Raw genomic sequence first — 72,089 nt, 5'->3', positions numbered from 1 at the left:
TCTTTAAGGGCAAGGTAGTATATAGCATGATAATTGCTTCCTCAGAGGAAACTGAAAAAAATTGACATTTAGTATTAATATGATAATTGGAAGACACTTGAAATTTCCAAGGCTAATATTCAGGCCTAGTTCCATTTATGAAATTACTGGGAATTACATCGGTTGGAGCAACCAAATTACGTCAGCTGGAGCAAACCAAACACTGGTTGGAGCAAGTCATAGACATTGTCAAACTATGTAACATGTTATCCTGTCTTCAGATCATGCTAATAAGCAAGAAGGTTAGAGACTAATAGGACCATTTTGGTTTTGGCAAAATCATATTCCTCATCTAGGAATCCCATTGGCTTCTTCTCACAGGTTCGCCAGATAGAAATCTGAAGGTCACGAGGACCCTAAACAGAAATTCTTAATAGATACTGAAAGCCAGGCTCAGGCTGGCCCATGAACTCATAGGCTCTCTATTCACATGACGGAAGTCTCTGCCATCATACATATGTAGCCTAGGATCTTTGGTAGAAATCAGATAGGGCTTCTTTGTAAAGTACTCCTGCATTTTGGATTTGAAAACTACCTGAGGCAGATTCTTCTCACAGACCAATTAAGGAATAGTTGCTAGCTTCTCAATGATGTTTAATAAAATGAGCCTATCATTGAAGAGTATTAGGCTATTCTGAGGATATAAATACCTATGGTTTTCTATGGCATCTGGATGATGGCAGACAACAGTCAATTATGTGATGGGTAGCAGAAAAAGCTCACTCACCAATGGAAACTTATTTTTAAGAGCATGCTAAGAGAGGAAGTTCAAGGAAAGCCCCACACATGCTGACAATCAAGTACAGCCAGTTGTTGGATGGAAAACAGTGCCCTCCAAGGACATCCCTGACTCATTCCTGAGTGGTCTGGGGCAAAGGAGTATGACTGGACGACCAATGGTTGTTCTTGAATTGAGGATCTTGTAGCTGTTTGGAGCAGTTTCAAGCAGGCTCCTTAGATACTAAAACATTTATGAAAAAAAGGTAAATCTGCCCAGTGAGTAGAGCTGAAAGCTATTTAGAAGTAGACAAAGATTTAGGCTCCTGCCCTCAGGGAAGTGTTTAGATATTACAGACTCTCAGGCTGCAGCCAAGAGTTACCTTCATTGTCAGACAAAAAGTTGGTTGTGTGATGAGCCTAGATAAAGGAATGTCTTTGAGAATTTAGTAGAGGAATTAAACTTATGAGGATATAAAAATAGATTGCTAGTTAATATAGGGATTGGAACCCTGACATAGCTCCCTGGACATACCTGGGTTCGTGTCAAGAGGATGCATGGGGAAGCTCCGTTCAGGTTTCCATGGGCTGGAGAGGACACATTGCCCTTGAACACAATGAAATGAAATAATGTAATGAAGAAAATGCATCCAATATTAACAGGAAAAGGATTGGCCTAATTATGGCTGTGGGTGAAATCTCACCAGACCTCTATTGGGAGCCGTGAGGGTTCTGTAACTGAGTGAAAATACTGTGTATTATCTAGTCACTCATTCTTCTCTAGGACTTTCTTATCCTGTATCATCAAATAAAGTGTGGAACAATCAATTTCTTATCTATCTGGTCCCCTTGAATATATTTCTTCTCAAGTTATGAACTTTATTATGAGCTGCTATGAACTACTATTTAATTTGCAGAACTGGCTATATAACATTATTGTTTTGATATAGGCACCCCTAGGTTTATTGCTGAATTATTTACAATAGTCAAGATATGGAATCAACCAGTGTCCATCATAGATGAATGGATAAAGAAGATGTGGTACATATACACAATGGGGCATTATTCAGCTATAAAAGGAAAGAAATACTGCTATTTGTGACAACATGGATGGAGCTAGAGGGTATAATGCTAACTGAAATACTCCAGGTGGAGAAAGACAAATACCATATGATGTCACTTACATGTGGAGCCTAAAAACAAAACAGCAATAGACTCACAGACACTGAGAAATGACTGGTGGTTACCATGGGGAAAGGGTTTGGGTGGGTGGGTGAAACAGGTGAAGGGGATAAAGAGTCACAAATCTCAATCATAATGTAAATTAGTCACAGAGACGAAAGTACAACATAAAGAATATAATCAATAGTTCTGTAACCTTTCTTTTTTTAAAAAAAATTATTTTATTTTATTTTTTTTGCTATTGTTAATGTACAATTATATGAGCAACATTATGGTTACTAGACTCCCCCCATTATCAAGTCCCCACCACGTACCCCATTACAGTCACTGTCCATCAGCATAGTAAGATGCTGTAGAATCACTGTTTGTTTTCTCTGTGTTGTACTGTCTTCTCCATGTCGTCCCTCCACCCCGCTACATTATGTGTGCTAATCGTAATGCCCCTTTACTCCCCCTTGAATATATTTCTTCTCAAGTTATGAACTTTATTATGAGCTGCTATGAACTACTATTTAATTTGCAGAACTGGCTAAATAAACATTATTGTTTTGATATATGCACCCCTTGGTTTATTGCTGAATTATTTACAATAGTCAAGATATGGAATCAACCAGTGTCCATCCCTTCCCACCCATCCTCCCCAGTCCCTTTCCCTTTGGTAACTGTTAGTCCATTCTTGGGTTCTGTGATTCTGCTGCTGTTTTGTTCCTTCAGTTTTTCTTTGTTCTTGTACTCCACAGATGAGTGAAATCATTTGATATTTGTCTTTCTCTGCCTGGCTTTTTTCACTGAGCATAATACCCTCTAGCTCCATCCATGTTGTTGCAAATATTAGGATTTGTTTTCTTCTTATGGCTGAATAATATTCCATTGTGTATATGTACCACATCTTTTTTATTCACTCATCTACTGATGGACACTTAGGTTGCTTCCATTTGTAATGTCTTTCTTAAGTAGACAGATAGTAACTACCCTGGCTGGGGTGAGGATTTAATAGCATAGGAATTACAGTATAGAACTGTTGACTCACTGTTGTATACTTGAAACCAATGTAATATTGTGTATCAATTATACTTTAATAAAAAATCTAACATAAAATAAAAATATATAAAATATAAAAAGAATTATACATCAAAAAAAGAAAGAAATGAAAGCAGGACTTCAAAGAGATACATACACTCCCATGTTTATGTCAGCATTATTCACAGTAGCCAAGATATGAAAATGACCTATATGTCCTCTAGTGGAAAAATGGATAAAGATGACATGAGATATATATAAAATACACACACACACACACACACGTTATTCAGCCATAAGTAACATGGACTTCTGACATTTACAACAACATGGGTGGACCTTGAACACGTTATGCTAAATGAAAAAAGTCAGACAAAAACAAGTACACTATGATACTTACTTACATGTAGAATCTAAAAAATCCAAGCCTGAGCTGCTCTTTTTTTAAAGGATGACTGGGTTTTGAAGTCTTTAAAATAATTTTTGTGTGTCTTCTTCATTGTATTGAATTAATGAATTACATTGGTTGATATTCAAATGTTACTGCACCTTTCATTCCTTGGATAAACTTCACTTGCTGGATTCCCTTTAGTATTATATTTTGTTAAAGCTTTTTATGTTGTCTGCTTAGTGTATAACTATATGGGGCATGTTCAAAAAGGATATTGGTATGTGATTTTATTTAAATATAATGTTTGGTCTGGGATCAAGGTTATGCTAGTTTCATAACTGTGAATTTTTTCCTCCTCTTCTATTTCCTAAGAAAGATTGTGTTCATTCTTAAATATAGAACTAGTATAAATTCTTCCCTAAGTGTTTGGTAAAATTTACTAGGGAAGGCTACTGGCCCTGAAGGTTTTCTTTGTGCTGTTTCCTAATCACAAATGCAATTTGTTGATTAGATAAAGGGATGTTTGGATTCTCCAGCTCTCTTGAATAAGCTTTTGTAGTTACTCTGCCCCAGCCAGCACTCCAGCAAGTGTGACTTCCCACGGTGGTGGCTTTCTAGCAACTTCCAGAAGCTTCCTTCCCTTCCCTCTCTTTTCTGGCAGCTTCCTAGCAAGTTCCTTCAGCGTCAGTGGGCTGTTTACTGTTTGCCAGTCCCACCCTGTAGCAATTCAGCGTATCTCTGTGCTATCCTGTGGCCACAGCCACCCTTCCTCTAAGGAGATGTGAATCTCAGCCTTGGGAATATTCTGGGTTCTGATTTATGCCTTCTTAGGGCTCAGCACCAGCCCAGGCAGTAGTGGCTGTTTTCTCTATCTGCTATTTCTGAATTTCCATTTGATTCTTTTTATATATTCCCATTATCTTTACACATTCTAATTCTATATGTTCTTCACACCCTTAATAGTTAAACTTCTTCTGTTCTATTTACTATATGGTTTATGCCTTCCAAATGGACCCTGATTGGTGGAAGTATCTTAAAAATTTTCATCTAAGGAGCGAGAGGAATGAATTTGGCATAGATCTGTGATCAACAAAGGAGCTGGAGTGAATCAGGTTAGCCAGGGGAGGGGTGTTTAATTATTTTTGTAGTTGCATACTGTCTTTATTTTTTATATGTTCAGACATGATTACGGAGTGGTCTTTGCCTTGTCTTGTTCCATCACAGCCACAGAGTAATGACAGTTCAGTGCTTGTTATCAACCATCTTTGTCAGGGTTGATTTAAAAAAATTCCTGTTTCAGAAATGAAATCCTGATGCCTCTCTAACAGAGTGTTTTTGGCTGGCTCCATTCCTCCTTTCCAGTACAGCTCTTCATTTTTGTTCATATATTCTGACTCTAACCTCCTACAAGGCTATCATTGTGTGTAGGGCCAGGTAAGACAGAGCTTGTTGGCAACCATGAAGACTTTGGATTATGCAGAAAAATTATAAACTATTAGAGGGTTGAGAGCAGAGGAATTACAGTACAGGATTAAAATTTTAGCATAACAATTATAGCTAATTTCTTTAAAATGATAATAAGCGGGCAAATATGTATAGAAAGAAGAGCTATTGTTGCCAACATATGATGATGATCTGGTGCAGGATAACAATGAAGGTGACGAAAAGTTTTCTGTTTTTAGATGTATTCTGAACAGACCGCCAATAGGATTGCTGAAAAGTTGGATATGGTTTGTGAGAGAGTCAGGCGTAAAACTGAAGGTTTTTACTTGAGCAACTGGAAGGATGCTGGTATCATTAATGAAAGTGAACTCTTTTTACAGAATTATGTATATACATATAATATGTAATATGTAATTATATATATCATATATAATTATATATATATGGACAGAAGTTGAGGTGGGCAGAATTGTGGCCTCTAAGAAGGTGTCAGGCCCTAATCCCCAGGACTATGAATATGATGGGTCAGCACACTGATGAATCTATTGTGTTATATGACAAAAGAGACTTTGCAGTAATGAAGGTTACTACAGTTGACCCTAAAACATGGGGATTATTCTGGATTATGCAGGTGAGCCCAGTGTAATTACATGAACTCCTAATAGCACATGAGGAAAGCAGAAATATTTGAGGCACATGAAGTGTTCAACACGCCTTGGCTGATTTGACAGTGAAGGAGACCACTTGACTAGGGACTAAAGTCTTCAACAGCCTGAAGGAACTTGGAAGCAAGTTCTGCCTACCATCTCCAGAAAGAATCAGACATTTCTGCCTTGATTTTGGCCTTGTGAGGCCCTAAGCAAAGAATCCAGGTGAGCCATGTTGTGCCCTGACTTCTGATCCACAGAAATTGTGAAAAGAGTATTGTTTTACGTTGTTAATTGTGTGGTAGTTTGTATGGCAGCAGTGTTTCCTAATAAGTGAGGAAACTTGGAAACATGCATTCCAACCATATCCTCAGCAAAAGTCCTTCAGGCCTGCACAGTTTTCCCCAGGCATCTTTATTTCTTATTTCAGGCTCCATTTGCTTCCCAGCTATTGCTTACCTATCTAGGGAAATTGACCTATTCACAAGAAAGATTAATTCGTTCTGATCATGGGTAAGTGGATTTTTCAATAGCTATTACCAGACCTTTGGGGCTTTGGTCCATCTGTTGGCAGCCTGTCCCTCAGCCCCTACCCAGTGCTGACAACGTCCCTCTGCCTGCGTTGCGCTACTCAAGTCCTTTCTTCATGGGAGGTTACAATCCAGTTTCTGCTCTTAGAGCCTGATCCCCAATTTATACCATTTAAGCGTTATTTTAGGATACAGTTTATCCCTTTTGGAGCATTCTTCCTCTCAAGATTTACAATTCAGTCTTTCATCCTAATTCCTAATCCCTGCCCAGTGCCAGGAAGCAGATTTACACAGTCTCTACTTCCTTGGTCCTCTGAAGCGAAGCTGCCTGGCCCTGACATCTGTGACTCGGAGTGGAAAAAGAAGCAGCATGATATTTTGAAAGGAAGAAATAAAATTGGTATCATTTATAAAGAGTATGATGGTGTGTGTAGAAAAATCCAAAGAACTTACTGGGATCAATGATAAAATTGAGCAAGGTCACTGGGTATAAGGGCAATGTACAAAAGCAGTTTTATTTCATCCTTTTTTTAAAAACCAGAAATAAAGAAATGCAAATTAATTTAAAAATGAATCAAATACCTGGGAATATTAAAATTTTGCAAGGACTGCCCACTGAAAAGTCACAAAACATGATTGAAATAAATGAAAGAAAACCTCAATTCTGAGGGATGGATCGTGTTTATGGCTTAAGGACTCAATAATGTAAAGAAACCAATTATGTTTAAGTTGATTTATTTAAAGCCATCCCCCTAGACAATAGTACTGTATTGTATATTTGAAATTTGCTAAGAGAACAGATCTTAAATCTTCTTACTACACACACATATACACACACACAAAATGGCAAACATATACAGGTGATAGGTAAGTTTTTTAGCTTGCTTGTGGTGATATTTTCACAGTGTATACATATATCCAGATATTGAGTTGTACACTTGGATATATACAATTTTCATGTGACATTAAAAAAAGAAGAAGAAAAGATTCCAACTACTAGGAAAAGATACCCTTATAAAAGAAGAAAGAGAAATGGATCATTTTTCATTCTCCCCTTCATTCTCCACTCCCTTATAAGGCCTTATCGGATAAGACCTTGATGAAGGTTATTGGCTCATTTTCTGGCCTGCTACACTGCCTGTTTTCTCCAGGTGATGCGCAATGAGAAAATGATCATATTGAATTGGAAGCCATATATACTCTTCTAATGAGCAAAAATACAGGCTCCTTTTCTCACAGAACTTCTATGGTAAACAATGTCCTGGAGATCTTGTTTCCAAGTAAAGAACTCATCACATCATCTGTATGAACTGACTGCATTTTTCAGGGTAACCATTTATTTATTCTGACACCTAATGTGTTCCCTGTAATCACTGACTGCTTCACACCTGAGAGCTTGTTCTGCCTTCCAGAGAGCCAAAGGCCAAGGCCATCATTAAAGTGTGGGTACTAACCTTGTCAGATCAAGACTACTCTTAAGATTTCTTGCAAATGTCTAAATTCAATATCTTTTGGCGAAAGAGCAGCCAGCATTCTGATTTATCTTTCAGGTTGCGGTTTTATAGGAGAATGAATGAGTAGTAATTTTTAATTTTTTTTTGCATAATTTACCTACAATATCCAAACATTCCAGTATTTCAGTCATGACTTGATAGTGTCAAGGATTGCCTGACTATATGTAAAAAGCGTTAGCACAATAAATCCTTTTTAAGTGTCAGGACACAGTGAAAGTTCAGAAACTTACCAGTTCTAGATATACCTCAGAAGCAATCGCTACGTTCCTTAGAAAATGAAAAAAAAACTTAAAAAAAAAATAAGGAAGTGTTGTATTTATAAATCACTTCTTTAAAGTCTCAGTTAAATCCCAACCACTGAACCACTGATAAAGATAAGGAATATGTATAATACAAAACCAAGTCCAGAAATTAAAACAAGAAAATAAGCCCTTGGATGTTGAGGTCAATTTCTTATTTTGATAGAAGAATGTATCTTAAGACTGAAGTTTTACCATTGTAGAATTTGAAAAGTTGGGTTTTCTTTTCAGGATGTATTCTGGAATTTACTGTAGATTAGACCTGAATGAGAGTAGATAGCTCATTATATCTATTCTGACCTAGTGCAATAAGACCTCATTTCTCTATCACTCTTTTCTTTTACTCAGGGAAGTAGAGAGCTTGAACACTCAAAAATTACTGTAAGTTTACTTTGAATTCATACAAGCTAAACAAAGACACTCAAGTGACTCTAAAAAAACTTCCCAGAAAGGGACACTGAAACTCCATATCCATCTCTTTCATGTTTGAAAGATTATGTGAGTCTAGGTCCATGGTACTGGGATTCTCACCTGGCCTCTAAGTAGCTCCCCTAATACCTGGCCCCACATAGGCCTTTTTTAGGCAGTACTATGCTAAGTGAAGTAAGTCAGACAGAGAAAGACAAGTAATGTATTATTTCATTTATATATGGAATCTAAAAAAATAAAACAATTGAACAAACAAAATAGAAATAGACTCATAAATACAGAGAACAAACTAGTTGCCATGGGGAGGCAGGAGGAGTAAAACAGATGAAGGGATTAAGAGGTATAAACTTCCAATTATAAAATAAGTCATGAAGATGAAAAATACAACATGGGATTATAGTCAATAATATTGTAATCTTTTTGTATGTTGACAGATGGTAACTGCACTTATTGTGGTGAGCAATTCACAGCATATACAATTGTGAAATCACCATGGAACACACCTGAAGCTGATGTAATATTGCATATCAACTATACTTCAATATAAAATAAAATAAAAAATGATTAAAATAAGCACAAATGGAAATATGGAATCTATTAGTATTTATGAAGAACCTCTTTTATTTTATAAAAATGCCCTATTTATATTATAAAGCAGAGAAAATTAATTCAATGAGAGAATTTAAAAATTAAAAGTGAAAGTGTGAGTTAGTGACATTTAATAGTATTCCTTATATTTCAATTGTTTGGATGAGCATAAATACCATTTCTTCATTCTCTAAATTCAAAACACAACTACTTTGTTTAGAAAAGTCTGTAGTTACATCTTCAATTTATGTTGACATCCAATAGCCTTTAGCAGAGAATGCAAGCAGGAAAAGGAGTATGTAAATAAAAAAAGATTAATAAATGCACAACAAATTTAAAACAAAACCAAACCCAAACAAAATAAAACCCAAAAGCATAGCTGTAGACTGAGCAAGTGGATAAAATCTGTTATTAAAACCTGTTTCATCTACTTACATATGAGACTCTCATACATTCGACCTTCAGTGTACAATTCTAAAATGTACTTAAAATATGAATTAAAGATTGTAGCATTACATAATGACACTATAGTTCCATTGTTGCTTTTTAAAATTATTATTCATTACATTAATTAGAAAAGACAAATTTTGTCCAAAGTAATCCTTCATATATACTAGTATAAAAATATTTGTCATAAACTCACCGTGAAGTGTTTGGAGAGTGCTATTTAAATCACAGAATTTTCCTAGTAACTTTGTTACAATACTATAGGTGGGGATAAATCATAGCTTACCCATGGGTTGGATGGTATGATGATTTTACACTTTTTCCACCCTTTTTTTAAGTAGCATGAATACATGGTTTTACCTATGACTTACCCCTCTATTCCCTATTGATGCGTGAGACTGGGTAATCCTAATTGAGATTATTGGGTGAATTGATATTAGCTTGTTTTTGGTGGAATGGCTTCAGGGAAAGAAGGAACAGTCAAAAACATAAGCATACCCACAACTGCAGAGTCTCAACTTCTGCCACAAATTATGGTTCCCAGAAAAGATAAGGCTTATGATCAGGGATTGAAGTTTGGTTATATGTTCTAAAATGAATTGGCAAAAAACCTAATGAAAATCAGTCCTAAGAGTTATGAAGCATTTAGATTTTAAAAAGCAACTGAGTCTCTTGCTCTACATATCTCACCATGGAACAAGCATTGAACTCATGTCTCACTCCCAAGCTTTCTAAAGGTGAGATACCAAACAGGACATCTATGAGTAAGAATCCAGGTTTGGAGTTCCAACTCAAAACTGAAGTTGGAACTAGTGAGAGTTGATGTCCAAAAGAAACAAGATTGAGTCAACAACTAAAAATAAAATTGTCCCCAGAGACTTTGGCTTCAGGACCTTAGGAAATACATCTGGTTTTGAATAATGCATACAAAGGAATTTTCTAGCCATGATACGCCATTCCTATAATGGGAGATGGGCAACATCAACCAATTTAAATTTCTTTAGTACTCTATGCTGGTTGTGATTAACCTGTTATATTCTGTGAGTCTAAAAAAAGGGGCATACATATTTGTGCATGTTAAAAAGAGTGTCCTTATAGGTCTATGTGGGACCCCAGAAACATTAAAGCAGTCAGGTAATTGTTCCACTTCCAATATATTTCATTGTAAATTGCAATATCTAGAGCATTCAGTTCGATATAAAACCAACATCGAACTCCACTTCTTTTTCCAAATGAGACTTGTATCCTACACTAAAATACACTTTCTGTCCAACTCAGATTCAAATATTTTTATTTTTCTAACCAAAACCATCTCCACATAGATCTTTAATTTCCTCTGATCTCTCATTAATCACTTTTCTATTTCTTCTCTGATGTGTCCAAAATTTTATTCTCTATTAACTGTTTTCAAGAATTATGAATTCTCAAGAATGAAAGAATTAGAAAATTATGAAATACATCTTAGCACTCAAAAATTATTTTGACTTATATGTTTTCCTTTTCTTCACAATGTTTCCATTAAACCTTATCAACTTCATAAAAACTATGTAATTTTTTACTGAGATATAATTGATTTGATACATTTCTGTATTGCTATATGATTACCACCTAGGGAGAGAAGTTGACAATTTTGCAGTACCAACAGAGATCACAGTCAGTGCCATGGGAGGCTTTGAAGTTGTGACGATCTGTCAGTTATTCCGAGTTGGGATGAGGGGGTGGAGCCTTTAAATTTCCATCTTGATCAATTATTGGATAGAAGTCATCTCAGGAAAGGGGCATTATATTGGGCAAACAGTTATCTTCATCCAAAGCAATCAGTGAAGGCTGTAGAAAATTCTTCATTTCTGAAAGAGGATCGGAGTGGTATACCACAATGTCTACTGAAGTTTTCCCCAGGTGCCACTCTGATAAACATTTTTTGTAAAAGTTTTTATAGTAGTAATTCCAGTATTTTATGGGGATTTCTTCCTGGGGAGTAAAAACCAAGGTGTTTAGAGCAGTTATTTTCTCTGTACATCATGTCCAGTCAGTACGATATCACCAGTATAATGAACAGTATGATGCCACTGAGATGGAGAGAACATTAAGGCTTTCTGTATAATGGATTAAGATGTAAGCCAGAGAGTTAATGAATTCCTGAGGCAAGATGAGGAAGGTATATTGCTGGCCCTGCTTGTTAAAAGCAAATTGTTTCTGATGATGTTATTTACAAGAAAAGAGAAAGGGAAAAACGTTTTTCCAGATTAATAGCTGCACACTAGCTATTCATTTCTCCTCCAGAAATGAAAACATGTCTATCAGGTATAGCACCTGCAGTTGAGTTCATGCTAATTAAGTATATAATGATCTACTATTATTCTTTAATATTTATCTTCTGCAAAGGCAAAGAAACAAAGTGATGTGTTAAAACTTACCATGTTTTCTACATTCTTAGTGGAATTGATCTCTACAATCCTTTGAAGGATGGGGCACTTCTTGAATTTACTATTTTGATAGGTTCAATCAACAAAGACACAAATGATTATATTTTCTTCTATGCTGATGAATTTATTTTAATAAGTTGCTGAGGGTTTATATATTTATTTACTTATTTAATTAAGGTACATAAAATATCAAATGCTTCATGAATTTGCCTGTCATCATTGTGCAGATGCTGCTAATTTCTGTTTTGTTCCAATTTTAGTGTATGTGCTGCTAAAGCAGGCAGGCTGAAGGTTTAGATGAGGGAATTATAGGGAGAGGAGTAGACAAAGAAGCGAGCAGGATATTCTTTGGACACTCTTTGGCTGAGTCAATAAATGAATCATCACTTCTATTTTTACAGAAAATATAATATCTTTTTTTTTTGTAAACAGATCCCTGAATAAATTGTAATATGTTCTTAAAGAGGTACTTGAAAATGAGATGTGTAAAGTTAGGTCCTTCCAAGAAGGTAGATAACAATTTGAGGCAGTAAAGCTCTATGTTATGTTTATATACGATTGAACACACCCAGGTAGGGAGTCCAGCTGTGAAGTAGGATTTATTTAACTATAATATTTGAGCATGGCTATGAAAAAGTACTTAGATATTCATTCAGCCAATATTTATTGAGTACTTGTTATGTATGGGCCATAAAGACTAGGTTTGGAAATTCATTGGTAAAATGTAAACTCTGGTCATCAAATGAAAATTGAGGGGAAGAAGTGGGCTGATGGTATAGATCAGTGAGATCTCATTTCTTCTAAATGGTTAGAGAAGAACTCATCTGTACTCCTACAAGATTTGAAGACATTAAATTAAACAAAGAAAACATGAGCATCAAGTATAGTTTGAACAGTATCACAACACTTTTCTCTAGGGAAAAGGATTGGCGACCATGGTAAAAACTTGAGATTATAATGATGTTTCCCCACTGGACTGAAGTATCCTCCCCTTATTTAAGCTACAGACATTGTAGATAATTCTCTATAGTTAAGTTATATTAAAGTGTTAGTTTAAAAATGTAGTAAATGTAAAAACAATGAAACTGGAGAAATATGAAAAGCTGAATCATAAAAAACGCTTTTGGGGCTTATAAGGAGTTTTTGGATTTACTATGAGGAAAGTGGAGATCTATTGAATAGATAGGAATAGTATGTTTAAATATTTGGTTTGGTGTAGAGTTTAAAATACAGGGGGTACATACAAAACACCCTTCAGGGCTTTGCTGTGCTAACTTAAGAATTGGAGGAGAGATGTGGATTATCTGAGTAAAATTTAAAATATTATTTATGGAGTTTGTATCCTTTCCACTAAAGACTCTTGGCCATCCTAGATCTCAGTACTGAGACCCATAAACAGCTTCTTATTTCCTTGAGTAGAATCTGTATCAGCATCACTTCCCATCAAATACAGGGAATCCTTGGGCAGAAAGTAGAGAGCTGCCTTTTGCTCTGGTAGGCATACCTGATAGTCAGGTATGGTCTGTGCCAGAGCCTTCCCCTTACAGTTGAGTATAGGAACCTGTCAAGGAAACAAGACCCTCTCCTCGCATGTGGGCATGGATGGAATCGAAGAGTATGACACTTAGCGATTTCTTTCTATACAGTCAGGTAGAGGGCTTAAAAGTTTATATAGATCTATGTGCATGTTCATAGGGAGACATGTGCCTATGGTGAAAAGACAAGAGAAAAGAGTGTGGAGAAGGTAAATTTAATCACCTTGATGAAAACTAGTCAGATGGCACATACAGAAATTTGTGAAAAAAGCAGAAAATATTGGGGAACAAACACCTGATGGCAGGTAAGATGGTTTTGAAAGGCACTCACATTGCTAGCCTAAAGTCTATATAATAAGCAGAAACATAGCATAGGTGCACTTCTATCTCCTGTAACAAAAGTTTGTTGAAACTTAGTTATCTGAGTAGTGTTTGGTCTGAAGCCTGTGATATGCAAGAGCAAGAACATAAAGAAGAAGTGTTTTTTTTTTTCACTTTCTGCAAGTTCGTGGCCTTAGAGTCAGCTTCCTGACAACAAGCTTTTAAATTCTTGACATCTGTGCCCATTTCTTCATTTCTGAAGGCACAGATTTTACTAAACCAGCATATTTTTCATTACTCTGTATCTTTCATAATCACTGTCTCGCTCACACACACACATATCACCTCATTACAAGGTACCATATCTGGATATCTCTGAGCAAATTAACTTATCTATGCAAATACTAACCTCTTGATACAACATATTTATATTAATTTCCTGCTTTTGATCAGCTTTGATATTCTTGGAGGTATCTGTTTGTGAATGTAAGAAAGAATATCGATGAAGAACATTTACATTAGAGACAACAGTTAATATTGGCATTATGTCCCATTAAAAAATTTATGCCAAAGCTCTTCTTTTCCTCCCAAGAAAGTATCTGCAACTTAGAACTAATGATATTTCTATCCCCCACTTCCACCCATTAAAATAGCACTGAACTCATAGAAGCGCAGAATGGATTGGCGCGTGCCTGAGATTGAGGGGCAGGGGGCTGGGGGAAAAGTGTGAAGGTGGTCAAAGGTACAAACTCCTAGTTGTAAGTTCGGCAGAGGTAATGTAGAACATGGTGACTATAATGAACAATACTGTATTGTGTTTTTGAAAGTTGCCAAAAGAATAGACCTTCAAAGTTCTCATCATGAGAGAAAAATTTGTGACTATGTGAAGTGACGGATATTAACTAAACTTATTATGGTAATCATTTCACAACATATACATATATCAAATCATTATGTTATACATCTTAAACTTATATAATGGCATATGTCAATTATATCTCGATGAAACTAAACAGGAAAAAAATAGCACTGGATGCTTCTACTAAGGAAAATTCATATTGGATGGTCACTTCTGCAAACTACTCATAGGGATGGCTAGTAGAAGATGGGAGCCCTTGACCCCATGTAACTGTGAGGTCTACTAGACATGTCACATATTTCTAATTTCATTTTCCTTTTTTGGAAAAATGTGAAATGAATAAGTATCTCACAATGTTGTTCAGAGATTCTTATTATATAAATGTTAGGAAAACACTTTGAAATACATGAAATGTCTTCATATATTTGCTAGTTTAGCAGGATTTACCTTTTTCTTAGTAAGACTACCCTGATTTACCTTTGAGTATCTATCTGTTTCTTAAATAGCTCCTTTTAGGGAAGCTGAATCTACCCAGGATTGCGTGAATGGAGCATGTGGTTGAAACCTAAACAAACCAGTGAATCTCAAGTCATCAGTCACAGCTGATCGTTCAGGGATGGAGGGATGGATGCGTGGCAAGTAACTTAGGTTGAGCCAATCAGCCTGAAGCCTAAAGCTTTTAAATTTAAATAAGGAGAAGAGAGTCACTGTTCCGGTTACACGTACTTGAGGAAGAATTTAGTTTAGGATCGAATGGCAGCCATTTTTGGATTATGAAAGGCAAAACTTGTTGAAAATAGAAGCATTATCAAAGAAGCAGAGGCAAGCAATGGAAAAGATAAATTGATTTGATCCCATCATTTAAACTATAAGCCCAAGCTTCATCTGAAGATAGCTCTTCCTCTAAACTTCCCAGGCACAGGAGATAATACATTTCCATTATTATTTTAGACAGTTTGAGATTTTTTTCCCTGCATATACAATTGAAAGTACTACTACCAGTACAATGTTGTACAAACACAAGATATTTAAAAAATTAGAATAGTGACTGGAACAGTGATAGGGGCATTCATCTTAAAAATATTTTTGTATTATTAATGGGAGTTGTTATGTATAATAATAATGAAAATTAGCAATAAAAATAATGATTACTTATGCCTTCAGGTTCTAGATGAATGTGTCACAACCATGGGGGCCTGAGCATGGCTTCCAACAGAACCAAGTAGGACTTTCTCTTTCCCAGCTGCCACAATGCTCCTTCTTAATCACCAACACCTACAAACACGCGGTGTGTGTCCTAACTCAAGACCCGGCTCTTAAACTTGTCCCCTTTGACATTTAGACAAGTCATGCTTCTCTTATTCACCATTTAAAACCCTCTCTCATGTCTGAGCTCCTTCACAGGGAATCAGAAGGGGTACAGTCACATTTACACACGCGGTTTTGACTCATTTTCTTAGATTAAGACCTGGAAAATTGGTCCTCTGGGGTTAATCACTCCTTTCCACTTCCCATACTTCTCTATGCCTACAATTTCTCAATTTCCATGAATTCTTGAAGTTTTTCTGAACTCAAAGCATTTTGAAGTCTATGGAGAGTCTGTATTTTTGCAAGGGTCCCAGAGCAGAAGTTTATTGTAGTACTTTGTTCAGTCATCATCACAACATTGCTTTATGGTGATTACTGACAGCTATTTCCCCCATGGGTTCTGTCTTCACTTCATCCTGCTGAAATTTTGGCTTATTTCTCTCCCACATTCTTCAGAAGGGAAGAACAATTGCTCCCCACTCTCCGCTGGTAACGACATGGCTTAGACACGAAAGCATGACTCAATTCTCACTCAGTCTGCTCTTTCTTCAGCTGATTCATCCCCATTCCCACTTGACTGAGACAGCTCAGTCTATTTTTAAGGCACTTTTGGCAAGAGAGAAATTAGAAGAATAATCTCACCCATCGCTCTGTATCTGGGCAGTATCACTTCTTACCTGGCAGAGCAATTTTCTTTCTTCTTTTGCAGCACTAGGATCCTCAAGGAGAGGGAATGAGTCCCAGGCGTCCCTCGTTCTGTTCCTTCAGATGGCCACTAAAGCCCTCCTGCCAAGTTGCTTACCTTCTTCCCTTGGGTGTGCAATAAAGGGAAGCTTCCTGTGCCTGTCTTCTAACACTCTTAACATACATGTGGAGAGAAATTTTATTTAAAGGAAACAAATTCTGTGTGCTCTAAGAACTAACAGAGTTTAATGTATGGGAAAGGCTTTACATCTACCCTGAATCTGTTGCCACTGTTCAGTTCCTGAGATGGTGGAAGTGTTTCTTACAGTTCATTTGGGGGAGGATGATACAAGGTGGAATGAAACCAAATGGTGCAATACTTACGATGAAATCAAAGATCCTAATAGTTAAGACTAGTAGATTTGAGATCATCTAATTGGATATCCCCGTTCCTCATTCATTCTTTTATTTAATAAACAGAGTGACTCATTCATCAGGTACTGTGAGGCTTGAGAATGCCATATTGAACAAAACAGACAACAGTGCTTTCCCATATGAAGCTTAAGGAGAAAAAAAGCAATAAACCAGTAAATACAGAATGTTGAATAATGTAAGTTCCATAGAGAAAAATGATAGCGGGAGAGGGGATATGGATTGTGGGGACTGCTATAGTTGGAATTAGATGAAGACTGAAGCTGAGAGACAGAAAGAGACTTATTCAGGGTCTGGCAGCAGTTTAGGGCCATGATGAGGCAAGAACTAAGGTTTCTTACTCTCAGTCCTGCGCTCATTTCTCTGTGCCTTCTGCATGTGCCAAGATCAGATATCATCCTCATGAAAGTAATTGCATCCTGATTCACAATGATGAAAGTCAACAGGGAGAAATCCTGAACAATGCACCTTTCTTAGAATATGGATACATTAACCTCCATTTTGATAATAGTGTAACTATTGAATTTATAGGTAAAAATGTAGATTGGTAGTATATGAAAAGGGAGTAGCTGTGCCTTAATTTGCAACTTCTAAGAAGAAATAATATAGTATAATGCCTTCAAGAACAGACCCATAGATCAATGGAACAGAACAGAGAGCCCAGATATAATAAACACACACATATATGGTCAATTAATATACAATAAAGGAACCATGAATATACAACATGGAAAAGACAGTCTTTTCTATAACTGGTGTTGGGAAAAACTGGACAGCTACATGCAAGAGAATGAAACTGGATTACTGTCGAACTCCATACACAAAAGTAAACTTAAATGGATCAAAGACCTGAATGTAAGACATGAAATCATAAAACTCTTAGAAGAAAACATAGGCAGAAATCTCCTGAACATAAGTTTGAGCGATTTTTTTCTTGGATACATCTCCTCAGGCAAGAGAAACAAAATCAAAAGTGAACAAGTAGGACTCCATCAAACTAAAAAGCTTTGTACAGCAAAGGACACCATCAACAGAATGAAAAGGCAACCTACAGTATGGGAAAATATATTTGTAAATGATTTATCTGATCAGAGTTTAACACACAAAATACATAAAGAACTCATACACCAAAAAACTCCCAGATAACCCTATTAATAAATGGGTGGAGGACCTGAACAGACATTTTCCAAAGAAGAAATACAGATGGCCAACAGGCACATGAAAAGATGCTCCACATCACTAATCATCAGGGAAATGCAAATCAAAACCACCATGTGCTATCACCTTATACTTGTCAGAAGGGCCACTATCCAAAAGACAAGAAATAACAAGTGTTAGCAAAGATATGGAGAAACGGGAAACCTCCCACATGTGTGGGAATGCAAATTGGTGCAGCCACCTGTGGAAAGCAGTATGGATATTCTTCATAAAACTAAAAATAAAAATATCATTCGACCCAGTAATTCCACTTTTAGGAATTTACCAGAAGAAAATAAAATCCCTGATTTGAAAAGATACTATGTTTGAAAATATCCCTATGTTTATCACTGCATTATTTATAATAGCCAAGATATGGAAGCAACCTAAGTGTCCATCAATAGAGGAACGGATAATGAAGAGGTGGTACACATACACAATGGAATATTATTCAGCCTTTAAAAAAGAAATCCTTTCATTTGCCACAAGATGGATGGCCTAGAGGGTATTATGTTAAGTGAAATGAGCCGGGTGGAGAAAGACAAATACCATATGATTTCACTTATTTGTGGAGTATGAAAACAAAGCAAAACAGAATGAACAAAACAGCAGTAGACTCATAGGCACTGAGAAGTGACTAGTGTTTACCATGGGGGAAAGGCTGGGGTAGGAGGGTGGGGTGTGTGAGAGGCACAAAAATTCTCAATCACAACATAAGTTGGTCATGGGGATTGTAGTACAGCATGGAGAATATAGCCAATGATTCTGTAACATCTTCCTATGTTGACAGATAGTAAACACACTAGTAATGGTGAAGATTTAATAACACTTGTAACTACTGAACTACTGTGTTATATATTTGAAACCAATACAAGATTGTGTATCAATACTTCAATAAAAAAAGAAATAATATAATGCCTTATGATATATATGATTTACAGTTTACAAAGCACTCTTTTATTATCTGATCTTCATGACAATAACCTGAGAGAAAAGCAGCCTTTACATTAGTATTTCCATTTTGAAAAGATGAGGAAATTGAGGCCCATAGAGAGAGTGTTAAAGTTCACACAGTAGTAAGTGGCCTCCATGGCTGGGACTAAGTTACTCTCCCCTAATCAGTCTGATTGAGGTATGACACGGGCACAAGTAAGGTCCCCAAGGGTGGTAACACATGCAGCCATTTGCCTTGTTTGCTTCCAGGCACAGAAATCATCTGCTTACATGTGGTTGTTTACTGGTGACCAAGTATAGTCATAGTAAAGCCAATAATAAGGGAAAGTTGTAATAAGGAATTTTATTTTGTCATGTGCTGAATAACTTCGAAGTTTTCTTATAACATTTTTACAAAACATGTTTTGTTTCATTGGAATTGTTTGGAGCCATTTGCTCTCCAAGTTCAGGTCTCCCATCATTGCCCTATATGGAAATATGTCTCCATGGCAACAGACGGAGGGAAGATGGATCAAGTGGAGATATCTTCCTTTGCTGTGCCCATACTATTAATTCCAATCCTCACACCAGCAAAGAGATGAGTATAAGGGGAATGGTCATGCCAATCAGCTGATAATAAAACAGTCATTTTGGACGAGATCTTAGCAAGCACTGAACATCAGCCTTCTCCACCCCTAGAAGACTCATGTCATTAATTTGCTTTGGTTTATAAAGACTGTGAAGTTAGTTAACACTTCCTGAGGCCTTAGGAGCTTTGCATATGTTAGAATAGGCAGCAGAATAGATGTCGAGCAAGGGCTAGAAACTGGCTGCACATTGAAAATTCACTTGGAATAGTGCCTGAGAATACAAACTGACTCCCAGGTAATTGAGACTTACAGTTGTTTCCTGAGAAAATATTGTTTTCCTGTATTACAATCAACATGATCTAAGGAATTAATAAACCTCAGAAGCAGAAGAAGTTTGAGACATCATTTGTAACAGTAATAGTTTCAAACCCTTCTGTGACAATAAGTGCAAGGCACTGTTCTCTTCTCTTTACATAGAATAACTCATTTAATACTCAGAGCAAGCTTATTAAGTGAATATTATTATAATTGAACAAGATGATCTTAACATTCCCCTCAACTTAATTAAATTTTAGGCAGGGTTTTTCCTGACTCTAGGTACCTGACCTCCATTTTCCGGCAACATTTACGTCAGAAAACCTGCCATTGCAAATTCTTCCTCTGCCTTTTTGAGATGAGTAACTTGTCTAAGGTGGCCACATTCTAGGTCTACCTCCTCACATTACTGATGTACTGATGCTGTTAAGCCAGGGCTTTCTGTCTCTTGGATCCTGGCTCGAATAGCCATTGCTATGTTACCAGCACTTTTATACCATTATTTCATTTCATCCAACCCACTATACTAGGACAAGTATTTGTATCTTTACTTTGTAGTTGAGAACTTTGGGAGGTTAAACACTTTGCCTAAACCACACAGATGGCTAGTGAATGAGCCAAGGAAATGTATTTTTTTCCACGAATTTGGGGACCCAAAATTTGGGGTTCAAATCCTCACTGCACTCTGGAGCTGTGATTCTAACTCGAGTCAGGTACCTGGGAAGGGCTAACTCAAAATAACCACCGAATATTCAGATTTTAGCAACTCTGGAAGCCTATACCCTTTCCAAGTACCTCTGGTCCCTCCTTCCTCATTCCAGTAGTATCTCACCCCCATCCCCACCCCCCACCCCTACTGCTGCTGCGCAGCAACCTCCAGAGACCTATAGCTCGGAAAGCCACCTCCTAAAGCCCTCTCTGCCCACATTCCTGTCCTTTGAACAGCTCCCTGCAATGGTCCTGGCTTTCCCTAGCCTCAGCTTAGAATTCACTTAAGAACTCCAGTCCGTGTGTGATCGCTTGCCATGTTGCCTTGTGGGGCCGCCAGTGTGAGCTCCGGCCTGGTTTCTGCGGATGTTGGCCTCTCTCCCTTACAAAGGGCTCCTAGGCAATCAGCTTCACAGTGGGGACAAGAAGATGGACAGGGGTAGTTGAGGCAGAGATAAAGCAGGGCTGAAAAGGTGTCGGTGAAAGAGGATTGTGGAAATGCTTGGTCAGCACAGAGAACGGATCTAAGAAAAAAGTGTCCCCCTCACAGTCATGGGACCTTTGCTCCAACGCTGGGTGCCAGCTGCTGATATCTGTCACGTTCCTTTCCTGTCTCTGGGCTTTCTCTTTCCAGGGGGACAACTGGGCTAGTCCTTTCAAGATGTGACATTCTGTGGTTCTAAGGCCTCAGTGATCCCAGGGGTGTAGCAACTCCGTGTCCGAAGGGCAGCGCGGCTTGTAAAGAGTTTAGGAGGGATCTGGGGGCATCCTGAGACCATGCTCAGCTTAGCGAGCCATGCACTGCCGTGCCTGCTCTGTCATCTGCCACCAATAGCGGCGGGACCGGTGGGTTGGCCTAGGGGACAGTTAGTGGCTGTGCCACGGCGACCAGCCTGGGAGCATCGCGCCCCACGCCAGACACCACCGGATGGTCTGTGGCTGCTGAAGTGGGCAGAGGATGCCGGTTCCCCTTGGTAGCTGGCGGGGAGCAGGTGGAGCCCCTGTGAATGTTGGAGACGGCTTAGAGTCAGGCAGGAAACTGTAGTTCTCCATCTAATTATAGAATCTTATCCAAAGGATTCTGATTACCCTAGGAGTTCTTCAGAATCTGCCTGGGAAACACCAGGAGACAGAATGCATTGGTCCGCCCCCCGCCCCCCGCCTCCCCCGCCCTCTCAGGTACTGCCTGTGCAGATCCCTCCCATAGAGCTGGAGGAGGTTATCCTGTCCGGAGCCTGATGCACAATGATATCAGCTCCAGATACGCTCCCTAGAAGCCTTCCCTTGCTCATTCCTTATCTAATCTGGTGAAACTGAATGTGGGGATTGTCCCTTTCTGCAGCCCCAACTCATTTTCTCAAGTTGCTGCTGTCAATTGTGTGTCCCTTAGTCCTTTTAGATGACATAATCTCAGAGCCTTACCGTACTCTCTCATGATCAAGATAGTTTTAACATTTCTCAGTTTGACTAAAGTGTGGATAGTTTCTGTAACTCCGGGGTGAAAATCCTGGGGCAAAATACCTTTGAAACTGAAATCAGTCAAAGGAAGAAATAAAGTGGGAGAAACCCATTTATTTCTTACAAGCAGTGGTCCTGCGTCTCTCGACCAGGCTGCAGAAGAAGAGAGCTCCACCCAACCTCTCCGGTCCAGATAAGTAAGTCCTCGCTCACCCTTGTAACTCCCTGATGATATGAAGATGGAGTACTTCTCTCCATCGCTTGGAAACACCTATTGATATGGAGATACACTAAGGCCAGGAGAGAGATTCAGGAAATACTGCGATTTTACCCACAATTTCTTCCTGACTCTAGGCCCTGACTTCCAATTTCTTAGAGAATTTGCTTTAGAAAGCTTGCTATTGTAAGTCCTTTCTCTGTCCCTTTGAGCAGTAAATCTCCTGGCCTCGTTCAGTTTTACAATCCTGGAAAGTCTTTCTCTAGTACCTGAGAATCATTTCTCTGAAATGTAAACATTTAAGAAAATAGTGTCCACAGTTTCTGTGGAAGGGTAGGAGCTGAACTTCAGTGGCGCCCCCTGGCTCCAAACTGTAAAACTACTGCCTGTCATGACGATGCCAGAAAGTTTACTTTTCTTTGGGCAAGGCCAATTAGCAAACACAGGTGGTCTAAGATTCCTCATTTCAGCTCTTAAACTCTCCAGTTTTTTGTTTCTACCTCACCAGGGAACTAGAATTGGTCTATGCTCTGTGCTCCGTTCCCTCTTGTTGGTGGTAGTATTAGAATAAAATCAGCCTCTGTCTGCTCATCATACCTGTTATGATTCGTTTCTTTAATACTCATGGTTGTGCTTTCCCTCAAATCCCTCTCTTCTGGTCTTTGCCATCTTTCAATTTATTGGGCAGCTGAGTAATAGATTGCTGGAAGTGTGTGTGTGTGTGTGTGTGTGTGTGTGTGTGTGTGACCTCTCCCACTTTACTAAAGTTTTCTTGAGGGAAGAATGTGTATAAGATGCTTTGTACCACATATTGTCTGATAGAGCAATGTAGGTGCTCAAGTTGTGTTTGTTGACCAAACATTCTCCTCCAACACAAACTATGACAATTAATTCTCTTTGAAAACATGCCAATGTTTTTATTTGTATTGCTTTCTGCCAGCAGAAAATACTTTGAATTATTCACAGTGGTTAAGAAGAGGAACCTTGAATCCCATTCACCTTTTTCCTGTGAAGATACAAAGTTCGGGATAGAGGGAGCAGCTGGTTTTTAAGGGGGAGGCCCCAAACAGATCTGCTTGGATGAGGCCTCAAGAAGAAAAACAGGATCCTGGTGCTGCAGAAGACTTTCTGGAACTTAACTGGGAGCACATAGAGGCCAGTAGATGCTCAGAAAGAACCCCACTGAGGGTTGCACCAAGGTTTCAGAGCCTGAATGTGGGATTTCTCCTTTCTCATTTAGATTGAGCTCTTTTTCTAGTAGCACTCCTTGTTCCCCAAACTTGTCCATCCTTAAATCCTCTAACTGCACTAGACAGTGCCCATGCCTGGGAGAAAATTAAATCTTTGTCCAGTTTATCACTGTCCCTGTCATGTATTACAATGCTCACATGGTAAAGAAACCAGTGCACAGAGAAATGAAGTGATGTGTGACGGTCTTTGTGTATGCAATTTATGACAGCATCAGGATGTAGATTCCAAGTCTCTCAATCTGATCTTCTTTCCAGTGCACCATGCTGCCTTTCTCTTACTGAGTTGAGAAGTTTGCAGGGCCAGAGAGTAGGAGCTGGATGTTGGGGACAGCTCAACCTCTTGCAAGGGGAAGACAGAATTAGGCTCTTCTACGATGCCACTGCTGTCAGAGCATGTGCCGTTGGGGTGGTGGAGAAAGCCTGCAATGGGAATTAAAAAGAAACACATCATGTATTTTTGAGAAAACTGTGGGTTAGTGGCATTGGTAAATACTTTCATACCACACCTGTTGAAATGTTTCTCACTACTGTAAGTAATAGTTCTCCTTATTAACAGCAGCAAGAGAGTCACATGACAGGGTCTCTGTTATGTTCACCGTAAAGTGGGATTCCTGGAAGAGTTCCCCTCATAATTTTTTATACTTATGAAAGTATCCTAACACTTTTATTCATATTCCTTTATATGGATTGCTGAGCACTGCTGGAGAAAATGATAAAAGCCACTGCCAACCCACGTTCTGCATCTTCCATATTTGCCTTCCTTGTCACACTTGTTACTTCTAATGTATTTTGTTCTTAACAAAAGGGTCTTACTATTATTCACTTAATCACCCAAGAAACCTGGAAATTTCCCTGTTTCTTTCTTTTCCTCATTCCCTTGTCCTCAAACACAAGTCTGATTCATCTTAGGTCTAGCTGTTGTACATAAGAAATATCTGAAAATCACACTCTTGTGGTAGACTCTTTTTTTTATTGAAGTATTGTTGATATACAATCTAATATTGGTTTCAAGTATACAGCACTGTGGTTTAACAGTTACCCATATTATTAAATCTCCCCCCCACCTAGTGCACTTACTATCTGTCACCACAGAAAGATGTTACAGAATCACTGACTAGTTTTCCATGCTGTACTACCGGCCCCATGACCAACTTACATTATGATTGAGAATTTTTGTGCCCCTTTAGACCCCTAACCCTCTCCATTCCCCTATCCCAATCCCTCTCCCATGGTAACCATCAGTTACTTCTCAGTGTCTATGAACTTATTGTTATTCTGTTCATTTTGTTCTGTTTGTTTTTAGATTCCACAAATAAGTGAAGTCATATGATAATTGTTTTTCTCCACCTGGCTTATTTCACTTAGCATAATACCTCTAGGTTGACCCATCCATGTTACTGCAGATGGCAGGATTTCTTACTTTTTTGTGGCTGAATAATAGTCCATTGTATATATGTACCACCTCTTCTTTATCTCGTCTATTGACAGACACTTACTTTGATTCCATATCTTGGCTATTGTAAATAATATGGCAATAAACATAGAGGATTTTGTTTCTTCAGGTAATTCCTAGAAGTGGAATTACTGGGTTGAATGGTATTTCTATTTTTACTTTTATGAGGAACCTCCATACTACTTTCCACAGCAGTTGTACCAATTTACATTCCCACCGGCAGTGTAGGATGGTTCCCATTTCTCCACATCTTCTCCAACACTTGTTATTTCTTGTCTTTGGATAGTGGCCATTCTAACTTGTGTGAGGTGATAGCTCATTGTAGTTTTGATTTGCATTTCTCTGATGATTCGTGATGTGGAACATCTTCTCATGTGCCTGTTTGTCATCTGTATTTATTCCTTGGAAAAAATGACTATTCAGGTCCTTTGCCCATTTTTAATTGGGTTATTTGTTTTTTGAGTGTTGAATTGTATGAATTCTTTATATATTTTGGATGTTAAACCCTGGTCAGATAAATCATTTATGAATATATTCTCCCATACTGTAGGTTGCCTTTTTGTTCTGCTGATGGTGTCCTTTGGTGTACAGAAGCTTTTTTTTAGTTTGATGTAGTTCCACTTACACATTTTTTATTTTCTTTCCCTTGCCCCAGGAAATGTGTTCAGGAAAAAATTGCTCATATTATGTTCAAGAAATTTCTACGTATGTTTTCTTTGAAGAGTTTTATGGTTTTGTGTCTTACTTTTGTGTATGGAGTTAGACAGTAATCTGATTTCATTCTCTTGCATGTAGCTGTCCAGTTTTCCCCACATCAGTTACTAAAGACACTGTCTTTTCCCCATTGTATATTCATGGCTCCTTTATGATATATTAATTGACTGTATATGTTTGGCTTTATATCTTGGCTCTCTATTCTGTTACATTAACCTAGGGTTCTTTTCTTGTGCCAGTACCATACTGTTTTGATTACTGTAGCTTTGTAGTATAACTTGAAGCCAGGGAGTGTCATACCCCTAGCTTTGTTCTCTTTCTCAGAATTGGTTTGGCTATTTGGGGTCTTTTGGGATTCCACATGAATTTTAGGATTATTTGCTCTAGTTCATTGAAAAATGCTTTTGGTATTTTGACAGGGATTGCATTGAATCTGTAAATTGCTTTGGGCAGGATGGCCATTTTGATAATATTAATTCTTCCTGTCCATAAGCATGGGATATATTTCCATTTATTTGTGTTTTCTTTAACTTCTCTCTTGAGTGTTTTAAGTTTTCAGAGTACAGGTCTGTCACCTCCTTGGTTAGTTTTATTCCTAGGTATTTTATTCTTCTTGATGTAATTGTAAATGGAATTTTTATCCTGATGTCTCTTTCTGCTAGTTTGTTGTTAGTATACAGGAGTACAGCAAATTTCTGTGTATTAGTTTTGTATTGTGCAACTTTGCTGAATCCAGTTATCCTAATGGTTTTTTTGGTGGAGTTGTTAGAGTTTTCTATATATAGTATCATACCTCTAAATAGTGATAGTTTTACTTCCTTACCTATTTGGATGCCTTTTATCTCTTATCTTGTCTGGTTGCATGGCAGGACTTCCAGGACTGTGCTGAATAAAAGTGACATTCGTGAACATCCTTGTCATGCTCCTGATCTTAGAGGAAAAGCTTTCAGCTTTTCACCATTGAGTATGATGTTAACTGTGGGTTTAATGTATACGGCCTTTATTATTTGAGGTATGTTTCCTCTAAACCCATTTTGTTGAGAGTTTTTAGCATGAATAGATGTTGAATTTTGTCAAATGCTTTTTTATCATCTATTGAGATGATCATGTGGTTTCCATCCTTTTGTTAATGTGGTGTATCACATTGATTGATTTATGAATATTATACCATCCTTGCATCCCTGGAGTAAATCCCACTTGGTCATGGTGGATGATCCCTTTGATGTATTTTTGAATTCCACTGACTAATATTTTGTTGAGGATTTTTACATCTATGTTCATCAGGGATATTGGTCTATAACTTTTTTTTCTTGAGTTATCCTTGTATGGTTTTGGTATTAGAGTGATGCTAGCCTCATAGAATGAGTTTGGAAGTATTCCCTCCTTTTCTACATTTTGGAATACTTTAAGCAGTATGGGTATTAGTTCTTCTTTAAATGTTCAGTAGAATTCAGCTGTGAAGCCATCAGGTTCTGGAATTTTGTTTGTTGGGAATTTTTTGATTACCAATTCAATTTCATTTCTGGTAATTGGTCTGTTCAGATTTTCTGGTTCTTCCTGGGTCAGTCTTTGAAGGTTGTACTTTTCTAGGAATTTCTCCATTTCTTCTAGGTTGTCCAGTTTTTTGGCATATAATATTTCATAAAATTCTGTAGTAATTCTTTGTATTTCTATGGTATCTGTTGTGATAATTCCTTTTCGGTTTCTAATTTTGTTTATTTGTGTCCCCTTTTTTTTCAGGATAGGTCTGGCTAGGGGTTTAACTGTTTTGTTTATCTTCTCAGAGAACCAGCTCTTGGTTTCATTGCTTTTTCTATTGTTTTATTCATCTCTATTTTATTTATTTCTGCCCCAACCTTTATTATGTTCCTCCTTCTACTAACTTAGGGTTTCATTTGTTCTTTTTCTAAATTCCTTAAGTGTGAGTTTATACTGTTTATTTGGGATGTTGTTGTTTCTTGAGGTAGGGCTGTCTTGCTATGTACTTCCCTCTTAGAACTACTTTTGCAGTATCCTACGGATTTTGGACTGTTGTATTTTTGTTTTCATTTGTCTCCATGTATTGCTTGATTTCTGTTTTAATGTGTTCATTGATCCATTGATTATTTATAAGCATATTGTTTAGCCTCCATGTGTTTGTGGTTTTTTTTTGTTTTCTTCATAGCAATGTGGTGTGAGAATTTCCTTGATAAAATTTCAGTCTTTTAAAATGTATTGAGGCTGTTTTTGTGGCCTAATATGTGATCTTTTCTGGGGAACATTCCATATACACTTGAGAAAAATGTGTATCATTTTGCTTTTGGGTGGAATGTTCTGTAGATATCTGTTAAGTCCATCTGATCTAATGTGTTGTTCAGTGTGTCTGTTTCCTCACTTATTTTTGGTCTGGTTGATCTGTCTATTGATGTAAGTGGTGTGTTAATGTCCCCTAATATAAATGAATTTCAGTCTATTTCCCCCCTTAGTTCTGTTAGTATTTGTTTTACATGTTTAGGTGCTCCTATGTTGGGTACAGATATTACTGTTATATCCTCTTGTTAGACTGATCCCTTTATCATAATGTCATGTCCATCTTTGTCTCATTACTTTCTTTGTTTTGAAGACTCTTTTGTCTGATGTAAGTACTGCTACTCCTGCTTTTTTCTCCCTATTGTTTGTATAAAATGTCTTTTTTCCATCTCTTCACTCTCAGTTGATGTATGTCTTTAGGTCTGAAATAAGTCTCTTGTAGGCAGCACATAGATGGGTCTTGTTTCAGTATCCATTCTGCCACCTTATGTTTTGATTGGTGCATTCAGTCCATTTACCTTTAAGGTAGTTATTTATAGGTATGTAGTTATTGCCATTTTATTAATTTTTTTCTGGCTGTTTTTGTAGTTACTTTCTTCCTCTCTCATACTCTTCTCTTGTTATTTGATGATTTGTTTAGCATTGTGATTGGATTTCTCTGCTTTAATTTTTTGTGTATCTATTATAGACTTTAGGTTTGTAGCTACCATAAAGTTCGTGGATAGTGTCCTAAATATATAAGTCTAGATTAAGTTGTTGATTGCTCTATTTCAAACACAATCTAAAAGTACTTTTTTATTCTACTTTCTCCTCTACATTTTGTGTGTTGGATGTAATAATCTGTATTTTTTTTATCCCTTGACTGATTTTGTGTATCATTGGTTTTACTACTTTTGTTTTGTTTTAATTTTATACTTGCTTGGTAAGTAATTGGTATAGTACTTTTTCTGTGGGTTTTTTTTCATTGGTGAAAACTATTTAGGCTTAAGAACATTTCCATATACAGAAATCCCTTTAAAATATCCTATAATGCTGGTTTAGAGGTTATTAATTCCTTCAGCCTTTGTTTATCTGGGAAACTTTTAACTTCTTCTTCAATTTTGAATGATAACCTTGCTGGGTAGAGGATTCTTGGTTGAACATCCTTTTGTTTCATTGCATTAAATATTTTATGCCACCTCCTGCTGGCCTGTAAAGTTTCTGCTGAGAAGTCTGATGATAGCCTGATGGGGTTTCCCTTATAAGTATTGTTTTCTTTCTCTCTGGCTGCTTTCAATATCCTCTCTTTATCCTTAATATTTATCATTTTAATTATTATATGTTTTGGGGTTCCTTTTGTTTGAGGCTTTCTGTGCTTCTAGGACTTGGGTGTCTATTTCCTTCCCCAGATTGGGGAAGTTCTTAGCAATTATTTCTTCAAAGAGACTTTCTACTCCTTTGTCTCTTTGCTCCTTCTGGTACCCCTTTTATGCAATTATTGTTTCATTTAGAGTTGTCAGACAGCTCTCTTAGCATCCTCACATTTCTAGAGATTTTTTTTTCTCTGTGCTCTTCACCTGTGTTGTTTTCCTATTCTCTAATTTCCAACTCATTTTCTCCTCTACTTGCAGCAATCTATTATTCATTCTCTCCATTGTATATTTCATTTCAGTTACTGTATTCTTCGGCTCTGAGTGGCTTTTTCAACTCTTCTCTCTTTTTTGAAATCCTCCCTGAGATAGTTTGAGATAGTTGACATTTTTCCACAGAGCAGTGGACTTATTTATGACTGTTTATAAATCTTTATCAAGATGCTGATCTCCATTTCATTTATCCCTCTTTCTGGTGTCTTATTGTGTACTTTTGTTGGGAACATATTCCTCTAACTCCTCATTTGTCTGTGTTTCTGTGTTTCTTCATTTGTATCACATGGATCTGCTATGCTTCATGGTCTAGAAAGTAATGGCTTTATGCAGAAGGCATCCTGTGGTACCCAGAAGCTCAAAACTCTTGCTGCCTGGTGCCTGATTCTCCTTTGTGATGGAGCCCTAGTTTTTGTTGGGAAGCTATTGGTGGGGCTGCCTTTCTATCCATCTGCTGGCAGTAGCCTACCTCACTCCTCCATGTGTGGCAGTTCACCTCAGCTGGCCTTTTGTGAGCTTAGCATCCATGCTTCTGTTGGGATTGTTGTGGGTGGGGCATTCCTCTGCCTGCCCTGCAGCAATGGCAGTGCTTCTGGGCTAACAGGGTGGGCATGGCTGGTGTGAAGCAGTGGGCTGGGCCACCAGTGAGCAGAAAGGAGCACTAAGAGCTGGCTCCTTCAGGTGTCTTCCCAGTTGGGCTGAGAGACGGTGGAGAAAGCTGAGAAAGCCTCCCTCTACTTGCCAGGCAGGGAAGTCTGATGCTGCTGAGGCTATCATACTGGGTGGGCAGATGGGTGGGTATGCAATGAAGTGCCTCAGGCCTGAGCCACCAATGCAGGGGATGGAGTGTTTGGTGCTCTCATGACCACCCAACCAGCTGGACTGAGGGAGGGCTGGAGAAGCATTTTCCATCCACCTTTATTCCCGCTGAAAGAGCTCTGTCCAACTCTTGTCCCTCTGGCACCCTTCCTGCTACTTGTAAATCTTTCAAGCTGCTGCCTCTGTGTTGGGTCTTAGCAGGACCAATTGAATGTGCCTGTCTTCCACTAGCAACAGGAGTCTCAGCTTCCCAGAGTGCTCCAGCTCTGTCTGGTGTTCAGCCCCATTAATCACCAAAGGCTGATGTAATGTAGTCTCTTATCACCTCCCTGCTTTGTTCTTGTCCCTCTCACTTGTGGAATGGGAATGGGGAAGGGTTTGGGTCCTGACTGATCATGGCACTTCCACTTTATCCTTCTCTGTGTGATCTTCTCTTCTCCACCAGGTGTAGGTGGTCTGTTCTGCAGTCTTCAGGTCATTTCCAGGGTTAGTTGTATTTGTTGTAGTTGCTTCCTTGGGGTGTGTGTGGGAGGAGATGTCTACTTGCTTTCATACTCCAGCATCATTTTTTTCCCTCCACCCTTGTGGTAGACTCTTAAATGATTTTCCTAAGTCTATTGGTTCCCTATTCTGTCCTTCTCTCCTACCTCTGCCAGGATGATCTTTCTACAAGGTAAATCTAATAAAATCACTTCTTTGTAAATTTTTCAGCGGCTTCTTATCTTCCTAAATTAAAAGACTTGAAATAACAGAAGACCTTTGTTTTGTAATTTGATTTCTAATTATCCTTTCTGTTCTTAATTTTGATCTTCTCCCACCTGTTCCCTTTTGCCCACTAGTTACAATGTGTAGTTTCCGAAGACGTTATGACACTCCATTCCTCTCTGCCTTTGAACATGCTTTTCTCTCTACTAAGATACCAATGTCCTACTTCTTCTTTTTCTACTTCTCCCTACTATGCTTTCTCTGTTCAACCTTTACTCATCCATCATATTCACCTGGAATACCATCCTCTGGGAGGTTCATTTTTCTATATTGCATGGAATTTAATGAAATTAACTCAAAGTAGTTGTTGCTTTTCTTTTCATGTCTTCCATGAAACCATGAACTGCAAGTGAGAGTCCAGCTTGACCTGCAGAACACTCCTCTTGTTGCTGTGTTTATAAGAAGGTGAGCAAAATCCAACAGTGACAGACATAGCAAGGGTATCAGTGCTTAGCTCAAAGGCTTGGAGGACACAGTTAACGGAGGTCAAATCCAAGTCAGGTAGTGAGGCTTGCTCTGATTCACATCTAGTCTGAACTCCTACACACTCAGGGAAGTGTGTTCTCATGAAAAGAACATTCATTTGGGAGTCACTGGGAGTCAGGAGACCTGAGTTCTAGTTCTGATTCTGATACTAACTACTTACATGATGTTGCTAAGTCATTTTCCTTCTTATAGTGTCTATATAAGACTTAATATGATATCTCTGAAAATTCTATATAATTGAGATAGAGCAGGAAAATGGGACAGGTCCTGCCATTGTAAAATCTACCTAGCCTTCAAAAAAAGACCAGTTTATTCTTTACTTTAATCTGTATGCTCTTCCTTTTCTTCCAGCCCCTTTATCAATTAAGTAACTTTGTAACCAGGATGAGAGCTAGAACTCTGAGGTGTAAATGAACCTATGTGGGTAAAGAATGCCAAAATCTGCATCAACACAGTCACCTAAATAACCCTGTTCTTAAGACAAAACTTCAAAGAAATTATCAACCACCTGTATACATCACTCCTTATGCCAACCCCTACCCAAAACCTCAGACCCTAAACCCTTTAAGCATACCCCCTCTCTGAGGTTGCCTGCACTCCAGTCTGAGTGTGTATCATTTTATATCAAATAAACTTTCTTGTTGCATAAGATGATTACTCCTGTCTCTGAACTCTTTTCCATGATAAAGACAAGAACTCTCCAACCTCCACCTCCAGTGGTAAATGTCTTTATCACTTTGCTATTTCATCCAGCTTTCTAGTCTTAACATAGTCCTTTTCTCTCTCCCTGTTTTATTTCAGATTAGTAGGGAAGTGGAAGTTGTCAGAACATAAACTCACTCCATCCTGTGCTCTATAGCTCCCCCAAATCCTGGGGTGGTAGGGATATAATTCCCATGCATGCAGATTCAAGCAGACATTGAACACCAGGTAACCCTGGCTTCAGAAGTTGGCAAGGGATTTGCCCTATGCTGAGCAGGAGTTCATTGAACTTTCCTTACTCCCTCTGTTCTTTGCTCTCTACTGCTTGCATGGCTGCTGCCATTCACTATCACTCTCACTTTAATGAATTCCTTTCTTACCTACACTCATCCGACCTGTTTCGTGAATTCTTTTTCAATCATAGTCAAGATTCTCCTAGTACACAGGGAGAGACCTCCCCAGATGCAGCTACCTGACAACATAATCACCAGAGGCCCTTTCTGCCTGAAGGGCTGGGTAAAGTAATGTGTATGCAGCTGGGGCCTCTGCTCAGCACATCTCAGGAGCAATTCTTTTACTGTAGGCTACATGAACACTGACACCTAAACTGTGTGGCTTGACAGGCTTGGGTATAGCCTTGGTAATCCATCAGAACATCTGAAATGTATAATTCAGAAAATGGGCATTAAGCAGTCCAGGTGGAGGTTATCCTTCTGCCTTCCGCAGCTCTAAAGAATGGGGCAGTACAGATAAAGGGAAGGACAAGGAAGAGAAAAGAAGATATGCAGAGGTATAATGGCAAATACAAATTAAAAATAAGATGCTTAATTTTCCCTGTTGCAAAAGAGGTTTCTCCGTCCACCTTCTCCTTTTCTTAAAACATGTTTCTTTAGAAAACTTATAAGTTGCCTCTGAAATGTATGTAAAAAATTTAAAAGGCTAAATAAGCCTCATGCCACCTTTACAACCCAGAAATGTCTTTCTCAAGGATATGGAAGCTGTGGCTTTGAAATGTAACCATCAAGGACCATAGTGCCCATATCTTCCAGTCTCTGTAATGGGGCAGGAGTCCTAACTTAGGTATCTGGTTCCAACTTGCAAAACTACCTTCTGTCATAAAATGAAGAAGTTTTATCATTCCTCTGGATGAAGGGAATTAGCTAATGCAGTAAGCCACCCCAGTTGCCAGATTAACCTAGGATGAACTATGTGTGACAAATGGAGCTGTCAAATCTTCTTTCTTGAGGACAGTTATTGTTTATTTTGTCATCTATGTAATGGATTGTATCTGCTTGGCTATATAAAAGGGTGAGATTTCTTTCTGTCTTTGCAATCTCTTTAGTGGATTGCCTGTGATGTACATGATATTCTGGTTTAATGCTTATTCAAAAAGAAAACTGCTTTCTTTTTCTTATACCCTTATGGAGAGATTTTCTGGGGTGGCAGAAGATTTTGTTTTTAATTGCATTTCTGTAACTGATGCAATACAACCTTTGCAGGAATTGTAAACAAGGCAGAAAAATAATCATTGCATTGTCATGATGTCCTCTCTCCTTCCCCTCTCTTTTTCTATTTCTCTTCATACTTTCTGAAGGTCCTTTTCAGAATTTATTTTGGTATGAATATAATTATAATACCATTTCATCATTTATAAAATGGAGAACCATAAAAAACTTAAATTATGGGATTGAATGATTTAATGCCCATAAAGTGCTAAAGATTCCCATCTCTCCCAACATTTCCCAGTAGACCCTCTTCAGAATTTGTTTTGGTATAAAAATAATTGTGCCCTGTTTCATCATTTATAAATGGGAAACAATAAAAACCTTGTATCATAGAATTAAATGATTCAATTCCAATAAAGTGGTAAAGATAGTCTGACATGTGGTAAGTGCTATATGTAAATATTTGTTATTGTTAGTATTATCATATGGGAAATATCTTACATCAGAGAGCAAGTCTGTAGCTACCTGGCTTACATAGGTTCCACCAGGTATGAATAGCACTTTCAGTTACGTGCAATTTGGGATTATCTCAGAATAGTTTCCTGATTTATCCTCTGCTCAGCACCAGCCTCCACACCTAATCCTTCCTGTCTTCTCCAAGCGGCAGAGTTCACCATAAAATGAAACCTCCGACCTCTAGATATGATCACTTTTCGAATAGAATACGTATTGGCCTGTGTACCTCAGATCTGGTAAAAGAAACAAACAACAAAAAATAATCTCCTTTGGCCCTGACTCTTCTAAATGTGGTAAAGACCAAACATTTCAAATTTCAGCAACAGGCCACCAACAGAAAGGGCAATGAACTTGAAATTCTTGAGCATGGTGCAAACTTTGGGGAATGATGAAGACCATCCTTTCCTAGGATCATGGAGGAAGATTAAGACCTCTCTGGAGGAGATGATAGGAGAGAGAGGGAGGGAAGAAAGCTGACAGCGTGACCAGGTCCTCTTTGAACAAAAAAGCTGTCCTTGTGCAAATTACAGAAAGGCACTCATCTTATGGAGTAAATTAGAAGAAAGAAAAAAGGGGGAACTTCCTCTTAGAAGATGAAGACCCTTGAGATTTTGGGTGGAAGGCTTGGTAGAGTTGGATTCCAACCCGTTTGCCTTTTCAAGTGAGTATCTTTGTGTAACAAGGGGACGATGCAGCTGGACACAGTGGCCACCTGCATGCTGCCGTCACTTCCTGCCATGCTCACACCCCTCCCCTGCCATTAACACCAGGGAGATAAGTGACCTCTAGGAGATAATTACAGAGCCTGGAAGAGGCAGAGTGGTGGTGGTTCTCAGTAGGTATGAGGAACTGCCGCACGTTGCTCTGCCTTTGATAGTGGTGAGTGAGTCCCCATCTCCCATATTTATCACACACTCTTTAATATTGGCAGTACTTGGCTGTTTCATAGCTGTTCCACTCTTCTTGGGGTCTCTTAAAGGATAATAGAGGAGTGGATTGAGAGAGAGAGTTCATAGTTTTGTGAAAAGGTGATTAAACAAACACATGGAACACTGGCAAGATCTGGGAACCACTGTGGTGTCCCCTGCCTTAGCCAAAGACTGTCAGTGAGGGAGAGATCTCTTATTCTTCTAGGGAATAATAGCACGAAAAACTACTAATTCATTTCCTCCCTTACCTGGGAGCTAAGTACATTTTATTTTTGAAGGTACTGTGTTTCAGTGATCGGATAAGCCATCTTTTGTAAGCCTCCTAATTATTTTATATTCCACTAAGGAGGGAAAACATAAACAAGTTGGTTGACATTGACAATTGTAAGACCCATTCTATTTCAGGGATATTAAAATATAGAAAAATGTGTCTTAGAATAAGTGAAATATAGCATTTGTAACCACAATCTCTCATGCTGTAATGAAATCCTATCATCCTGGCAGAGAATGGAATCTAGCTACTTACTTGAAATATGTAACTCCTACTAATTCATTCAATTCTAATCTTTCTGTATATTGATATTTAGCCAAAGGTGGGACAGGTTTGTGAGAGGAACTGATGTCCTGGGTATTGCAAGGATTGTCCAGGCAAGTAAAACCATGTAGGTAATCTCCTGCTTTGCCGGACATTGTGGTGTTTTTCTTGTGTGAGGCTGACATCTGCTGGACATAAACAACACGAGCAAAGCAGTGCATTTTGGAGTAAATTAAATTGGCAGAAAAAGCTAGCTGCGGATCACGTACTCCACATTTTCTATTTTAATTTGATAAGTCTAGCAGTTAATTTCTTTTTCAAATTTTGTATGGTGTGTCTGAGTTTGAATGAGCTTTAGAATGAAAGCTTGCTCTCAGTTCATCTTTAGTACGTGAGGATAAAGTCCCTTAATTAAAGCAGTTGTTCTTAACTCTCTTGGTGACCGGAATCATTGTCTGTGATAGAGATAGACTGTTTATAAAGATGGCCCTGGGACTTGATTTGACCACTAACATGTGGTGGAGGGGTTAGGGTTTGTGCAGTTTGCAACATAACTTAAAAAGAGTTAAAAAGAGGTATTGCAACTTCAGTTCTTGCTGAACACCTCACGAGAAAGACAAACTAGACTGCTGAGGAATGGCACAATGCGTGGGAAGTGCTAGCTGTCAGCACCAAGGTTCTGGACATGCGGGTGGACCCATTTTTGACATTCCATCCAGCCCAGCCAATGAGCCAAAAGCAGCTGCATAAGTGGAATCCAGGCAGCACAAGCAGAAGAGCTTCCCAGTACCGCCACAAAATGGGGAAAAATAATAAATATCCCTTAAGCCACTAGGTTTTGGGTGGTTTGCTATGAAGCACTAGGAAACATGCATTAGGAAAGTTTTAAAACAAGAATAAACAGTAATGTCCAAGTCCACACTTTAGAGATTTTATATTTAATTCTATTGGGTAGAGTCCAAGAAATAACCATTTTTTAAAAAGCTTGTAGGATTGAGAATCATTGATCTAAATATTTTATACCCAAGATTACCTTTTCTGAAATCAGTAGCAGTATCAGCATCATTACTGTTATTCCAGTGTGTCACCTTCACATAGTAGGGAGTATGTGCAGGTTTCCGTGCCATACCAATTAAATCAGAATGTTCATATGTATATACAAGTGCTTAGTGTGTGTGTATATATATATATATACAATTTATATTGTATATATATATATATACAATTTATATATAATTTATATATATTTATCATTTATATACAATTTATATATACAATTTATATATAATTATCATTATTCTCCTATTACATAGGACAGAATTAAAGTTAAAGGATTTTTGCAAGATCATTGAATTAGCATGTGGTGGATCATTTCATTCCATGACCTAAACTTTTTCAACTACATGTAACATATTGCTGCCTTATGATATTTACCTCTTTGGTGAGTGAGTAACTGTATACATACAATTTATACCCCTGGAGATGAGGGTAATGGGTAAGAGATAAAGAAGACTTATTAGGGCTCTAATATCACAGAAAATTAGAATTAAAAGAGTTAGAATCATTAAAGCTCTTTGTGATTCTGGACAGGTAGCCCTGACATTTTGGAGTACTAACCAAAAAAAGCCATTGGGCTAGGAAGTACAGCAAATAATACTAACACATTAGGAATGGAGGGAACTCTAAACCAGATTCATTTCCTCAATACAAGAAAGATTTCAATTCCTATTATCTTGGAAAAATCATTTATCCCTGATGCCATCTTCTTTGTGGTCCTAGGGACTAGATGGTAAAAACTATTGGAGATGAATTTCTACTTAGTTTAAATAGCAAATCTTTAGCCAAAATGTTCAAAGGTATAAGGAATACCTCTGAAAGAGTTAATACTCAAAACTCACATCGTAAAATATTTTAACTGTAACAACTATTTATATGAGATTCATTGTCCTGCTTTGAGGAAGGGAAAGAGCGCCATGTGCACCAGGCTCCAGCTGCAGAAAGGGACCCAAAGCCTCAGTGAGAAAAACCGTGAGATCTACTGTGGACTCTTCTCTAAGTCCTATGATGTGGGCTGGTGAGAAAGCAGCAAAAAGCAGATGCTGGGGGTATAGATCTTCATGGATGGTCCTTACCTGTTACAAAACTTCTACAGTAATGCTTTTCAACCTACATCGTGCAGATGAATCACTAAGGATCTTGATAAAGTTGTGGTTCATTAGATATCAGGTTGGGGGCTGGGATTCCACATTTCTAACAAAATCCCAAATGATGCTAACGCTGTTGGGTCGTAGACTACATTTTTTAATATTAAGGTTATACAGAATTTCCCTTAGAACAGCAGTTCTCAGACTGTGATGGCTGGAACAGCAGCTTCAGTATCACTTGGGAACTTGTTAGAAATGCAAAATCTTGGGCCCTGTTCAGAGCTATTCAGTCAGAAACTCTGGGTGCTGGAGCCCAGCCACCTGTATTTTAACAAGCTCTCCGGGGATGCTGATGCTAAAGGCTGAGAACCACTGACTAGGAGGAGTATTTTTCCAGTCAAAGCAGAATCACCCGAAGGGCTTAAAAATAAGAATTCAGCCTCTGGTTTCTGTGCCATACCAATTAAATCAGAATCACAGTTGTGGGACCCTTCATTGTGGGCATTTGAAAAAAAGTCTTCCCAGGTGATTACAATATGCAGCGAGCTTTGAGAATCACTGAGAGGGAGAGAGAGAGAGAGAGAGAGAGAGAGAGAGAGAGAGAGAGAGAGAGAGAGAGAGAGAGAGAGAATGAATGACCCACTTACTTTCTGAATCTTGAGCAGCAACAGCAGTCTGGTAGAGGTGAGGATGTCTGGGTCCACTGGGTCCACAGTGGCTCTCCTCTTCCTCACTGTGGTTTTGCACCTGTAACTGAGATGTAACGCAGTCAGAGGCACTGGTGGGGAAAAGTGTAGGGTGGCAGCTGTAGGGGAAAGACTGAGTGTGCTTGAGAGACTCAGCCTCTTCTACTGTGGCAGGAACCTGGTAGTGAGGAAGGAAGGAGCTGAGGGGCAGCCATTCACTGGAGAGGCAACACCCATGCCAGTGACACTGCAAATCAACACAGCTTCTCTTTGTGGCAAGGATCTGAGAACTTTTCCAAGACACCCAGCACTTGATGGCAGTACTGTCAATAGATGTAAACTAGAGGGGTCCTGAGTTTTTGAGAGTCCCTGCGACATGGAGTTGGTAGACCTAGAAGATGGGCCCACTTGGGTCCTGCACTACTCCTTTCAGACCATGCATGGTTACCCAGAATCCCTAAGTGTGCTGCTCAAATGGCCCCATGCCTGCTTCAGGGAACTGGTTTTGCCTGGTGCATTCTCTCAGAGGGTCAACCTCTCTACCCCCAGGCATGAGTGATGACCAGTGAATGGCTATTTGTGTATGGCTTTGGATATGCCGATTGGAGAGTTCACACATGTGTGTGACAGGTCCCTTAAGGTGCAAGATAGATCTGGGCATGAGAAGAGAAGGGGACAGGCTGGGAAGTGGTTCTGTCCATACTGCCATATTCTAGAATAGAAGTTCTAAGAGTCTGAGAAATCTAGATATGAACCTGGACTTCCAGGTCTTTATGGATACATATTTGTCAAGGGAGAGAAGAACATATTTTACTTAACAGTGTTTAGCATGCTGTATAACTGACCTCTATTTCCTCTATATCCTTGTGTGGATCCCACACATGATATTGGTCAATATCTTCTATATTACCTCATTCCCAGAGGTTCCTGATTGTAATTTGAGAATTGATATACCTGGAGAAGACCCAAGGGCAAGAATCCAGAGCTTTTCTCTTGCCTCTCCCTCATCTCCATCCCACTCACCTCCTCCAAGTCAAAAGTGTCCTGTAGCTGCTGGGTTAAAGATTGGTGCAATTCTGGTCCCTTTTGGCTCTGCTGCCTTTTCTGTTGGATGATGGACGGGCCCATTGGCTTAACCGTCCTGTCCATGGGATTCTTCTGAAACAAGCTCTTTCTTGCTCTGGCCTTCTTTTTCCAGAAAGTTCCATCTTGGGCTGAATGGGCTTCCTTGTTTGTGGCCAGTGGACCCTGCAGCTCTCTCTTTACCTGTGCAGAGTCTGTGCTCCACTGTAGATCTGCTCTGGGCAGAGAATGTGTGCAACAGAGTGCCTTTGGGTTAGAAACCAGGGTTTGTGATTGTGCTTGCACTGTGGACATCCCCTGCTGTGTTTCCTCTTTAGGGCAGAGGGCACATGGACAGGAAGAAGTGGGCAGTTTTGTACCCCCGATATTGGGCAAAGAGTCTTTCCATGAGTCTGGCCCAAATCCAGGATCTTGCTGGAGGACTAGCTTTTCTCCTCTCACTCTGTCCATCACTTCCCACACCACTTGGTCTAAGCTGTTCCTTTTGGGGGTGTTATGGGGTGGTGATAGCCGATCTCGGGGGCATGTATACAGGCACATCTTGGAGATGGCTTTCCGAAGGCGCTCTCTGGGTGAGTGAGGTTCCAGTTCTGGAGCCAGAATCCTGATAGATGGCACATCAGTTGGGTCACAATTCCAGAACATGTGGGATGGTGTGAACTTTTGGACAGGTGTCTTAGACACGTAGGAGTAGAGACAGAAGAAGGCATCGGCAGTGACAGCCAGTGTTTGCACCTGCTTAAACCTGCCTGGGTACAAAGGTTGAAGATGGTGAGTCTGGGGGTCATCAGCAAATTATTTCTTGTATCTCTTTCTTTAGTAGCCTTCTTCAGACTCAAAATACAGAAAGAAGGTGCCAATTTCCCACTAGCATTTCTCCCAGTTACATTTCTGACACCCAGGGTCCCTTTTCTTGACTTCTTGACTCCCCATGCCAAATAGGTGTTTTCCTCTAGTCCATAAAGTAATTCTATATGGAATGAGAAACTTTGCTCTATCTTGATTTAGCATATGCTTTCTGCTGTCACTATATTCTAAGCAACACCCTCCATACTGCGTTTGCTTTAGATGGCAAAAAAGGGCAAAATCAACATTATTTTCTTAGTAACAAAAGTTTAGGGTTACAAAAGACTTCTTAATATCAATACATTTGAGGGATAGCAATTACTAGGCAATGGACTGGGGTAGTGAAATTTAGGTGGACTCTATCATTCCTACTAGACCTCACTTCTCAGTGTGTCCACTACTAGTCCAGTAACATTGGGGTTGCTTGAGAACTTGTTATAAATGCAGAATCTTAGCTGCATCTCAAGCATTTTTAAATATCCTTTGGTATTTAAGCACATCCATATTTGAAAAGCACTGTGCTAAGTCATACAGCTCTTAAACTATAAGCTCCCTAAAGGTGGGAATCATGTTCCTCTTGTCTTGCTGTTGTTCTTCCAGAATTTAACACCTAATTATACACCTGGCACATAAAATAATTCAATAAGTCATCATCAGTCTTTACTGTGCAGAGAATCACCTAAGGTGCTGCAAAGTATTCCAGTACTCCAGCTCAAGATCCTTGCTTTAGCAGGTGGAGCTCAGGGGCGCAGATTTTTTGAGTTTTTAACTTGGATCTGTTGCAAAGAATCTGCAACAAAGCTGTCAGGAATACTATCATGTTGGGGGTGTAGCAGAACAGAATTTGAAATATATCCTAATATATAGACTCAAGTAAAGTCTTTTATGCCACATCTGGGTAGAGAAACCCTCTCATATGTTTCCTTAGTAGGGAATCAGGGCACCTGAAATTGTTGTTTTCCTACATGGGGTCGAAGTATTACACATAAGCATCATTTGTGTGCTTGTTTAAAATAAATATGCCTGGGCACCTCCCTCTCTGAAAGAAAAGCCTATGAATATAAATGTTCCATAAACTTCCTGAGTGACTTTGCATATCTAACTTTGAGAACCACTGCCCTAAATGGAAATTATTTTAATGCAGTGGTTGTAATACCAGTTCAGAAGTAGAAAACGGGAATGAGATTTAAAGACATTGTTCTGATTTGGTTTAGCTAAAAGGAGAGAAGGCCTCACAATAATAGTGATGTGAGATCTCTTAAAGACTATTTCTTCAAGAGGGAAAAGCAGGTGTCAAAATTCTCCACCTTCATCTTAAGGCAATTGGAATGCCTTTGGGGAAATAGATAAAAGAGACAAAGGGTCCACTGAAGCTGACCATGGGAGAGAAGGAGTTGGAGCCATTGGCACCTGTTGTGAATGTCTCACGCTGGGGGAGAAGTAGAAAAGAGATCTGTGGTAACACTCACTGGCCAGCATGAGGCAAGGGTCTTCCATCTCAATCCTCCGCACCTGGGCCTTCAGGAAGAGTTGGAAATCAATGCCTTTGGCCTGAGAGGGGGTGGTGAAAAATCGGGCAGGAATCCGAGAAGTGTCCTTGTGGTCCTCTTGGCCAAAGCCCAGACTGAAAAGGACATCTTCTGCATCTTCTTGCACCTTGTCCAGAATCTCAGAAATGCTGAAAAGGGAGATTTTGGGGAATAGGGCCAACTTTGAGCCACAGGGTGACCAAAGTATCTAATAAAAGTGCCAGGAGACTGAGATAGCTTTCTGACCATTTCTCTACCTTCCACTGTGACTTCAAGAAAAAGCTGTCACTTCTCTCGATCTAAATTCTCTGTCTGAAACAAGGCAATTACAGCCTAGGCCTGGTTTACAAATGGAATAAGATTCTGTCACAGGACTTTGACTACAGATGAATGAAAATTTACTGTGAAAGGGATTTGAAGAAACAAAAGCAGCATAGATGTGAGGAAATCCCGTGGCCATGTTATTAGCCTGTCAGTTCCATGGGCACGTGCCATGCTACGACTGACTTTTGCCAAGTGCTTTGCAGCTGGCTACCCTGCTTGCTCCAGTGCTTGTGGGACAGTTAGGCAATGATATGTAAGGAACATAAAAGTCATCTTATTCTCATCTGTGGCTAAAAATTAGTTAATATAGTATGTCCAAAACCTGATTTTGAGAGGTAGGCCCCTTTGTAGCACTACTTTCAGGACAGAGCCGTTCATTATGGAAGATCAAGCTTTCTTTCTCTCTCTCTTGATTCAGCACCAATACATATCTACATCCAAATCTGGGCCACCAAGCTGGGTGACACCAGACATCAGTAACTATGCATTCCAAACAGCAATGGGGACCGGGGAGGCTGTAGATTATGTGAGACATTGAATAACCAATGCCACTCTCTTCAGAAAGAATGCTGGGCTTTTTGACCCAGATAGGTACCATCTTGTTTAATTAATAGCTGGATAATCAGAATCCCTGGATCAACTCTTGCGCTTGCCTCCTAAGTGCTGGTTCTGTTTCCATGGTCTCAAGAGTCCTTATCTAAATTGTAGACGTAAGACTGGATCATTGGTATTCACCCATGACTGCATATTAGAATCACCTGGGGAGCTTTAAAAAAAATACAGTATTTGAGTCTGATCTCTGGAAATTCTGATTTAATGAACTGGGGTATAGCCAGGGCTAAAGTTCACTGAGGACAAATCACTAAAGTGAGTTACACGGCTAATAAATCTGAGAATCAGCTCCCAAATTTAAACTTTGACTCCAAATTCCAGATACTTTTTATTGTACCACACTACTTTTAATCACTTTCCATCTTGTTTTAAAGTGATTTGCATGCATATTTTGTTCACCCTATTGGATTCTTGCGCTCCTGGAGGCAAGCTCTCCATCTGCTTCATATTTTCAAATTCCACACAGTCGTTGCCTGGCTTGCATTTGGGGACACAACAAATATGCCTGAATGAAGTAGTATTTTATTGCTTCATTCAATCATCAAAACAATTAATTAATGCATTTATTCATTGTTTATTAAGCATTTACAATAAATTCAGGAACTGTGGTGGTACAAATACTATACTTGCTGAAGCACAAGGTTCAGAGGAGGAGACACCTGTATTTTACACATTGCATCCAGCTCTGAACGATAGATTCCTCTGCATCCCAGTATGGAATAGATTCCATGCTATTCTTGAAGCAAATATGGTCATACTTCTCAAGCATGTGACTTCACAAAAGCTCCAGTTAGGAGACCCCAGAAAAAATGGGTGAGGGTTCTCTGTTCCATTTTCTTTTGCATCTCATCTTCTCCACCCTTACACCTCTGCCAAGTTTGGTACCTACCTTGAACTGGTCTTGTTGGTCCCTCCAGTCATGCTGCTGGAAGCCAGACTGCAGCCAAGATCAAGTAGCTGGCAGGGCCGGGCTGTGTCCAGGAATCGCCTGTAGGGATCAGAGCTGACGTCATATGAATCTTGGAAGCAGTCTGCATCCTGGCTCCAAGACGTACCCTGTTGGGCATATTCATTCCCTGCTGGCTAGCTTTGAACCCTCTAGTGTGAAGACTCAGCCTATGGCCTCATTCTTGCTTGGGAAAATCTCACTTTCTATTGTGAATCTTCAGCTTTTTGTTTTTAACCTCTTTAACTCTGACACCTACCCCAGTTCTGTAGCTCCTAAAGGAGACAGCCTGGCTGAATGTAACACTTACCTGGAGAAGAGTTTGCCATTGGCCGCCAAAAGTGTGGCTGGACAAGGAACAGGAAGACACAAAGAGAAAATTAGAAGGGAAAATGAACATCTCTGAAGCTGCCACTCTGACCTTAAAACTCAGCTCACTCTGTCGCCACTACTGCAGGTGAGCTGCATCTCATAAATTCTGCTCTTGGTGGGGACTCTGAAGATTATCAAACACAGATCTAGAAGGGGGACAGATACAGCAGAGAAAAACTGGCGCTGAGTCTTTGAACTTCTGAACCATGACTGGCGTCTAGGTAAAGAGTTTCTCTGTTGTGGGGAGGACAGTCATTCAGCCCTTTGGGCCAGTCATTCCTGCCCCACCCCATGAGGCTCTATAGGTCCCAGGAGACACTCAGAGACTGCTGTACCTCCATCCTTCCTTCAAGCCCTTATCTTCCTGCTGTGCACTCTCTCTCCTACACCCAGCACTCAGGCCGCTTTGGGCTTCCTATGCAGAAAGTTTCAAAGATGTCTGGGCAGCCGATGCTTTTACATGTTATCCCCCCAGGGGCCAGAGGAAATCTCCAATGAAGAACCTGTAGACATTATGAGAGGCTGGTGAGGGAGTATTTGTGAGCATGTGACACTTTCTAAGTTTTATGTCAGATCACAAAGAAAGATCTGCTCTTTCCCTACAGGTAAGCAGAAATTGGCTGCTTCTTTCTGCAGTTCTCCCTCTGCATTCTATCCTTAACTCACCCAATGTAGCCTCTTCCTTGATCTCAACCTCAGAGAGTTGTGCCACTTACCCTCTGCTCCAAGGGTCAAGTCATCTTCAAAGCTAGTTCCATGGCTGGGGCACCCTAATAAATAATAAAACAAAGGTCACAGAAAATCAGGTTTGGACACACACACGCAGACACATGCATCTGTACACATGAACATCTACAACCACACAATTACATCAGACTTTCACGTTTCAAAACCACCCCTAGCTCTACATATACTACCTCAGAATCTCATGCATATTTTAACTCAGAAAGAATTACACAGACACTCTCCTATTACTAACCTGTCTCCTATATCATATAGTCACTGTATACAGTCCTCTGCTAAATAGTAAGCACATGGGCTATGCACTCACACACATAAACACACATATTTTAGAAAGCTATTTCCCCATAGCAGTGAGAGCTGAGCAATTACTAACAGAAGATGATCTTTGAATACTAGTCAGCCTGTGGGCTTGGAGCCAATGCTTACTCTATCTTATTGACTTCCTGGACAGCCTTGGGCCTATTAACAGGCATTTTGTGGACAGTTAAGGGACAATCAGCATTCTTATGCATGCATATGCATGTGCATGCACATATATGCTCACACATAGCCATATCACTATTCAGGTAGAAGAACAAAGAAGAAAGAAAAAGGCCTGTACTTACCACTGTAGATCGAGTGCCCTGCTTCCTCAAAAAACCCTTCTTCAGAGTATCTAAACACCGAAAAGAATCTTATAGGTTGAAATCACTATGTTTTCCGGGCAGCTTTTCCTCAAGTATGCCCCACAAGTTCACTTAATTTTCCAGTGAGAGTCAGTCGTATTTAGATTGCTTTTATGTTGAAGAAAACTAAGACAGAGTGGTTACTGGACTGACAAATTCATTGAGGTAGTCAGGAGAGCACTGTATTTTACATTAATTGTGCCACCATTGTATTGATCACACTGTGTAAACTTAGCAATGATTCTCCAGTTGCTAGGGAAAATAGGAAAGAAAGAACATAGAAGCAAAACTGGAGGAATACATCTGTGGAAGCAGGAGTTTGGGTGCCATAATTTCCACATCACAAATAGAAATATCAAGATTAAAAAAAAGACTTTGAGGAGGTCATCTAATCTACCCACATCCCCTTCCTTCTTGCAGAGCCATGCTTTTGCTGAACACCATGTCTTTCAGGAAGCAGAAGAAACTGCATCTTGGTTAGAGATTTTATTTTTACATTTTTGAGATAAGGTCTTATCAAACATTTACCATCTCCACAAGAAGAACAGACAGAAATGAGCATAAGTGATAGCAAGATGCACCTCAGTTTTCCAAATAAGGAAGAAATTCTCTGTCTAAAGCAGGTGAGCGAAGTAGTCTGTGAAAGAGCTTTTGAGCTGCAACCAGAACACCTAGACTCTCAAATATTATATAAGAGGATTGGGTGCATCGATATGATCATTATCTAAGTACACTTCGAAGACTAATGTGTGGTGAGTTTTATAGAGTTTGCTTTTCTGCAAGCTTTTAAAATGGAAGTTGCATGTGGTGTGAATGTAACCTCACGTGGGGGCTGGGGCAGAGAAGAGTTGTTCAAGTGAGCTACGAGGGAGACTGGAAAGCAGGCACTGAGATGGTCTGAAACCAGCCTCCTTCTTTACCAATCCCCAGCAATCCGGATCACTCTCAGGCTATTAGAGTATCACCTAATGAAATGTTTAATAATGGGGATGAGTTTACCAACTGAACATCTGTAGATTGAGTCATATTTAAATTTTATAAAATAAATCATTACATATATGGACATCTTTTTATTGGTATCTTCTTTTCAATAGTGAAAAAAAAATCAACCATGTTTTCCACAATCTGAATTTTTATGTATCTCCATGAAAAAATCTGTACATCAAGGTACATTATAAAATGTCAAATGGTACTCAAGCTAATTAAGATAGGTAACTTTAATAACAACAATTAGAACTGCATACACACACCTCTCTTCCTAATAGATAATTACATAAAACATATATTAATATAATATTATAAACATATGTTAGTGTATATACTATTGCAAATATTAGAATAAATTAACATTTACTATTACTATGAAAAGTATTCACTTCTGGGAATATACTCAATGGAAATACCTGGATATTTTCACCAAAGAAATGTATTAATATAATATTACAAACATATATGTCAGTGTATATAGTATTACACATATTAGAATAAATTAACATTTACTATTACTATGAAATGTATTCAATTCTGGGAATATACTCAATGGAAATACCTGGATATTTTCACCAAAAGAAATAATATTCACAGGATTAAATTGTGAGAAGAAGCATGGCTCTTTTTTGCTTCTTTCAGTAATTTCCATAGATCTTGCCTGCAGGGATTAAAGCTGAATTCCACAAAGATGATTTTTGGGTCCCCAACCCTACCACTGATGATTCACAAGCAACACATTTATGTCCTAGAAAATTCCCTGAGAGCTTAAGAGGAGAAAAGAAAAGGAGCAGCATAGTTTGTAAAGATGTGCACAATCTAAAACTGCAGCAGAATGGTTTGCCACTAAAATCTCACACACCAAAACTTGCAAACATTCCTGTTATCACCACCCCTTTACTTCCAGTACTTTGAGGACCCTTAACTGACTTTGAAGTTAACGAGTTGTGGGCTAATTAGGAGAGTAGGTGCGATATGTTTTGCAAACAACAAAAACACAAAATATATCCTTCCTGGCATTACCTTTTGGGGTGGAATTGAAATAAACAACCTTGGGAGACCTGACACTAAATTACCCCAGAAGTTGGTGGGCTTCCTTGGAAGGCTTGTCAGAAAACAAACTCCCTTGCTACTAGAGGGTCTTTGGCAATGGGAAGAAAATGGAAACTGTATGGTGTTGAGATAAAATTTGAAAAGTGCCTCTCAGGGCACCTGTCAACAGAACGGGCAGATAACCAGTGAATGTGGGTTTCTTGTTCCTCTGTGGTCTTGGCAGCCTAAGAATCCAAGACTGCGGCAACTCAGAGAGTCAAATTTACAATGCATTTCCGCCCATCTTCTTCATTGTCCATTATTAAAACCAAGTGTTCTCTCACTATCATTACCCTTTTAGTTTTTCTGATTTTCCCCATGTAATCATAAAGGATTATATACTTACTAGGGATGATTAGAAAATAGAGAAAGTTGGAAATACTAAATGAACCTAATAATTCCCCTTCCAGAGACAAATATTTGTAAGCATGTTAATGGACTTCCTTGTGGCCTTTTTGAAGTTTAAATATTAAAAAATGTTCAACACACAGAAAAGTAAACATGACAGATACCCTTGCACTTGTTCCCCTGTTTTCACACATGCAAATATTTTGTTTTATTTGTTTAAGATTTCTGCCAATAAAAAAATAAATAAAATGTTAAAGATACAACTGAAGTCTCATTTTACTCCCATTCCTTTTTTCTTCCTTCCTAGAGGTAACCACTATCCTAGAACTGGTGTGTACCACTTCTGGACATACTTTTCTGATAAATAAAGAGATACGGATAGGTGGATGCTAGATTAGTAGTAGACTTATTTTGTGAAATTTTAAAGTAAAACCCCTCCTTTATAAACCTCACCACTCACTTACTATTACAGAGCATAAAACACTTGTGCATATATAATTGAAATCTCACAAGGAACTTTTGAAACTTTCTTATTCTAGTTCTCCACTTTATAGCTGGGGATTCTGAGGAAGAATTTCAGTTAGTTTGCTTACAATTGTTTCTACAGTTGGCTAGACAAGAATTAGGTGCAAATTTTGGAGCCTTTTCACTCACCAGATTACCTTTTCATAACATTTTTTTGGTAGAGCTTTATCTTTATAGAATATAGGTGGGAAAAGGTGATTTCTGGAGTTTACAATCTTGTATATCTGTATTCTGAATTATTATTTTCAGTGAGAAAGTAGTATATCTGAGGTCAAGAAAAATATATAAACTAGTTGGCACCCCTCTAAGCCATTCAGACAATCAGACAGCAAATGCATAGTCAATAATTATTGATCTGAATTGATAAGACTCAAGAGTAGTTAATGAAATACATACACCAGTATGTATCCGGTGAAGCACTTTAAATCCTAGGACAGTTCTCACACACCAAAACTTGCAAACATTCCTGTTATCACCACCCCTTTACTTCCAGTACTTTGAGGACCCTTAACTGGCTTTGATGTTAACTAGTTGTGGACTAATTAGGATAGTAGGTGCAATATGTTTTGCAAACAACAAAAACACAAAATATATCCTTCCTGGCATTACCTTCTGGGGCAGAATTAAAATTAACAACGTTGGATTATTCAGTGCTATTTATTTCCTACTTAATGGGCAAGGATGAGTTTATTTATAGTTAATATATGAATTTAGATTAAAGGCCATATAAAGCTTGAAGGATTCCTGGAGGGGGAAGTAAGAAGCAGGCAGGAGTTATAAATTCTTAGAATTCATTATCATACAAATGATCAGGCTTAAATAAGGCACAGAAGCTTTCCCTCTGTGTCTGGGTAGACTGGGCCTAAAATGGTATAGTCTGCTGGGGATGTGGGATCTCATATTTTAAAGTGTCTTTAAGGAAAGAGATACTACATTTTGCCTTAAGTACCTGCTCCAGTTCTTCACTGCTTTGAATGACTGGGGTAAACTCTTAGCCCCTGTTTCTATGTTCTGCAGTAGAAATAAACAAAAGTGTGATGAATTATTCTGATCATAAGAACAATTTGGTTTCTAACTCCTTTTCTGTTACACAATGTAAGACTCCAGTCAAAAGGGCAAAACAATGGATCAGGAATCTGGAACTCGGCCCAGCTATTCCCAGTAGCTGTGGATTTCCATCATTCTTGGCTTTAGACGGGACCCAGCCTTGATTTTCAGACCTCCACCCTAATTTAGTCTCAGCCCAGAGTTGTACTTGATTCACAGCCCCAAACCCCATGCTCAACCTAAGCCCTTACAATCTCTGCCCCATTTCATCCTCACTTCTAATCTTTAGGTCCCATTGAAACCCACTTCCTTATCTCTGAGTTCTCAAGAACCAGTGCCTGTCAGCATATCTGACCACCAACCTCATTCACCCCCATGGCTCCTCCGGCACTTACCCACAGTCCTGCAGCCAGTCTTCAATCTTAGTGACTGGATTCCCTAGAAAAGTCAGACATCAGGTTGCTGTGAGAACTGGAGGAGATCAGACTTCCTCCTTGAAACTCACTCCATTCCACAAGTTTATCCTTATATTAGCCACATCGTGAATCTTCCCCTATGAAACTTCTTTCAAGATAGTGGATAAAAATAGTGGATATTTCTTCTCTCTCTGCCTCTCTGCCCCTGTCTTCCCAGGAAACTGGAAAATGTCCAGGTTCCCACTGTTTTCTTTTTCTCAAGGTTTGGGACCAGGGGCGGATCCCTTGTTAAAAAAAAAACAAGAACAAAAATACAATCTTGCATTTGTTTCCTACCAAATAATCAAAGATGGGTTTATTTATACCTTTATTTTTATTTTTATTTTTTTTACTCTTACATGTGTAATCTCATTTGAACCTCACAGAAGCTCTGAGAAGCATGTAGAAAAGGTACTATCAGGAACGGTTACTTCAGTTACATCTTAGGTGAATGACTTGCCAAAGGTCACATGCTTGTTAGTGGCAGAGTTGCAGCCAGAGCCCAGCCACCCAGATTGAGTGTCATCTTGTTGCACAGACAAAATAGAAACATTCCAGAGCATTCACAGAACACCTTGGGCTCAGGACCTCAGAGGCAGTTCTCAGGATGATGCAAAAATGTGGCTCTTCTTTTTCCTAATCTTAGGCCTGTTTCTTTCTCATATAATACATATCTTGTATTACTGTACCCTTTTCCTCTTAAACTCATTTCAACCAGTCAAAATGGTCCTTCCTGTGGACCCACTGCCCACACTCTGCAGACCTGTGCCCACTGCCACATTTTCTCTACCACAGGACAACAGGAAAGTCTGTTTGATGTCTACGCATCTCTTACCTTCCTGGAAAACATCATCCAGGCTGGAAGGCTCGGGATCTGGGACATCTTGCAGGGCAGCTGCAGCCTCCTCTTCCAGGACCTGGGTCTGCCAGTGACGGCTCTGACGGAGCCAGGCCCGCCTTTTCTCCCAAGATGTGGGGCTCAGCACAGAGCCCTCCATGGCTCTGGTTCAAACTTCAGGGCCTCCCACCTCAGCAATGCTCTTCTGAGAACTGAAACACAATAATACTCGCTCATTCTCTGTTCAGAAACCACCAGCCTGAGGGTTCCCCCACAGCCTCCTGGCTCTTGGTGAAGGAGCATGCCCGTTCAGGAAGAGGGAGGAGATGTCCAGCCCTTCCTCCGTCTTCCAGAAAAAGGAATGCTCTGAAAAATGCAAACACCAGGGAAAGTCTTTCAAATCAGTAGGTCTGGAAACTCTAAACAACATACGACTTAAGGGACATTGAGAAAGCTCTTCTGCCTTGAAGAATCCCTACTTCTCATAATATATATGACATGCTGTATTACAAAACATTTTTCTTTAATCCTTAAGGATTTTGTTCCTCAGACTCGTGCGTTACAATTAAAGTGTCTTTAAATTCACAATCTATAAAATTCACTTAGTTTGATCCTCATAAAGATCTATGAAGAATCAGATCTCAACCGTTAACCAGCTTTTCTAAGGTCTCACAACCAGGATGTCACTACTACAGTCATTCTGGGTTTGTTTCTTGTTTTGTTTCCTGTTTTATATATTAGGGGCCCACATAGGATTTCACTTGGAAAAACAAAACAATGAAACAACAAGGAACACAGCTTTAAGCCATTAACAGCCACTAACTTCAAGATCATCACTTTCTAATTTGCCAACTTGGGTTTCTCTATACCTATGAGTTAATTTTCCAGTTCATGCATTTCTATTTCATTTAGCTCCACCTCCTCCACACCTCTGCATTCTTCCAAAAAATACATTCTGATGGCACTGGCCAATTATTCAAAGAGGAAAAGAGGGGAAGAATCACTCAATTGTCCAAAGAGAGCTTAAGAAGACTTGAGGCAAATGTATGTTTCATTGCTTACACACTGTCCTCTAGCCTCTGCTCTGCCTGCCACACTCACAACCCACTAAGGGGAAAAAGGAAGGTGGGACCATTGCTCTTCCCTGTCTTATCCCTCTGCTCCCTGGAGTGGCCGTTTACACAGCTTCATCTTTATAGCTACACTTTTAACTGTTGGAGGAAGGAAAAATAAAAGGAAGAAAAAAAAAAAACCCAAGAAGAGTGCCAGTTTCCAGAGACTTCTGTTCTTCAAACACTTAAAAACAAAATCATTAGTCAAGCATTCAACAATTTAGTCTCTAAAATAGCTCTCTTTGAAAAGCATATCCTGAACATAAAACCCATTCCTAAGTGCAATAAAATTATTTTGGATGCCTCTGCTTGCTGCAGACAAAACATAGCCAGAGAAAAAGAATACATAATTACTATGGTCTGATCTAAAATCTTTTACTTCAGTCCATCCCAAGACACATTTTTCTCCAAGGAGAGACAACAGTTAACTTTATGAAATGTTGTTAACCCAAGGCACCTGCCCTTTGTCCACTGCCTGTGCCTCTTGGGAAATCAAATGATTGAATTAAGCTTGTGACATAGTGAAGCCACAAAGAGGGGTAGCAGAGGTAACTTGTCAGGGCTGTTGTGAGGTGATAAAAAGAGGATGAAACTGCCAGTGGAAAGAACTGAGGAAAAGAGTCTTAAAAGTACTGATCAGAGTTTATTTACCTAGTCCTGCACCTTCAAAATATTGAAGAGGTTATTGTCAGCCCAGAGAAGAAAAAATCAAAGGCTGACTTGCCTGTTTAATTCCAGAGCAAAAGGACCTCACCCAAAACAAAAGAAATCTTCAGCTCACAAGAAGAACTTTTGTTGATGAGGAGAATGTAAAAGGAAGGCAGGAGGGCAGGAGAGAAGGAAGGAAGGAGTGTCTGAGTCCCACACCTTACTCTGTAAGTCACTAGCTAATGGTTTAACCTTGGGGTTATAATGCTATAACCATTTCTTTGGTCTCAGTTTCTCAGTGAGGACACTATTGCCCAACACAGTGCCAGAATCTCACTAATTAAGATGGTAGTTGGAAGTCCTGACTTGGGTTTCAATGTCCTCTGTGATAATGAATCTATTCTGTGTTCCTTTTGCACCTTTCAAAATGCATCACACTCATATAGGCTAGTTTCCCCTCTGCCTCCTCTAAACCTTAACCTTCTTTTTCACCCTAGACTTTCTCTTTCCCCTCCCTCTTCTTCTCCCTCAGCCTGGGGCACACTTAACCTGTAAAGCCCAGCTCTCAGTCAACTGTCTTCATGAAGTCAGTCCTTGCTTCTACAGTCTAAAATTGTTACTTTCCCTGAATTGCTTCCCTGCTTGATTTTGTCCTTATCACTATGATATTTTATATTTTATTTCTTAATTAAATTACATTAAATTTATTGTTTACTCTTCTAATTAGAATATAAGCTGCATGATAACAGAGATTTTTGTATGGGTTATTCACTGCTGCATCCCTAATACCTAAAACAGAACCTAATTTATTGTGGTTGTTTAATAACTACTTCTCTAAAGGGTGAATATTCAGTAGGTGACCTATTTCCCATTGGAGCCCAATGCCTTACAGAGTCATCACAGACTCATAGAAGTAGAGCAGCTTTAAAACTGTTAATGATAAGCTTGTAACTATGTGTTTACTAAGTATGTAAAAATGTTTTGGGCTGGAAGTTGGAGAAAAAAGATGAATTGGAGGGTTATTCCATGACTTGTTTCTACTCTAGGAGTTCCTATAATTGTGAATAGAAGTTGCATTTTCTTAACTATTCTTATTTGCTGTTATGTCCCACGCACAAAAGTTTTACTTAATATAAACACTTAAAGGAAAATGCCTATGGAAACAGAATCCTCAAAGCTTAAGAGATCCAAAGAAAGGCTTATAAATGAATGGTTACTAGAGTTATGGCAACAAAAAAGCTAGACAAATTAAGGGTTCTACTGCCCACTGAGAATGACAGCCATTTTCAGATCAATTTGGGTGAAAATGGACTAATTTCTTCACCTGAAAAAGCAGCAGTTGTCTCAGGTCTGAAATAAAAGATGCAAGGTCTAAGCAAAATTTCTCAACTGTGGTAAATTGGATGTGGGACTTGGGAATTGATTAAGTTAATTTTCCCCAATCTCTGCCATACTTGGGTTGTAGAGACCTGTTCATGAGGTGTTTTAGGGGAACACTACCAGTCCAGCAATATTATGAGCCAGGGAGAAATAGAAATGTCTGGTTAGTTAACAGGAGGAAGCTGTGTTGCTGTGACATAAGAAGGTAGGTATTCTATGTGGAAATCTGGAGGAAGTGACAAATGGTTATTAGATAAGCACCTCAGCAATGAAAGTGTTAGAAAGAATTGAAGAATGGGTGCACACAACTGTCAAGATGGCACCTTTGAAGGCCTTGGGGCCCCTTGTAATAGAAGGGCATGAAGAAATTTCCTCCAAACAAGACATACAAAACCATTCATCTATATGTACAATGTACAATGGTGCTGTGGGAAGAGCATTGACTAGCCATCAGGAGTCTTGGGCATTATTCCAACCTTTTTGTTCAATTAATTGACTTCTGGCAAGTCAGTTAGGTTTTCTATTTGGGCATTGGTTTCAGCCTCTAAAAAAATGCATGGGTGGGGCTCAATGTTGTGTAAGTTTGCCTTTAATATCAATGTTTATGCATTTATTCTGGTTGAGTTTAAATATTTGTAGGAATAATACCTGTAAAGAAATGCATTTGTACAGTTTTTCCCATAAGAATTAGGAAATGGTCCTCTGGTTATTACCCATTTAACAAATTCTCTTTCAAATTAACACTGACTTAGGGGTTCCCAGGCTTCCACCTTTCACTGACCCAGGGAAATGTGAGCATGACTGAGGGAGGCCGAGAAGGAACCAAGTGAGGGTGGCTCCATCAGGGTTGCCTTCTGACCTCCAGCACTTCCTGAACTCTTCTGCTTCTTTGCTTTAGCGTATGCAGTTGCACCCACTTTGCTCTCTGACCAAACAAATTCTATCTGTATTGAAGGTCGATTGGAGTCATCTCGGAATTCTTACTCACCTCTAGCAACTAACACACACACCTATATCATATGCAACACGAGATAAGTGCTGCCTTTCTTGTCTTTTTGCCCCACTCCTTGTAACATCTTCCCCAAACCCCGTCTCAGGGCATAGCATAGTACTTTGCAACAGAAGGGGCTCAGTAAATGCTGTACTTGCAGAGAAGCAAGAATCACGCCAGTGCTGAAAAACTATCCTCATCTAGTATTTGTCATAAAACAGGTGCTCCTGAGCTGCCACATGGTATCAAATTCTAATGTATATATTTTGGATACCTTGTAGTGAAGAGGAAAAGGTTTGGGGCAGAGTCATGCCAGTCCCTTGTTGATTTCAGATAGGTGTCACATAAGTCTGACTGAATTTATAAAGCTTAAACTATCAAATTCTCAAGTTTAAAAAATATTTTCTACTCTAAGTTTTCATTCCTTGTCAAAAATTCCTTCTGGATTCTGCCTACCATCTTTCTTGATGCTGGTTTATAATATTGTATTTAGATATCTTCGAGGAGGATGGAAATCTGAAGCCCACTGCTTTTCTTTGATGTTAACCACGCCCCCACCAAAAAAATAACCAAGAAAATTCCACACTGGTTCTGCTGCTGAATCACTTTAAAGTCCTCTTTTCCTGCAACCCTTTGTCTTTTCTTCTTCCCTACATTTTTCTAGAGGTTCACTCCCTGAATATTTTTTCATAGTCTATAGGTGTTCTGGAATCTCACTGCAGCCAGGTTGAGTAGGAGAGTATTCTCTTTGTTCTTTATATTATATTATAGTCAGAAACAGAAATTGCAGCAGACAGCATAGAAGTTAGACAAGAGAAATCACCTCTAGTGGCTTAAGATTAGGGAGCTGTTTAAGAGCTTCGAGACGAGCATCTTCCAACAAAAATCAGCAGCCGAAGCAGCAACTGTAATTGCAACAGAAAACCATTATGGGTATGTTATTATTACCACGCTTAGGACATCACGCTTCCAGTCTCTGTTTTCTAAGGGATGTGGTCAGAGATTATGGGCACTCATAATAACTCAGATGTATAGAGTACCTTATATTTATCCATAAAACCTTCCCATAAATCACTTCACATAATCTTGATAAACACCTTTAGGTTAATTATTGTTATTGGAAGCTCAGAGAGATATGTGACTTGCTCAAGATCACATATTTAGGATCTTATAGTGCTGAGATTTAAACTCAGGTTGGTTTGACTCTAGTTGTATAGTATTTCCATTAATAACAGAATAAGAAAATAGCCAAAAATATCACCACCCAAGGGGTAGTGGTGAATATGATCTGGGAAAAGGAAAGGGACCATCTTAGTAAATTCTCCATTTGACATGCTACACAAACTCTCCATTTTACAGTCTAGGATATAAGAGGTGCCACAAAACAAAAGTAATTTATACTGGGCTTTGAAACAATCTTAGTAAAGGAAGGGTTGCTTTGTCTGGTTATTAGCAGAGTTTTCCTTCTTGACTTCAACTAGACAGTGAAGCAGTTTTGCCTTCCTCAGGCTTGCCCAGTGGTTTAGCAGCAAGGGTCCAACTAGCTGCCAGTTGAGAGGAGAAAGTCTGCCTGGACTTTCACATTATGTTCAGATTTTTGTGGCATTTGGGTCATTTAGCAATGGCTGTGGAGCAGCACAGAGCAATTAGAGGTGACACCAGTCACAGTCCTGTGGCTCTGTCCAAGGGCATGGCTAGTGTGGTGCTGAGTTTTTGGTGCCAAACTGGGGAATCCTATGGAAAGAGTTGAGATACTTGGGTTGGCCATGAAAGCTCAGAGGGCTTGGAGCAATGGATATTTATCATAATTTGGTATGGACATGTTTAAATATTTTAACAACCAGTATAGGCCTACAAATTAAGTCTGGCAAATATCAACTCTGCTTACAGATATCTCACTGTGAGGATATTTTAAGGGGCCTAGTAAGGACGGTCAACTCTTGAGAAGGAAAACTGTAGAAAGGAATCAGAATAAGCCTTGTTTTGAATCGCAGTTCTATCTCTGGACTGCCTGTGTGTCCTCAGGAGAAGTACTTTTGAACTTCAGTTTCTTCATACGTACAACAGATAACATACCGAACTTGTTGGGTTATTGGAAGTTAAAATCAGATAGTGTATGTCAAGTCCCTGATACATAAAGGAGATGCTTAATAATTGAAAGCTGTTCTTAATCTTCCTTCAGTCTAAACCTTTCACTAAAGTTGGAGCATTTTTAGGAATAAGTAAGGAAGGAAGAAGGAGTGAGCAGCAGGATATAACAGTGTATGCAAAATGCAGATGGTGAAAGAGGGATGCTGCTGTTAAGCAGAGAAGAAAAATGAGCAACAAATACCCCCTTCATTCTTACTTAGTGCCCAAAAGGATCAGAGAGATCATCTAATCCTTGTCACTCATTTTGCAGTTGAAGAAATGAAAGAGAGCGGGGGGTGGGTAGGGAGGAAGAAGGAGAGGGCTTATCTGAAGTCACATAGAATATTAATGAGTATAAATGGTACTGAAACTCATAAGCTCTGAGCCCCAGGTGTGCTTTCTTCCTTTATATCACAGCCTCCCTCCTGCCATCCTTGGTTTCCAAGACTGTCACAGGTTTTTCTTTAGCACTCTGGGCTCCTCCAGGGGCATGCATCACACAGACCTCTTCTCTCTTTGTATTGTGCCTGTACCTCAAGGAGTGCTTGTGAATTGGGACTGAGAGTGAAAACAAGTGTGGGAGGAAAGAAGGAAATGGAGTTTCCATGATGGGGCTCATAAGACCTTCTGCATCTTATCCGCATTCACAGCCACACACATGTCACCACCATTGCAAAGGGCTGTGGGAAATCCCAGGGCGGCCAACATTTCTCTGCTGTGCACAGGACAAACTCCACCTCAAGCCGGTCAGCCCTACCCGCATTCTACACACCCCCAACCTGCCATGTGCTCTCATGTTCCTTCATCGATAGGAAATGTCTTCCTAATTTCTAATCTTCGGTATCACTGCAGTTTGGAAGATCATCAGAACCAAAATTACCTTGAGTATAGGATTGGAGCATTCTGAGACTTCTAATGACTAGGGAAGTAGTTCAATCTATTTCAAGGGACAAAGGGGGTGTTATTTGATAAATAATAACAATAAAAATTTCAATTAATCAATATAACTCTTTTGTTCCCCCTTTACCTCTTTTTTTCACCGCAAATAAGTTTAGCTGAATAAATACAGAAAGAAGACCATCAAAGACCTCTTTTCTTCTTTCCCTTTCTTCCTTACTCTTACCTTCTTGAAGTGCATGAGTTTTATGGGAGGCATGTAAATTGTTTCAGGAAATACTAAAGTTGTACATTTGGAAAAAGTAATTCTGTCCTTTTGGTGTTGGGAGACACTAAATTCTTCATCTGCATAGGCTATAAAGATACCAAGAATAAGAAACATCAGTGCATTTGGACTGGTAGCTTAGTCTGGAGACAAGAGTGAGAATGAGCAGATTCCTTGATCATCAAGTTAGTTCTGTGAATTCATATCTTCAATTCTTCACTCCTGTTTCCTGGTAATGAAGCACTTACCCTCATGCATTTATCTTTATTCTTACCTTGTTTCTCTCACAATATCTATACCCTATCTTCTCCAAATCTGTGTTTAAGCCTTTCCCCCCCCTAGGTTTGGGTGTGGGCAGGGCACAGAGGGCAATGGGTACCGGAATACCCACTTTAGTCTTGTTCTTTAGGTGGAAAACAGAACAGCTGTCAGTTATCAACTGGAAATAAATGTCTCATCTCTTTCCCTTACTGTAGCTCAGAGTGGGCTGTGTGAGTCATGATTTGAGCTGGGACCAAACTTCCTCTCCATTTTCTATTAGAACACGAATAATAAACGTTGAACTAAAAATGACTGTGCTGGATTTCCGTGGCCGTTACATGATGCTTAATCACAGGGTTCCAGCTAACTTCCAGAGGACAAAGGAGTGTGGAGGAAGTGTTGTGAAGAGTTTCTAAACTCCATGGGGTGCCCGTGAGTGAGCAATCATTTGTTAGATCTCGTTCTATCCCCTCTTGTCATATCTTTAGCATGGTATCTCTGACAATATTCTCAGTAGAGTTAGATAATAAACCTGACTGAGCCTCTTCCTAACAATGCTTCACGTTGCAGGAGAATCACACCCAATTGTTAGGCCTCATCACTCAAGCCTAAACAACTATTAAATCTGAAGCTTGGACACGCAAGTTGAAAATCTCCAACCTCTAACCTTCTATCCTTGGCACTGCCATGTACTGTCCAAAAAGTCCCCTTGCCTCTCTACTCAGAGCCATTTGTGGTAGACAAAGTCATTAACACTTCCCTGAATATATTTTTCAAATCCGCATAGTTTTATCAAACCTCTTCTGTGGGGCTCTTTTATCTTGTCCTTGTCCGGCACCGGTACCCAGCTCTCCTCCACCCCCTGATGAGCTCAGTAGCAGAGGCATGGGAAAACCCCAGTGTAGAGGATCTTTCCACTTTTCTACCCTCCCCAGAACTCATGTACATGGTGACATGTTCAGCCTGGCCACCACTGAGACACGGGATGTCGGAAGAGCACAGAACCCCACCTCAATCCTGGATCATGTTGGTCATTAAGAGGTTGACATATTCATATTCCCATCTCTGAGATATACAGCCTAAAAACCAACCCAAGCAGGCGGTTATCCATCTTGAGCCTTCTAGTTAATATAGCTCGGCATTGTCCAATTGTGTAAATTCTTCCTCATACCTGACCCCAATATACGCTGTTGTAGTTTATCTTAACTTTCTTTTACAACCTCTGAGGAAAGTCGTCATACCCACAAAAAAGCAAACATTTTTAAGTCTGGGTATTCCCAAATAGTCAGAGTTGTGGATGCTGGAATGGGAACCACCAGGAAGCTAAGAAACTTCTCTCCTTGAGAAGCTTTCCAAATTAGAATCAGATTGAAATTCCAGTAAAAGTGACAGCAAGACACAGACAGGAACTTCTCCAGTGGGGAGGGTGTAAGATTCCCAAATACTGATTCAGGTCATCAAAGGAACCGAGTTTTGTGGCCCTAGAAAGAGGACCTCTCTGTTAGTAGGAGGGAGGAATAAAAAAGGAAAAGGGACCTCTTTGCTCTTAGAGACAGTCATGAAGCTTTTAAGGCTGAAGTCAGGGTTGGGAGATTGTCTCCTGACTTTTCCCTTTTCTTTGCAGCCTGATTTTCCTCCCATCTTTCCCTCCTGTCACTCTCCCAGCACCATCGTAATCAACAGAGCCTGAAAATGGAGGAGGAAGTTATACTCACCTGTCCGCTGATAGAGAGCCGAGTCTGGGCCAAAGCTGTCATCCAAGCTGGGCCAAGCCCCTCCCAGACATCGGGACAGGGCTGAGGACTGTGAGAAAGTATCATATTGCATACTGCACCTTTCTTTCTGTCCTCATTAAACTGCTGTTGCCAGCTTGAAAGGGGAAGCGGAAATGAGAAGACACGCATACACACATGCACCACACACACATGTGCACATGCCTAGTCCCCGCCTCCTGCCCAGCCACATCCTTTGCTCTTGCTCAGGAGAGTGAAGAACAAAATATCTGAAGTCACTGAGCTCAAGGCTAGGGAGCCCCTTGTGTCAGAGAGCTGCCTTGGTCTTTCCAAAACAAGAGATTTTTTTCCTGTTGACGGGAAGTACAGCCCATGTAATGAGTATGTCTAGGAAAGCCTTCCGTATCACTGGAATCCACTGCTGTGAATAAAGCTTTCCGTCCCTAGGAGGAGAGGTGTGTAAAAACAGTAAAGCTCTCTCCCCCAAATTATCAGACATTTATCTCAGAGGAGAGGCTTGTAGCCCTTTCACACACCTGTGAGGGCTCTTAGCCAAAACGGGCCTGTTTTCGTAACTCTTTGCCATGCTGCTAAGTTCCCCAGAAGCTTGTTTTCAAACCCTGCATATCATTGTAATCAACTTTGTTTTTCTGTGTTGACTTCTTAGCCTGTTTATTTATGTTCAAACAATTTCAAAGGTTTTCTGTTTTTAAATAAATGATTGCTGTCCCAAGGAATTTTTAGAGCTGGATTTGAAAACATCTGTCACATCCTAGAAATGTGCTCAATGTATCGGCTTTCAGTTCCAAGAAGCTTTTATCAAATTTTGAGAGGCTTCCCCAATCCTCCATCACTTTCACCCCCCTCCTAGCTTTCAGCATTGTTGACCACCCCTCTCCTCACTTCTACAGTCTCTCCTTATACTCTCTCCCTGTTTCTGTTTGATGTTGCAGCTTTCCAACTGTCTCCTATCTCCCTCTCTGGACCTATTCTCTTTCCTTCCCTGTATCATTTTTTATGAATATTTATCACAAATTTTATTGTATGAGGCATACCTCTACTATGCTAAACGTGACTGATTTTCACATGATGATTATTTCTTTCTAATTTTATGGCTCTAACTACAGTTGGATCTCTTTTTCTCACGTTCCCCAAATCCATTTCCAATTGCCAATAGGATGATTTTGTTGGATAGCCCCACTATAGCTATATATGCTGGAAAGATGCCTAAATAAAATTCCTGCTCAGCAAATTAGATTCTCTAAACAGTATTTTCTTCAAGGATAATATGAGTAAAATAATACTACTCTGTCTCTTTGTCTAACACACACACAAATACACACAGCACATCCATTCACATGGGGGGAAGAAAATGTATAACGCATCTTCCTTACATAGCATATGCTTTTTTTGAAAATGGTTTCAAAGTCAACAAGTAAAAAAACCGAACCCAGCACTCCCTTGGTCTATCACTATTCTTTCTGTAAAAATTAAGTATGAAAACTAAACTAATGGAACTCTGAAGATTCTTTTTAACCCTAAGCTTCTGAACTTAGTTCTTTTCCTGCACAGTTATTTTCAATGTGTTGGGGACATAAGGAGATCACCATCTCTACAGGAAGTTTGTAAATATGTGAGGGCATTTTAATATTCAGAGTTATTTAGTGTCTGAGGGACAAAGATGCTGGATGTCTTTGAAGGCACAGGACTGTTCAGCATAAGGAATGATTGTCTTGGGCAACATGCCAACATTTTGATAAACTTTGGTGGTTTTATGGTTAGGAGAGTAGGAGCCAGATGCTGGCACTAGGTGTCTCTGTAGTCTTGGACACATTCATTAATATCTCCAAGTCTCAAAGTCCCTGTGTGCAAAATAGGGATAATCTTCCTAAAGGAGGGGTTGTAAAGTGATAGGAATAAAGGAATGTTGAGTATTTATTCCAGGGCAGAACTCAGGGCAAATGTTCAACAGACTGCAGCTATTTTTTAAGGCTCCTTAATACATTGTTTTCAATTTTTTTTTATTGTTTTCAATTTATCTAGCATGCTGTGTATCTGAAATTATCAAAATTACTTCATTCACCAAATACACCATTTCACAAGCAAATTTCTAGAGTTTTTCTTTTGTTTGTAAATGGAAAAAAAGTTACTATTTTTGATTTCTTTTGTAAAGAAATGTTTTCTTCTTTATAAGCAGTTACTGAAAGACAAGGGTGAAGGCTGTGTGATTCTTAGGAGGAGAAGGACGTCCAAGGTATTCTGTTTGTCTTCTTCCTCAGTTTCAGAGTATTTCTCTCTCTCTCATCAACCCTCCTTCCATCCTTGGAAAACATTAAATGCCCCTGTATCTTTGACACTGTGAAGTTCTCTGATACTATGATCTACGGGACCCCTGAGAACTTAACCAATTGCCCTTCATGTAGTAGATTCAGGATTTCAGAAGGTTATGAGATTTTGTCCATTTTTCTCTTGGTTAAATATAAAATCCTTATGCTAAGTGAGATGACAAGCTGGCTCTCTAGTGCCTACGCAACTCCGCAGTTTACTGTTTCAAAACGTGGCTACTTTGTCATTGGAGGGTGCCCTTCTTGTGCTTATGGAATTTAGTAAAAACACTGAACTGGGAATAAAAGAGCCCTCTGACTTGAACACTAGCTATATGATGGTTACTTAATTTCACTGGGTATCAATTTCCTCCTCTGACATACAGAGAAACATTTTCTCAGATTCTCTTGCATCTAGAAATTCGCAATATCTACACATACAATTGGTCTCTACTCTCATATAACTGTGTATGATGGAATGAAAATGGTAAGTGACAGATGTTTCTTAAGAAATCACTATAAAGGTAATAGAGAGTATATTAGGGAAAAAAAACCTTGTCCTTTCTAGAGCCAAGCAACAATTTCTTTTCAGTGATATTACTGGCCAGACATGTAAGCTGATAACACTGAGAAGCAAGAAGAGTTTATGAACACTGATGTGTCCACTAAACAGATGTGCTGCAAGTTAGGCATGAGTTCTGAAGCTAGAGAACTGAGAGCTCACCTGGCAGGTTGCCCATTGGACCTGGGGCAGAGCCAGGACAGCTGCCTGCAGGGACTGTCCTGTGACAGGGAAGCTGCTGCTCACAGCCCCTGCTCTGGGCCGAGCACCTGGGCCCCTCTGCCTGGTCCAGATGCCAGGAGTCTGCTTCCATTTCAGCTCTCAGCTTTCTCCTTTCTCAGATCCTGGGGTTTCTAAACATCCATCTTTCACTGATTTCATTTTTCACATTTTTCAATTGACTTTCAATTGCTAATGTGGGAGTCTGAGTGGTTTGTCTCCATCCTGTACCAAGGGCTCAAAATAGGGAGGAGTGGATAGAAGCCTGCAGGAGAAGGCAGTGGTTCAACTCAGCAAGGGTTTTTTTTACCTTTCTCTAGACAGAAAAGGGTCCACCAGAGTCACCTTGCTTTTCTCTCTGCTTCTATGTTCTAGGAGTAAAGGGTTCCAAGAAATGAGATTTGCTAACTTTTAAAACACACCCCTTCTTCTGAATCACTCAACTCAATTGCAGGGAAGTTCTTCCTTATGTTTTGTTGTATCTTCCCTATTTGTAAATCCAGCGGAACTGAACTGCCATCTGTTGCAGGCTCTGAAGAGGGTATTCCTTTACATCTGGAATTCTAATTCTATTCAAATTGTATTTTATTGGGTACCTTCTAAGTGCAGAAACAAGCAATCTAAAATGCTATCCATTAGAAGGACACTTAGACTTTCTAGTGTGATCAAATCATCTTAGGATCCACATGATTAACAAAAGAAAAACCTGATTCTTTAAGGCACATCTTCTTGGAACTTATAATAATCTGATATGAAATGTGACTCTCTTAGAAGAAGAGAGTTTGTATTTCTCAAATATATAAGTCTATTTTTTTTTTTGAGGAGCATCCCAAGGAAATTAAATTACTTTTGGGAATGTTGTCTTCCATTACAGCCACTTCAGTTCTGTCTTCTGTAGATTAAATAGTGACATTCGTGTTTTTCATCATACTCAGATGGCTTGAACACAGGATTGTTTGCCTGCTGAGCCTATGTTTTCTTGTTCTTCTGATAAGTCTGTTTAATTTAGAAACACAGGGCCTCATTGGGGTCAGGTGTGATTTACATAGTGAGTGCTCAGGGGTTTATAAACACACTGAAGGGGACAGAGCCCGAGGCCTACAGGATGTGCGTGTAAGTGCAGTGGAGAAGGAAGGATGTAGGGATTTGGTAGGAGGGAGTCAGGGGCTTTTTGGAGTTAGGTCAACTCAGTGCACTTAATCTGGGACAACTCCAGGGACCTGAGGAACAAGAAATGTGGAGTAATTTTCAGCTTGGTCTCCCTACTGAGAAGAAAAGAGGGCTTCTAGAGGCTTCCTCTCTGTATCAGGTACCTGGGACAAAGTAAACACTCATAGCAATAGCATAATTGGTGGTGGAAAAAGGAAGAGAGGAAGGACAGAAAAGTAATACAGATTTTTAGGTGAAAGAGCATTTAAGGTGGGTTGAACTGTGGAGAAATTATGGAGCAAGTGTTAGGGAGCTTGAGACCTCATGGATTTGGGGAACATTTAAAACTGGGACCTCTGGGTCTAAAATCTTAAAAAGGATAGGCATTAAAAGCCATGACAGCAGGTGGAATTTGGAGGCAGCTGTAGATTTGAATTAGGGGGAAAGTTGTAGGGTGAGGGTAGGTAGGGTTGAGAGTGTGGTTATGGTGAAATGGGGGCAGGCGCTAACAGATTGGAGGAAGAGGTGGCTCTTTTCTAAGCTTCCTTCTATGTCTCATCTGTACAAAAGGGTTGCCCTGAAGCTCTGAGGCCACTCCACTAGGCTTGGCCTGCATTCCTCAGCCACAGTGGACTAGATTCCCTGGTCGGCAGAGTGGACATAGGGGCAGAACCTATGATAGACTGGAGAACCACAAACCTGGATTTCTGGAAAGACGTTGGGCATTTCATCAGTGCCGTGTCAGTTAATGAGAGGAAGTGGGATAACTGTCCGCTGTGACCAGAGGGAGTGGGAAACGGTGTGTGTGGAGCCCCAGCTCCAGGTCTGTGTGGGAGCCTTGGCTCCAAGGAGAGTCCTTTGTGCTAGGTTTAGAGAAAAAGAAAGAGGAGGAGCTGGAGGAGAAGAAATAGGAGAGACTGAACCAGAGAAAAGTGAGGAGAGAGGATGCAAAAGGAAGTGATTCATGCACAAGAGAAAGTGAAACTGAAGTGCAACCACCCAAACTGCCAAAGGCAAATGGCTCTGGGCTGCCTCCTCGGAGGAAACTTCTCCTCTTGCCCAGGCACCTGCCCCACCACAGCCAGCCGCCTCCTTCAACGGGGGACCATTTCCCTCTTCGGGAGACCCTCCCGCCCTTACCTCCTTGGATCTAGCAGCTGCCAGGCCTACCTTAGAAGAAAGAAGTAAATAAGAGGATGGGTATGAATGAGAATTAAAACACATAAAGTTCTACAGTTACATCTGCTTTTTATAGTATATTGACTGTATTCATATTGGACACGGTTCTTCTTATCTATGTTGGTAAAGGAGTGAGGAGTAAAAAGCCTGCTCATTAGGTCTTGCTCTGCACCTCTCCTGGATTTCAGGTTCTGTAACTACAAAATATGAAATGATAATAAATGGTCTTAAAGGGTTTTTTTCCAGTATGATATGTATGTTTCTAATAATACTAGCTACCATTTACTGAGTGAATACTCTGTGAAAAACAATTAATATATCTTAACTCTAGTCCCTAAAAGAATCTCCCAAGTGGATTTCATAACGCGCAAACTGAAGGAGACTGCACGCAGAAGCTGTGTGTCCTGACTTCCCATCCTGCAAACCTCTGTGCTCAGATGCATTCTTCAAACGTGTATATTCCTAACCACCACCAGGGGGCTCACAGATGCACTCATCAAGCGAGTATATTCCCAAACACCACCAGGTGGCAGCCTATACCGTTCTTTGAGATTTGCCTGTGGTTACCTAGGAGGAAGCTGAGACTAGCCCATTTGATTGAATGAAGTAACCCAGAAAGTGGGAAAATGAGGGTTTCTCCCTTAGGTTGGGTAATTTTTATTAAGAATGTCCAGGACCAAATAGGATTAAAAGGAGTTTAAATTCAAGGAGTTAAAAGAAGGTTGTCCTGGTGGGGAGATCTGAGTGAACATAAATACCAACGTGGAAAATATAGGGTATGTTTGGGAAAAATCAAGTAGCTCGATGTGGCACTGATGTGAGTTGTAGGGTAAAGAATGAGTGGAACATACGATTGTTAAGATAGTTTGAGGTTACATCTAAGAAATCCTTGAATGCTGTATTTCAGGGTTTGAAATTTATTTTGTAAACTCTTTTCCTGACATCATTTCAAATTTATGGAGAATTGTAAGAAAGTAAAGAAAACTCTGGTACACCTGTCTCTCTGATTTAGACAGTTCTGCATTATTACATGGTCTCTATCTTTTCTGAACCTTTTGAAAGTAATTTCCAGATGTTATGGCCCTTTACCCTTTACCTGAAAGCAAAAACAATGATTTTCATAACTACAGTACAATGAACAGAATCAGGAAATTTAACACTGATGCACTATTACTATCTAACCTCCAGACTTAATTCAAATTTCATTATTTGCCCAGTAATGTGCAGAATCACGTCCTGCACGAAGTTTTCATTTTTCTTGTCTGCTTTAACTTGGAACAGTTCCTCAGCTTTCCTTTATCATCCATGAAATTGGCATTTTTGAGGATAGCCTTGTTGTGTAGAGCGCCCCTCAGTTTGGTTTATTTGCAGTTGCATGTGATTAAAATTTGGGATAATGCATCTGATGTGTTCTCAGTGCGTCACATGGTGTCTGTCAGTTTCCCCACCGTTGGTGACATAAAAGGGTACTTTCCCCTTTTTTATTGTAAAGTTTTAATTTTCCTTTTTAACTTATTAATAAGGACTTTTAAGTATTTTTGAAACTATGTAAATATCCTATACTAAATCAAACTTTTGACTTTCACCTACTAGTTTTACTATTTAATTTTCTTAACACTGGAAGTTCAAAAATATATCAAAACTATATTGAGCAGTGCAGGATATAATGAGAACCATGTTTAGAAATGTCATTCTGCAAGCTCTGTCTGTGTGTGGTGTGTATGTGGTTTACTGTCTCTTAACTCCTGTTCTTGGTACTCCTTCTGCATGGAACTCTGCCACTAGAGTCCTAACCTGCTTCAGGAAATCATTTACCCTTGAGTCCAGCACATAACAATCTTGGTAGACTTGGGTGGGGGCAGAGCAGAAAGACCAGAACACTGGTCTCAGAGCATGCAGAGAGGAACGATTCCTGTGGATCTTTGAAATTTTATGTCACTCCATGGGGTGCCTACATCTCACAGACCCATCTTGGACACCTGGGGAAAGATGCAATGATGCCTGAAAGAATTTGCTCCAGGGGGATATTGTTCACTGCACTGTAGTTATGAAAATCATTGTATTTGCTTTCAGGTAAAGGGTACCTCCCAGGGGCAGGTACCCTTTTGCAAGGCTCAGCCAGCATAGCCACAGTGCAGGGTGGGGCTGACAGCTCTGGGTTGGGTCTGGGGAGCACTAGCATCTGGGAGAGGACAAACATGATTTAGCTCTCACTAGCTACCTACTTGCCTTCCAGCTATTTCACTATCTATTCCTTAACTTTAATCTCAGGGCAGCCCTTCGAGGTAGGCATTATCATTCCCAATGTACAGCTGAAGAAAAAGAGTTCCAGCATCCTCAGTGGATGGTGGGGATTTAATCCCTGGTCCGTCTGATTCTGAAACCTGTATCATTGCTGCTGCGGTCTGTCGTCGAGGCCTGGCCAGCACTGCCTCCCTGCTGCCCTCTTCTGGGGGAAGGAAGCTAGCTTCCCTCCCTTCTTACACCCAGTGGCTCTCAAAGCCCCAGGATATCCTTGCCTGGGAAAAAGAGAGCTGATGGAGTAACAGAACCTCAAAGTACAAAAGAAAAGGAATAACCAGGCTTCTCCTCTGTTTCTCTCTCTTATGAGGCAAGAGGCCTCCAGGATAGGAAAGGACAGTTTTGAAGGCCCTTGCAGTGGAGCTGAAGGGTTCAAAGCCACAGGGAAAGTTAACTCTGAGAGTAATGAAAAGGATCCCCAATACATAGCTATTTGTCTTCCTACTCCCCCAAATAATAGGCTGGAATGTGAGTGGGATTGGCTTAGGCTTGAAATAAAGATTCCTGTGGATCTTTGAAGCTTTATGTCACTTCATGGGATGGATAACTCACACATCCATTTTGCACACAGAGAGAAGGACGCAATTGTTGCCGTGCAGCTGTATTTGGAGAGCTCTCTCCAGGCACACTGGGCCAGACCTCAGCCTCAACCCAGAGCAGGGAGTGTTCTTGATGCTGACCAGGAAAGAATTCTTGACCAGGTTAAGTAAGTGCCAGCAAGGAAGGAAGTCATTAAATCAGAGTAGAAGCTAATTTCAGAGGCATGCAAGCAGTAGAGAGCAATAAAGAACAGAGGGAGGAAAGGAAAGTTCATTGAATTCCTGCTTGGCATAGGTCAAATCCCTTGCCAACTCCTAAAGCCAGGGTCATCTGGTGTCCAGTGTCCACTTGATCTGCGTGGCACAGGAATTACTTTCCTACCAACCCAGAATTTGGGGGAGCTGTGGAGTGCTGGATGGAGTGAGATTATGTTCTGAGAACTTCCATTTCCCTACTGATCTGAAATAAAGCAGGGAGACAGAAAAAGATTACTTTGAGACTAGAAAGCTGAATGAAATAGCAAAGCGACAAGGACTCTTACTACTGGAAGTGGAGGTGGGTGGGTTCTTATCTTTATCATGGAAAAGAGTTATTAGAGACAAGTGCAACAGGCTTATGCAACAAGGAAGTTCATTTGATAAGGCAGTGAACAGTCAGATGGGAGTGTGGGCGACCTCAGAGAGGAGGCAATTAACAGTTCGGGGTTTTGGGTTTTGTAGGGCCTTTTGGGTAGGGGTTGGCATAAGGCATGCTGTATACAGGTGATTCATAATTCCTTTTAAGTTTGTCTTAAAGAATAGGGTTATTTAAGTGACTGTTGATTTGCATCTCAACATTCTTCACTGGTGTAGGTTCACTTACACTCCTGATGTCTATCTTTCATCCTGGCTACAAAATTACTTAATTGATTGAGGGGCTGGAAGAAGAGGAAGAACAGCATTAGATTAAGTTAAAGAATAAACTGGGCCTTTTTTGAAGGCTAGGAAGATTTTATAATGAATGGCAGGACTCCTGTCCCATTTCCTTATTCTGTCTCATGATGATGCAGGGGTTTCACAGGGAGACAGTGACCAGGAGAATGGGCTGGCTGGATTTGAACCCCTGCTCTGTCATGAATCAGAGCTTTGCGTTTCAACAAGCCATACAGCCTTGAAGCCTTAGTCTTTGCACATAACATGGGGCAATAATCTCCAAGTGGGAGTGAACTGAGAGGGTACAAATAGCTTAGTATATCACCTAGTACATAATAGGTGAGCAAGAATTCAGGTGGGATTATCACAGTTCTTACAGTGAAAAGAGGATTGTGTTGAGGGGGAGAAAAACTTGTTTTTATTTGTTTCTTATAGATCCTGTTCTTATCTTGGTAAATAATATCTTCTTCTTTCCTTCATTTGTCCTCTAGGCAAAAAAGGCAGTATTGTGTGAGATCTAAGTTCCATTTTCAGTTGTGATCCTACCTTACAACTAAGTTTGTGGCTAGTTAGTAACAAAATGTTTAGAGCTGGACAGGCCTGGATTTGAATCATAGCTTTGTTGGGGAGGAATAAATTTCCTTTACCTCTGGAGGTTCTTCTAGCTGGTTTAAGAATAAAATTGACACGAGAGAGATTAACAGGGGAAAAAAAAACAAGGTTTCATTAGGTACAGGGGAAGCCATTGACATGGGTTCCAAATACATTCAGGAAGAATGAGGTATATATGTCATCCTGGAGAAGTGGGTAGGGGTCTGAGACTTCAAAGGAAAAGGGGAGTAATTCACAAGAATATGAAAAGCTCAAATGTTTGATAAACAAATATTTTCTGGACCGCACAGAAACAGTGAAGGGGACACAGAGGGTAACAGACTTAGCCGCATCCCTCCCTGTCTACCGCCTCTGGTTCACATTACAAGCCAGCGTCTATGGTGAGAACTCTCCTCCCGGAGCAGTTCCTCCACTAAATTCTTTTTATGCATTTGGGGAAAGGAGGTCAAAATTTCTTTCTGAGTCGTCTGGGCCTTGAGTGTTCCCACCTCTGAAAGAATCTGCATGTCACAGTGGCACATCTTGGGGTGGCCTGCCCTTGGTCCCTACGCCTTCAGCATTCACTAGCAGCAGGACTGTGGGCACCATGTTTAACATCTCTGAGCCTCAAATTCTTCAGTTATTAAGTGGGAATTACAACCCTGAATACCTTTTTGCTCTTTGTAAGAACTACTAAACAAAGTAAAGCTGTTTAACCCAGAGCCCAGCCCAAAAGGAAAACTTTAAAAGTAAAACTAGTAGCTGGTGGCTTTTTGGTATGGATGAAATACTTAGAAATATTCTTTTAATCACATTTCTTTTGTCTAAGACAAGGAGACAATGAGTGTGCACATTTGAAATCCTTATTCTGCTTTCCTTGTTTAGGCAGACCCACTGAAAAAGTGGCTAAGATCTGTCCAGAGTTCAGCCACAATGTGTTCCAACACTCGCTCTCCCTTCCCTCCAAGGTAACCGACAAGGCCTGTCCATCAACTCTCAACCTCACCTTTGTCATGCAGAGTGGACACTCACCCTCAGCTACACAGCCCCCTCCCACGAACACACCAACACACACACCCTGCACACCACACGCACAATTTCTCAAAAGCCAAATTAAAGTCACCATCCATCCACTGACAGAAGCCTATTTCCCATTCCCTTCTCCCAGGGGAATCCTCCCTCTCCACTGACATCGCCTTCCCACCCCCAGCCTCTAATGCAGGCACAAACGGGTCACCATCCCACTTCTCCTCCCTTTCTCTATTGCTGCGTAATTATATTCTCCGCCGCCCAGTGTCATGCTAATATAGGCTCCTGGCACAGCTGCCCAGATTAAATTAGAGCCCAAACCAGCAGTCTGACTAATTATATTTTCTGGCCTGGAATTCTCTTCCCTCACCTTTGGGGTACTGGGCCAATGAAGAGTAAATGAGCACTGCCAATATTTGCTGAGGATATTTGACTCTTCTTGCCTGGGAGGTTTTGTCCTCTCCAACCAGTCTGGGCCCCTTGAATTAGATTAGACCTGAATGAGAGAAGAGTTTTACTCAAAGGACCTTCCTAAATCCCATCTATCCTGCCAGCTAGTGGCCAGCTCAGCTGTGCCATCATCAGCCAAGGAGAAAGGACAGCATGGAACCTTTTCTGAAGAATGAGATTCTACTGTTATACCTTCATCGGTCCTTCTGCTCAGTGTTAGGTAGGAAGATAGACATGAGCAGCCAGGGAAGGGGAAGATAAGGCTCAAGGAAAAACAGCTGCCCAAACTGCCCAGGTAGGGGGTTCCACATGGAGACAACAAAGGCTTTACAGAGGATAACTTCTTGCTAATCAGACCAGGCCAAACTGGTCCCAGTCACATCCCTAAGCAGAAACAGACGAAACCAAGCACCACCCAAA

General features: G+C 39.8%; 1 protein-coding gene and 1 pseudogene across 6 annotated transcripts; both read right to left on the bottom strand.

The window, feature by feature from the left end:
- Positions 1–11,854: 11,854 nt before the first annotated feature.
- On the bottom strand, positions 11,855–11,952 carry LOC118970372 (U6 spliceosomal RNA; annotated as a pseudogene).
- An 11,168-nt stretch (positions 11,953–23,120) lies between these two features.
- TESPA1 (thymocyte expressed, positive selection associated 1) lies at positions 23,121–60,568 on the bottom strand. 6 transcript variants are annotated; one of them, XM_073213435.1, is made up of 13 exons: positions 60,397–60,568; positions 58,139–58,195; positions 55,952–56,033; positions 50,995–51,209; positions 50,100–50,142; positions 45,646–45,695; positions 45,013–45,066; positions 44,235–44,271; positions 43,868–43,966; positions 41,983–42,191; positions 39,608–40,416; positions 38,546–38,651; positions 23,121–23,899 (listed from the first exon to the last, which is right to left on the bottom strand). In XM_073213435.1, the coding sequence occupies exons 4-13, from the start codon at positions 51,155–51,157 to the stop codon at positions 23,691–23,693; spliced, it is 1,779 nt and encodes a 592-aa protein (XP_073069536.1). In that variant the 5' UTR covers positions 51,158–51,209; positions 55,952–56,033; positions 58,139–58,195; positions 60,397–60,568; the 3' UTR covers positions 23,121–23,690. The 6 variants fall into 6 exon arrangements, with proteins under 6 accessions (XP_073069536.1, XP_073069535.1, XP_073069537.1 ...); XM_073213434.1 differs by lacking the exon at positions 58,139–58,195; XM_073213436.1 differs by lacking the exon at positions 58,139–58,195 and having other exon boundaries at positions 38,546–38,645.
- Positions 60,569–72,089: the final 11,521 nt, after the last annotated feature.

This window comes from Manis javanica, chromosome 10, assembly GCF_040802235.1.
Source record: "Manis javanica isolate MJ-LG chromosome 10, MJ_LKY, whole genome shotgun sequence".
NCBI lineage: Eukaryota > Metazoa > Chordata > Mammalia > Pholidota > Manidae > Manis > Manis javanica.
This window is presented reverse-complemented; position numbering and strand designations above follow the sequence as displayed.

What these genes read in the sequence shown, in the direction of transcription:
- TESPA1 (XM_073213435.1), bottom strand. Translation starts at nt 51,157, where the DNA reads ATGGAGGGCTCTGTGCTGAGCCCCACATCTTGGGAGAAAAGGCGGGCC. An exon ending in AGGGCACTCGATCTACAGTG is followed by an intron (nt 45,067 to 45,645) that starts GTAAGTACAGGC and finishes ATTATTTATTAG; the next exon opens with GGTGCCCCAGCCATGGAACT. An exon ending in AATGGCAAACTCTTCTCCAG is followed by an intron (nt 43,967 to 44,234) that starts GTAAGTGTTACA and finishes TGATCCCTACAG; the next exon opens with GCGATTCCTGGACACAGCCC.